The sequence below is a fragment of the Genypterus blacodes genome, unplaced genomic scaffold, assembly GCF_046128005.1.
Source record: "Genypterus blacodes isolate CSIRO-AG114 ecotype Tasmania unplaced genomic scaffold, CSIRO-AGI_Gbla_v1 ptg000062l_1, whole genome shotgun sequence".
Taxonomy (NCBI): Eukaryota; Metazoa; Chordata; class Actinopteri; order Ophidiiformes; family Ophidiidae; genus Genypterus; species Genypterus blacodes.
The window spans coordinates 2,281,153-2,342,500 of NW_027466874.1; the positions used below are offsets into that span (position 1 = coordinate 2,281,153).

Consider the following 61,348-nt stretch of genomic DNA (forward strand, 5'->3'; position numbering starts at 1 on the left):
TAGTTTATGGCACCTCGGCTGGCCTCCCACCGGACTTTCACAGAGCTCTGGCCACAGTTTCTCTGCACCAGCACATTACTGGGCACACATGGCACTAAGGGGGAGCAAAACCTCAGGTCAGTAAAGCACATTTCAGTTTCATTTGTTGTCAATTGAGGAAGTAGTTGTCTCTAAACTACACATGTTCTTGGGAATGACAAGTCACACAACAATCAAGACAGCATTGTTTACTTTTCTCTTGACAAATGCAGCTAAGACTAAGACTAAGACTAAGATAACATGGAATCAAAGACCAGATTAAAATACATCTCAAATTTCAGAATAATGACTAGATTTGCTAACACTATACTGTATATACTCTTACATCAACTTGTCTGAGCTATCCTCATTGTTAAACGTTTGAAAACTAGTTTTGTGCTGCTTTCTGGATCACAATGATATCAACTTTAAACAAAAACTTATATATCAGTCTCAAAATATGGTTGAGAAAATAACAAAAGACCCACGCTTGGCCTCAGTAATTGCATCCATACTCTCCTACTTATTGGTATTTTATCACAATATGATATAGAATTTCAATGAATTTTTAACATTTGATGATGGACAATCTCATGAGGTACAAACAATCGCTAACAATAGCTGCCTCCTCTACAATTCCAGCAGAGGGCAGTCACAACTCATCAGCCAGGCTCACACATGCCACATTAATGACAAAAGCAAAACATTTTATTTGTTATAAATGTTCTCTTACCTTCATTGACTGTCTTTGTGTCACTGGGAAGACTGAGGCAGGTGCTGTTGATTGACCTCACCTCTACGTTGTACTCCAGTCCACATTCCAGTGATTTGACGCTAAGCTGAGGCTTTGTGGTGTTATAAGTCAACTGCCCGTTGCTGCCTGAGATCACAGTCATGTACAACTCTGCGTTCATGGTGGGGTTCCAGAGGACGGTCAGTTCACCCGTCCAACAATCAACATTGGTCTGCACATTGGCTGGTCCACATGGAACTGGTCAGAGAGAAGGCAAGTGTATTTGTACAGCACCTTTCAACTTAAATGAAAAGTAAACTTGTAAAAATGACTGAAGACGCTAGATGTTTATTAAATGATTTTTTTTCACTTGCTTTCATTACAGGGAAACAATGCGTGATATTACAGAACTTTTCCTACCAGATGCCATGTAGATGGGCTTCGAAGGCATGCTGGGGCAAATGCCATCGTGGTGGCTGACAGTCAGACTGTAGACCTGACCACAAGGCAGGTTGCCAATCTTGCAGTTTGTGTAAATGGTGTTGCATTCAAAAAGTCTGTTCTTCTCATCTGTCAGGATGGCGGTGTAGGACATTATTCTGGGCTCACCCTCCCATGAAATCAGGGCCTCATTGGCTGCACAGTCCAGATTGGCTTCAATGTTACCCGGTGGGCAGGCAGCTGAAATGAGACAGAGGGAGATTTAACTAACTGCAGGTGTCAGTAAATCAGTTAACAAATACTTTTTAGCTATACAGACATCATTACTGCTGCATTCTGTCTCTATGCTCTCACCACCTCCTCCTGTCATTTAGACATTAAGAAAGATTTCCAATAAGCACTGAAAGGAACCAGAAGAGGAAAAGCAGCGAACAGCCTCACATACCTGTTTCTACGGTGACTCTCCCGCTCTCTTCACTCTCGCATTTCATGTTGGTGCCTATGGTGGACACTGTGTAGGTGGTGCTACACTGCAGACCGGTGATCTTACAGGACAGATCTGCTGAGTTACACGTCTGAGTGACACCATTGCTGCCCACCGCTTTGCTGATGTAGAAAATAGTACCACTGGTGATTGCCCAGGTTACCGTGATGGAGTCAGCGCCACAATCCTTAGATGCAGTCACATTCTGGACAGCGCATGGGACTGGAGGACAAAAGACAAAAAAAAATAATTGTAAGGTAAAAGACCAACAGAAACTTTGAATGTTGATGCGGTGGCCATTACCAGCAAACTTTGACCTCACCTGTGTCTGCCACCGCTGACAGTGACCTCGGGCTGGTACACTGACCATCAGAAGCTGTGATGAAAATACTCAGGTGCTCTCCACACTTTATGTCCCTTATGGAACAGCTGGTGGAGAATGAGGTGCAGATGTAGGTATGGTTGATATTCCTGTTACCCCTGGCAGCCACAGTGTAGTTTATTGCCCCCTCTGCTTCGTCCCATTTGAGCAGAACATTGTTGTGGCAGTCAGACGAGACTTGCACATTTCGGGGAATACATGGGGCTGGAAAAATCAAAATGAAACATTGATTCAAAATTTTTGGAAGCCAGTAATTGAAATTTTAAAACATGAAAGCTAAAATAGGATTGTTGGAGCAGTGAATCATATTGCAACGAGGCAGCTCACATTTTCTGTCTTAAGGGCAGTTAGAAAAGCCAAGACAAATCAATCCAAACTAATTTCCTCAACCAAGATTATTCAAATAAGTAGGTCAAATCAGCCAAACAGCTTCTGTGATAAGTAATAACTATAGCTCTAGATCTAGTTGTAGATGTAGACATTTAGCCGTATCAGTGCTAAATGTGGTTGTACCTGTGCGAATCTGAACGGACTCGCTTATCGGGCTCTGGCACATGCCCTTCATGGAGTAGACTGTGAAGGTATAGAGTCGCCCACACACTGTGTGCAGGAAATCACAGCTATTGTCAGAAGTCACGCACTCCTTCATCACTCCCTGGGAACAGATCAATCAATCATGCTTTATGTTCACTGAATGACCCCACTGTCTTATAATGTGTATTATTATAGTATTGTTTATGCAAAACTGAAGAAATGTGCTTACTAGTCAAATATGTTTAAAATGGATAGAAGTTACAGACATTTGATTGTGAAAGGTAATACCTTGGAGTCCACTGATTTAGCCCGGTAGAAGTCTGCATTGTCTTCAGGCTCCCATGAAAATTTGATAATGTTGCTGGTACATTCACGTTCCAACGTCAAGTTCTTTGGAGGGCAGGAGCCTTGGAGAGGATACACACAAATACATAAATATATTGATTTATGTAGATGGAATATAGACAGATACAAACAAACACAGAAAAAGAGCTAAACGGTGTCAAACATCAAAGGCATCTCAAATCCCTTTTCAGGTTAAAACGCCCTGATACTGAAGATTGCTCCGCAGTGTTGCTTTTCACTGTATGTGGTTTCAGGTTTTACACAAACACAGGCTCATTCTTAGCAGGCTGAACACAACACAATATGATATAGACAGGGGAGCTCAATAGAAGACCCAGTTTTCAAAAAGATGCACTCAAACAAACACGTAAATAGAACAAGAATAGGAAATGTGTCGTAAACAGCTATTCCCAAATTGTTTGTGCTTACGACCTAAATAATCTGTAGCTTGAATCAAAAAGAGATATCAGATGAATTATAATGAAAATGAATTTGACAAAAAACAGATACTTCAAATAATGTACACAGATGACTACAGTTATTTCTGTCAAGTCTTCACACAAGAAATACTGTTTATAGCATTCAGTCATGAAAGCGTAGCAGTGTACAACTTGCTCCCATGAGGATGGAACACACCAGGGTCACTAAGGGAATGGAGTGATATGTGAGATGAAAGGATTAACGGGTCAGAAAAGCAGGAGAAAAACAGATTATAAGGGTGGAGCAATAAAAAAAACTGTAAGGGGCCCATTCCATTCAGTTCGCTGGCCTTGGTGGGGCAGGTCAAAGGTTAAAGGTGGAGATCAGGTTTTGTGGAGTTGGTTGAATCTGCCAATAAGCAGATTATGTATTCTGGGTTATTGACATTTGAGTTTATACTTGGGGAAATATTGACAAGCCTGAGTTTAAGTTTAAGTCCTGGTGTGACAAAATCAGTGGTGCTGTGAATTGTAGTGGAAGTTTAGATGGAAAGTATCAACGCTATGGGATGAACATTAAGCTGCTCTTTCCCAAAATACAACAAAGAAGAAGAAATGTGTATTTGCAATTTGGTTCATCACCAATCCTGCTTTACTCAAATATACGCTAATATTAGCTGCTAATATGCTAGCCAGGATTAGCCAGCTCCACTTCAGCAGCAAAACTACATTTATATTGTTTCTCACCAGTGTCAAAGGTGGCAAAGGTGTTGTTGGCCTTGTTCCTGCAGTTCTCAGAGATAGGAGTCACATGTGTTGTGAAGCGTTGGCCACAGGTCAGTCCAGTGATGTGACAAGAGCTGCTTGTGCTGGTACAGGACATCTCTCTGCCCTCCATGTCGGTGGCTGTGGCCTCATAGGACTCAGCTCCAGTCACTGCAGACCAGGACACTTCCGCCGCATTGTTGGGGCAACTGTAGGACGCTGTTATTGACTCAATTGGCTTCAGCTCTGCAGAGGACACAGAATATCGTAAAAATGGCTTCAGTTTGTCTCAAAAGCTTCATTAGGCTAAGGTAAAAGTTACATTTGAAGACGCTGTGGGTGCATCTTGTAGTTGTCATTAGTGTATATGTAATGCAAACTGTGCTGCAACAATAAAAAGAGAAATCTTCTGTTCTTCTCATGATAGTGTTTATGTGTCACCCTCGAACACAAATAGGTTGTCGAGGCACCTGAATTTTTCCCTCTGTGGATCATATTCTGCATGTCTGAAAAGATTGAATGGATGACCTAGATCCTAATCACCAAGTTATTGATATTGGTTTGGCTCTGCCGACTCACTGTTGGTGGTGTAGCTATACTCTGTAGACTCGCCAGGCACCAGGAAGTTATTAAGCGAAGACACTTCTATCAGATAGGTGGTACATGGGAGGACGTCTATTTGCCACTCAATGTTTGGAACGTTAAACACCAATGGTATGCTGTCAGGCTCGTCCTCAATGGTTATGATGACTCGGTACATCAGGACGTCGTTCACTGGCGACCAGCTCACCAGTGTTGTGGTGTGACTCGTCTGCCTTGCAGTGATAACTAGTGGTGGCGGAATCACTGGAGAAAGACACAGCAATTAGTAGAGGGAGAGAGCTAACAACACACTGCACTGAGAGCGTTACTGTGGCTAATCTGATCTCAGGTGGCCACATGGGGCAGATAACCACACAGTTTCTGTTTTAGGCCATCTCCTAAAAACAATGCACTAAATAAAGAAAAGTAATACTTGATACTAACATTTCAAGCAAAATCATAAAGTCAATAAATGTAATAAACTAAGATTAGGAGTCTCTCATTTTTGGTAATGAATTAATATGCAATTTTTAACAACTCAAATGACACGTGACAATTAAACCAACAACTTCACCAAGTCCAGAGGTCCAGAATCTTTGAGGAATACAAACGTGAAAAGTTGCCGAACTAAATTACCCCAAGTATGTCATCATGTTAGTAGAGCATCTCTGCAATGTTGTAAAAACTAATTGGTTCACTTTTTCTTCTTATTGACAAGGTTTAAAGACACAGACATGATAATGGCTTTGATTTAATTATACCTTCCTAACCATAATCCAATCTCAGTCACAGACATTTAGCCAAAATATTGGAGGTTTTGGGGACATCTAGGACTTGATTCCCCTTTTTTCCCTCAGGTGTCGCCTGATCATCACTCACAGGTGGTGACGGTTCTGGTTTTGCTGGCCAGTCCCACGCCTGCTTCGTTGGCTGAGTAGACGACGCAGTGGTAGATGCTGTCCGGCTTCAGGTTCCACACCACCGTGCTGAAGTTGGTGAAGGTGAGATTCAGCGTGGCTCCAGAGATCGCGTTCTCGATCACCAGGAAATAGTACTGAGCGGAGGCCACCTCGGTCCAGTTCAACGAGAATGAAGTGCTTGATATCGGCCTGCTGAAGATGATCTGAGACGTGTCCGGTACTGTAAGGAAAGAGTAGCGGACACACATAATTTGGATGCACGGTTAACGGCGGGCGTCTGTGCGTAAAGGCGCAGTAATCATGATAAAGATAACATGAGCAGTTCAGTTTATTTCAGCCAGTATGATAACTTTCATACGCATATACATATATTAATGATATAATCAGTCAAGCCCGTAATACCGTACAGAACAGCACATTGCTTTGTTTACCTGTTACCGCCTCGTCTGTATCCGTGCACACCATATAATAGTACTCGAACACTTTGAGAGTGACAATGTACTCGGTTCCCGGTGTGAGACCCCGGACCAGTTTCTCCGTGTGGTCCCTTCCTATGGTCACCACCACTGGCGGAATAAGAGGTTTATTTCTCACCCGAAAGTCCAAAAAATAGCTTGATGCAGTAGAATAACGTTTCCATTTAACGAGCATCGCTGACGGGCCTGCAGGCGTTACTGACAGGATCCCACAATCTGAGGGAGATGGAGACATGTGCATCAGTGAGGAGCCTAATCAACATAGAACCAAAGTAAAAAGCACCCCACACGATTAGTCATGTCAGAAATATGCTTTAAATAAAATACTAAAACACATTTTATCGATGAAATATTGTACAGTTCAGTTAGGCACATATGGTTTACTTACCTTCTGCTCTAGTGTAAGGTATCTGTAAATAAATACCAAATTATAATCTCGTTAATTACAAGTTGTACATGGGTTGATACTAGTTTAGACCCTAAATTCAGTTTTTGCAGAAATAAAAACGTTTTTTTTTACCTGTATTACAGATACCAATGCTAAAGAAAAGCCAATGGCTCCCAACAATCCCATCTTTGATATTGACTGCCGGATTACAATTAGTTTAGTATACAAGGGAGTCAAATACAAAAGGCGTTCTGAAATCTTTTGAGCTTTGGTGCAGGTACACCTGCGGCGTGGGAACCAATCAGTATTCCCCAAATGGGGACAGGCTGTCCCACCAACTGCCTGAGGGCTGTCAGAGTTGCCCTGGGAACACAGCAAGGGGGAGGGATGGATGAGAGTTTGGAGGAATTACAGGAACTCATGGATGGGAGACAACCCCTCTCACACCCTCTGTCTCTATTGCTCTCATGCATCTATATCAGTTTGCATGACTCCCATCACCACAGTTTGCCTCATCATGGATCAAACTTCGTGAATGTATTGTTTCATTGCACAGATGTAATATTGCCACAGGCACCTCTCATATTGTTCATCCTTTGGACCTTTTTAACAGTGTGGATGACACTCACCACCCTGCTGAACATAGTCAATGATTTGTGAATAGATACAAATTTAATCAACAACAGTATAGATGATAAAAGTTCCACTTCACTACAAATTATATCTCATTTTGGTTTGTAAAAGTTATTCAGACAAAGGTGATGTGTTGGGCTCTGGGAAAACATGGTGGACATTTATCACTATAGTAGATACAACCCACCACATTGACCACTAACCAAAGTATTCATTAGTTTATTTGCAGCAGCACAAGCTTAGTGTTTTCTTTCCATACTCTATTGGTTAACTTTGTCTAATTATTCTGTCTTTCTACACTGTGAGTTAAGGCAGATTGTACTGGATCTCTAACAATATTATATGATATAATTTTTGTTTATTATATCTTATGATGTTCTTGATAGTTATTCACTGTCTGTCTTTACTCATTTACATCTGAATTTTACCATCCAGCTTGATCATCCATAACAGCAGAGTGAATGTGCTGCCGCCTGGGTGAGGCAGTGGCTCAGTGGGTAGTGCTTCCGCTTGGGAACCGGAGGGTTGCCGGTTCGAGGCCCTGCCGAGGTGCCCCTGAGCAAGGCACCGAACCCTCAATTGCTCCCCCCTCTGCGAAGGGTGGTAATGTAAGTCGCTTTGGATAAAAGCGTCTGCCAAATGATCGTAATGTAATGTAATGTAATGCCTGGACTATGGGCACACAGCTGTGGTTTGGGTTTCAATTCCTTGTAGCTCATGTATTTTCTCTGTTCTGTTAACTATGTTCTCGGATATGAGTTTCATGGACAGATGTTTTGTTAGACTGAATGTTATACATAATATTCAGCAATACTAGCCAATTATAGAGTGTTGATCAAATGACCTGCAGCAATGTGGACCCCCCACGTGTGAACTATACCTTGATGGGCTTTACTGAGCAACATACGTAACACCAGTGACAAAGAATACTCCAGGGACAACATATCAGATGATCCACTTTAAGTTTCAGTAATTCATTTCAAACACATACAGATGCCTGACCAACATTGTTCTTTAATTTCCCTCGGGATAATAAACTTTCATCTTATCTTATCTTTATCATAATGGTGTCAGAACTTCCGCTTTAAGCTCCTCTGACCTACAAACCAAACCCATCTTCCATTAGTCTGACTTTTGAGCCAGCCCAGGATCAGACATGCTGAGCTCTGAATATTACGATGCTGTTCCTCTGTTTCTCTTCACACCTAACAGAGGGGCCACAGTCACCTCCCTGTCTCTATTTCTTCCCCACCTTCCCCCCTGTTTCAGTCACCATAAATATATAAAAATGAGAAGGCATCCAACAAATTCACACATGGCCACATTTTTGCGTTCAGTATTTTTTCTGTCGTAGTTACAATACATGGGAACACAGTGAATGACCTGATGTAGAGATAAAGGCCAGGGAGGGGCTGCCTGAGCAAAGGAGACAGGTGCCGCTGAAACCAAAGTCAAGAATGCGAACTTGGGAATTGGGGCTTCACCGACATGAGATGTAGGTAACAATGCACGCCAGGCTGGGAACTGTTGCTTTGAAGTTAGCTCTCTCTCTTAGACTGTTAATCCTTATCTTGACATAGGTTTGGGCACTTAAAGAAACCAATAATTGTGTGTTTTCCTTTTGGAAAATGTCATCCCTAAACTGCCCGTATGTAGGCTACATGCTGTACTGAAAGGGATCTTTTATCACAGAAGAATAAAGGGCTATCACCTCTTAGTTCCTCAGCGTGTTTTAGAAAAAAGGAAGTCAACATGAAAGTGGATACGTCCCACAAACCAGCCAGGAAACCTAAGCTGCCCATCTTAAACAACAGAGCAATTTTGAAGCACAGTGAATAAGAACAAGTGATGTGAACGCCTTGATATTTCATTGTATTTTTATGCGGCTGTGATATTGTCCTACCATAGACACTGTTACAGGTCACAGGTGTTGGGCATCTTATAAACTTGTGATTCAACTTCTCACTGATTTCTCAAGTTATTGCCGCCTGTTTAACAATTAGAGGATTAAAAGTTTGATACACTGCAAATAACAGTGTCCAGTTAATCAAGATGTTGTGTGTTTGTGTAATACTGTAGCCAATAGGAGTTTCCCCAGGCGCTGTCAGTGCAACATATGTGTTTTCATTATAGGAATTATATGATGACAAACCTGCACGGAGCTCGTTTGTAACTTCGCCAGGACGCTCTGGATTTTACTGCGTGCCAACATGCTGAATTGTTGTGTGGCATAAAAACAGATTGATTTACAGCACGAAACAGAAGGAGCAGGGCGGTGCAGCACAGTATCATTACAATTAGACTTTTGATTGTTAGCTTGGTGCAGTTGCTACCATACAGAGGGGCCATTTAAAACCACACGATCAATTACACTAATTCTTCCTGCCTCCTGTGCATTTTTGGAACTCAATAAATTCCTCACCTTGAGCTACAAACATCTCGGTCAGTGCTTCTTATAAATGAACAGGGCTTTTACTGTTCATATATTACACATAATGAGAGTCCCTTTTCTCTTTACTTGCCTTTACTTCATACCCATTTACAATTCTACTGCAGTTAGCAGGTTCTTTCATAAGCTGCATGGAAACGGGGCTGACTACACAATCAGCATGCATTTCTCCCAGCTTCCGTGGGGGGTGAGGTGGGGTGTGTGGGGTGCAGACAGCCATGTGTTACCTCTGTGACATGTGAGGTTACCACCCGCCTCTTTTCAAGGGAGTCGGGTCTCCTGTCAGACCCACGGAGTGACGAGGACAGCGTGACATCACCAACCAGTAGATTGTTAGATCCTTGTGCTGGCTTCCTCACTGTGTCTGTAGGAATGTATAACCAAGCTGGAGGTACCACTGCTGAGGAGAGAACCCACATCTCTTCTGTGGTGGGCTCACAGACACAACTTTTCTGAGCTATTTCCCCTGTGGTTTTGGCGGTTTTCTTGTTGACCATTTTTTTTGGTCGACACAAAGTCTCGATGAGTCAATGTGACTTTGTGTCATAGTGTCGTAAACAATCCAGAAACTGACTCGTTGTTTTTAAATTAATGTTCGTGCTTGTGGAACAAACAGGGAACCTTCGGCCTGCAGTTATTGACAACCATAGAGGTCAATCCTGTCAAAAGAGGTGATAAATTGGGGATGTTGGCTGAGAGTCTTTGGTTCGTGGCTGTTTGGCCAGGCAGTGCTGGGATGACACAATAAACACTTTCCAAAGGATTAAAACATTATGGGGTGCAGGTGTGGGCCAGAGGAATGTAGGATCTGGGGTGATAGCAGGAGCTCAGCAGGCATTATGACATGCCTGTCTCACAAAAGGTGGGTGGGTGCAAAAAGCTTACATTTCAGAGGTATGTAGTAATAATAGCTATCTTTGATACCTTGGCATAGAGAACTCATTAAGCTACATGATGTCATGTGAAGGTCATGTGAGATCTCATTCATAGGAGGTAAAACCATCAAATGAGTTATTGTTGTGTACCATGTGTCAGTAATGCTGTGAATCTCTAAAATGGACAAAACCGGATCTCTCTCCACCGGACACACACAGCCGATTGGCTGAACGGATCCTCGGGACTGTGCAGGGACCCGCGGACGAGGCTCCAGTTCTTTTGCTCCATTTTCCCACCTTCCATCTTACATTCCTGCTCCTCTTCTCTCCTCTGCTTTCTTTTCTCCTCCTCGCTTTTCCCACCACTCCTTCATCCTCGTCACGTCACGTCTCTGAATTTCTATCACTGACCCCCTTTGAATGGTCTTTAATGTTAAACTACTGGGTGATGTGTTGTCAGGTTTGGTTAAGGCTTAACTGCCACTTATGTGGTCTGCCCATATTTGGTCCTGAGACCTCTTGACTTTATTGCATAACATAACTGCAGTGGGAGGTACCAGATGAGAAGCCCGTTATCACCCACCAAGCCCTGCCTCTGGCCTGACTCTATTTAAGTAGAAGTCCATGGAATGAAAACTGAATTTCCCGGTGAAGTAATTCAGATCAAATTCAGAAAAAGGGCGACACCAACAGTTTCACTCCCCTTTGAGGGAAAAACAGAAAATAGAATGTGAGAGGTATCTGATCAGATTACTTATTATACTCTGACAAAGCATCTTTCACAGCTCAGCGTGATGGTATGAGATCAAATCAGGTCACATACACTTATGAAGCCTCATGGGAGAGTCATTTATCAGCAGCAGGTTAACAAACATTGAGATAAATGGGGCAGTGTGAATCAGCAGACCAAGTGCTGAAGCCGTCACCTCTCAACTTCTGTTTGGTCCAAATATTCAGTGTAAAATTTATTTTACCAGTAAGGAAGAGATGAACCACAATAAGAGAAAAAAGCCTTTTATGTGCGTGTACATTCCTTTGTGTCTCTCACATAAAGACAAATAAACTACATGTAGATGTAACATGATATCAACATGGCAACAGGTAATATTATATGAATAGCGCCACAGCAGCTGCTTACGTAAGAGCGCCGAGTTTGGGTGTGGAGATTTATCATCCGCGTCACAAAGACATGCCGTTTCTGTAAGTGATTCGTGCTCTACAGTTCAGCTGTGAATGATCCCCATGGGGCAAACATTACAGTGTCGTTATTGATAACATATACTGCATGCAGCACACAGAGGAATAATACTAGAAGCATCTCTTTTGTGTTGGTTAGGGACTCAAGCCAAGTGAAACTTTTTGTGAAAAAGGGGCAGGGCGGCACATGTCTCTGGGCTGGGCGCCCCGTGTCTCCCATTCTGTTGGCTGGGTGACTGCTGAAGGTACAGCAAACTCATCCAATCATTTTTCATTACTTGAGTTCATTACCAAAGTTAGTTGTCATGGTCAGAGGTCTATTGTTGATTGTTATTTGACTGAATGGAATTGATGTTTATATTGCACATGATGTGCCAAGAAAATGTAAACGAACAAAAAAAACACAAACGTAATGCTGTGAATTATTTATTGACTGAAACATGCATCAAGTTTACACACATTCCAAACAGTTAACAGTTCATCTTGAGAACAACAACAACAACGCACTGTTCTTAATCCTCAAGAGGCTTCCTATTTGGGGTCAAAACTAGGATGTTTTTGTTTTTTTTACCAATTTCCCAATTTAGACTGATAAGCAAAGGTGTACAATGCCTAATCATGGAAGTTAATTATTCAGAAGGGCTTTGGGAGCATTGTTACTCATAATTCTTCCACTTGCCTTTGTTGTCAATTAGATTAAACCTTTATAGATTGGTATCCAATAGTATGAGCAGTCATATTCACACAGAAATTTAGATCTAGATTTTGAAGAATTGTTCATAGTTGAAATTTATTGATTTCTCTCATTATTTCTACATGCTGCATTATGTTTATGTGTCGTTTGTTTTCTTTATATTTATATATCAAAAATGTTGAGGCCACACTGAAGCTTTTCTTTGACCATGATACATACGTGTTATTTCAAGGCAAGACTTGTCAACAGTGGACAATTTATTTTCCAGTATCATTGCACTGTACTGTAAATGTTGCGCAGTAATTTCCCTCGGGATAATAAACTTCTTATCTTATCATATCTTATCTTATTTCTAACTATTTCTCAATTCTCATGACTTATGTTCTTGTAGATACATATGTATCATGGCCAGAATACAGGCTTTTTATTTTCCTTAATATTTTATCCTTCTACTTAATTATCAATCTGGCTTCATTCTTGAGGTGCAGGGATGATGCAGGAGGAAGAGCTGTCTGTTGAGACTGTGAATGTAACAGAAGAAACAGTTTTTCTAAGTTTTCAGGATGAAACATTTCTTTTTTCACAGAAAAAGGAAGAACAAGGTCTTACTGGCCCCCGTAAGTCTCTGCAATCAACCACAGTGATTGTTCTTTGGTACTCAATTTTTTAAATTCATGATTACATGCGTTATATTCCTCACCATGTGCTAATCCACACTTCTCTTCCCTCTGTAAAAAACTTGAAAGTGAAGAAAGTGAAGTTAGTAATTTGTTTGCTGAACATTCTGCTAGAAACTACTTGAAACTGTTGAACTGTAACATGTAGATACTTATCCAGATTCAAGTGTAGGATAATAAGGAACTCACCCATGCCAATGTTGCTCCCCAAACAAGACACTACAAACAGAAGAAAAGAAGAAATGATCAACACATTCAGCCCAAATGTTGTCAAATATTCATGTCATTCATAGTCATGTGATCATCCTCAAATCCTCTTAATTTTAGTTTAATTTCCAAGTAATGTCAACTGTAGTGTATTTAGATTATATTTACATTTACCCATTTCACAGAGGCTTTTATCCAAAGGGACATACAGGTAATATTTAAATACAAAGTAGTAAGACAATAAGTAGTAGGAGTAATAATAGTAGTCATAACAGTAGTAGTTCCAGCGTATATAGTAGAAGGCATAGGATTAGTAATAGTAGCCATACTAGCCGAAGTACTGTTACTCTGTCGTCATCTCACCTGAGTACATTCGAAGGGGGCAGAACTGGACTTTGGCGCCCTCTGGTGTCAACGGGGCCACCACTACATGGTACACTTGCCCACACTGAACGTTCTCCACATCACAGCTGCTCTCTCCAGGAAGAGGATTGCAGGTGTAGTTGGCCTGGACACTCTTGAGTTCTGCTACGTAACTATGGTTACTGCTAGAGGTGCGCCAGAACACCCGCATAGTGTTATTTCCCCCCAGCCTGTACAGCTTGACACCTGATGGACAGCAGGCACCTACAAACCAGAGAGAGAGAGAGAGAGAGAGAGAGAGAGAGAGAGAGAGAGAGAGTGAGAGAGAGAGAGAGAGATGAGATGACAAAGCTGATGTTGATGTCCAGACAAAGCTGATGTTGATCTATGCACAGTTTGTGTTTATAATAAGCAACAATTACATCCTGGGAGATTAACGCTCACTGCCAACATAATCACTCACTGGATGAGAAGCCCTGATAGGAGCAGTTGGCCATTTGCCCCGTGCGGCTGAATGCCTCCATGGTGACGGTGTAATTTGTGCCACAGGTGATGCATCCCATGAGGCAGTGGGAGTCCTGGGTGTGGCAGCGGGCGTGGCCCTTTGATGAGGTAAGAGAGGTGATGAATGTGTTCGCTCCTTTGGCGTGAGACCATGAGACGTTGGTCATGGCCTGAGTCACCTGATCCACCCTTAGGTTTGCTGGACAACAAGGTGCTGTGAAGGGAATGGGAGTGAGAGGGAGAGAGGGGGAGAGAGAGAGAGAGAGCATAAGTATTTCCATGCATTATATGAAGGTGGATCAGTCCAACTTGATGCCTGCTCACCTGTTTCCACAGAGTCAGTGTAGCTGGGTAAGCTCTGGCCTGCTGCACTGGTTGCCGTGACACTAACATCATAGGTGTGGCCACAGGAAAGGTCAGCGAGGTCACAGCTGTTTGCAGTGGAGGTGCAGGAGTAGGTGACACCGTCTCCTAATGCGCTCACAGTGTAATTGGCGGCACGATTACTTGCCGTCCAGGTGACAGTGATGGACGAGGAGTTTTTCAGATTCACCACCAGATTTGTTGGCATACAAGGAGCTGACAGGGACGAAGGAAGGAAGGAATTAGAGAATAAGCAATAAGAGCTAGTGGAAGAGAGTTACTATATTCAATGTAAATGTAATAAACAGTATGAAAAAGCACAGTATAGTTGTTGCTATAAAGGAATTAAGTGATGCATTTCCGTGTGTGTTTGTGTGTGTGTGTTTTCTCGACCTGTGTCTTTGGTGTGAGATGTGCAGGCATGGTTGCATCCACTGATTTCATTGCAGGGTGTCACCACCACGCTGTAGGAGCTGTCACAGCTGAGGTCAGAGAGCGCGCACACCGGCGCTGTGTCGTTACACAGGATGACCTCTGAGTTGTCAACAGCCCGAGTCTGATACAGCTCTGCCCCCCGAGCCGCCTGCCACGTGATCTCCAAAGTCTCTGTGCTGACCAGGGACACAGACACATCTGCTGGACAGCAAGGCACTGAGGGGAAACAGGAAATATGAGTCGATATGAATAGGTAATGAATATTAATAGAAGATGTAATTAACTATTTTTACTTAGTAGAAGTAGCAGAACCAATCTGAAAAATCTCTCCAATCATCTACTTACAGGCGGTGTGGTTGAGAACCTCTCCTTCTGGGCTGAGTCCAGCCTGGTTTATGGCGTGCACAGACAGGAGGAATGTGTAGCCACACAGACACTGGAAGGTACAGTTGTTGCTGGTTGTGTTGCACATCTCCTCGCCGCCGTCTCCTCTCTTGATGAAGGCCATGTACGAATCAGCATTGGACACAGTGTCCCACGTCAGGGTGCAGTTTCCTGCCTCTGTGTCCGCAAGAGCCAGAGACTCTGGTGGACATGGAACTGAGAGGACATCACAGCAAGGGTTTTAGTCACACTCCTAAATAATAAACACTTTGAGTGTTGCCCTGTTGTCATTATGGAAACATGAATGACACAGTTTCCACTCTTAAACAAAATCAACATGATGTACGTTTAGCATCAGTTGAGGAAATGGAATCTGTGTGCAAATGATTCACTACAAAGTCATTCTAACCTGATTGACTATTCTATGAAAAGCAGAACATAGAGTAGACTTTGTACATCATGTATACTAATAGACATATAGTTTTAGTATATTGTATTAGTATTATTGTTTATCTCTGCCTTTTCTGTCCAGTAACCAAAGGAATCATTAGAATTCACTTTGTGGATGGTGTCATGGTGACATCTAACTCCAGAGTCCATTGTCTTTTCACAATCCTAATCTTAAACTAGTCCCCCAAGCATGTTTCTGACCGGCATTCTGACCATCAAGTAAACCAAATTGAATAATTACTCACTGATGTGACATGTTTGGAGTGTTGTCACTTATCATGGACCAATAAAAATGGTTTATGAGAAACGCATTCAGACCAATCCTCTATTACTTACTCGTGATAAACACCACAGAGTTGGACGGGATGCTGGGCCCAGCGTCATTGGAAGCTGTGACCTGGATCGTGTGTACCTCTCCACAGGCAACCGGAGAAAGGCTGCAGGAGTTCGATGTGGTGTTACATGTGAGGTTACTGTCACTGGTCACAAGGTAGTCAATGGTTCCATAGACTCCCTGTTCCAGTTGCCAGGACACAGACACTTCGCCCACACCATTGAGCGTCACCATAGATACATTGACACCAGAAGGTGAGGGAGGTCCTGCAAGAAATCAAACCAAAAAGTGAGGCGCAGAGTCATAAGCATAAGGTGACACAAAGATATATTTCTTCTTCTATGGTGACCCAGGCATGTTTGTGTAAGTTATAGAAAGCTGGTACATATGTTCAGCTGTATGCAGTACATAAACCAATATAAATATATACCAATATATTTTACAAAATCATTCCTTACGTGTGGTCTGGTTGACGTACGGGCTTCTCTCTCCCTGACGGCCCTCGGGATCCCAGGCTAAAGCTTGGATCATGTAGAGTGAGCCAGCGTCCAGGCCATGAAGGGTCACATTGGTGTCTGTGACGTTTTGCATGGAGTTGCTACTTGAGTCAAACTTGACTACCATAAGCGTGTACTTGACTGCAAAGTTGACAGGGGCCCAGGACACAACGATGCTGTCGTTGCTGGGGGAGGAGGTGGTAGGCTGAGGAGGAGGCAAAACTGTGGAGGGGGAAAAGCAATGATGTTTAAGTAGATAGATAGATAGATAGATAGATAGATAGATAGATAGATAGATAGATAGATAGATAGATAGATAGATAGATAGATAGATAGATAGATAGATAGATAGATAGATAGATAGATAGATAGATAGATAATGGCAACGGTTAACAATTGATAGTTAAGTTGCCAGTCAACTGTTTCTTTGGCCAGTGTGGATCAGATTTTACCCTTGAGGTGGGGGTTGGGGGGGCGCCCAGCTTTGTTTTCACAATGAGGTCAACTCTTTGTCTTTCACATAGAGGGGCCAGGTATAGTTACTACTGGTACAAGAGGGGCCCAGGGGGGCGCCTGTGTGTGTGTCTTAGGTAAGATAAACCTGTATATGCACAGGCGCTGAAACTGGAGTGAACTGAAGATGCATGTATATCTTCATTTATCTGAGATGCCTCTCCTATGGGACAATGAGGCAGCTCAGATGACTTCTGCAGGGGGAAATGGATTGATGACAAATGTTCTGTGTTTCTCAGTCAGTTAATGTGTCATTCAATTGCACAAACAGCCCCTTGGGATTATTTATCCTATTTAATAGATTTAGGACGTATAGTTTCCATCAGTGAATCTATGTTTATGAGGATCAACTTGAATTGATATATGTAAGAAGAGGTATAACAATACCTGTCTTTATCCCCACAGGAACAGACGGCTGGCTGCGGCCTCCAGAGTTTTCTGCCATGATGCTGATAGTGTAGTCAGTGTACGGGCTGAGGGACTGAATCTCAGCAGGGGAGGAGGTCGCTGTGGTTTCAGCGAAGGAGCCCATGTTGTTCTGGACACGTATATGGTAATTAGTTGCCCCGGTCGTCAAAGGGAACTCCACCATCAAGGTCCTGCTGTCCTTTGACTTTATATGCTCAATGAGATCCATCATCCCAGGGGCTGAAACAAGGACAAGTGGTAAAGGATTGACTGCAGCCAGGGATGTTTGGTAGATTAGAGGGATAGCCTCCATGTTCACAATAAAAGATAAGTATTTTTGCTCTTGATATATTTGATAATTTTTAACAATTTGGACATTAAATTGTTAAAACAGAAATCTTGTATGTCCACAAAGGGGAATCTTATTAAACAGTTTAGTCATTCAATAATAAATGATAAACAGACCATCAGATACCAATATATTACAGTTAGATAATCTAGGTCCTAGATTATACAGGCATGGACAGAATTGGGCAGAAAGGTCCCTCCTCACCTGTATTTGACACAATAGCAGTTCTCTCTGCGGTACCCACAGCTTCAATGGCAAAGGTGTATGCACTGTTCACAGACAGAGAATTGATAGAACCCAACACAGTGTTTGGTCCAAACTCGGCAAAAGCAATGGGGCTGACTGTTCCTGTGGGGGTGGCAGTGATCCTGTAGGAGGTTGCTCCGTTGACCCTGGTCCATCTGAGGATCGCAGTCTTAGATGTGGTCGAGAACACAGATATGTTGATAGCTGAAGAGAGAGAGAATAATAATCAAGATGTTCAGCTCTGTTATCAGCAATACAAATATCTGAAATGGAATTTAGGGTACAAGGGAACATACCTGATAGAACTGCAATCTGAAATTGTAAATGAGAAGAATATTCAATAATTGTTAACAGTAACAGAAGTATTATGTCACAACAACAACAATTACACACAATATTGTTAGAAGAATTTTGGATTGTGTCCTGTCAATCAAATACTTGTATCTGTGTTTGATATGGCATCTATCACAAAACACTGACATGACTGTACCTGTGAGGCCATGCCCAGCAGGACAAACAGCACCACCCGCTTCACAGAGCCCATCTTCAGTGTCTTCTTACTGTTTCTCTCACTCTACAGCTTCTTCTTTTCAAAATGCTTCACTCTTAACTGTTTTATCTTCCAGATTTGCTGCTTACATTGCTTCAAATACCTGCATCTTGCCCCTCCCAGTGTAGCCAAATGTCCAATCAGAGCTGAGCAACGAGACGCACCTTGGGGCAGGTGCAGGGTTGCAGGAGAGAGATACAGATATATAGTATATCTTTCTATGCTATAGGCAAGGTATTGTATGTGCGAGGAAATAGTCAAGACACCACAAAATCGCTTACTGTGAAAAGGGTGGTGTGGCTGGGGTTGGAAAGGAATGGAAATGGAAACTTTAATGGAAACTTTAATTCTTATTCCATGTACATTCTAAAAATAATTTAAATTATGTATTATATATATATATGTATTAACATAATTGAATTAGTAATAAATAATTGAATAAATAAATGATGGCAATACCAATACACCGTTCATTCATGTGTTTACATACACTCATAACATAAAAGGTTCCCTTTCAAAGACAATGATGCAGGTTTCCGATGAAACAAATATCAAAGACGTGTGGCATAAAAACTACATCTCGGTTCCGTCGCATAATTGTGACGTAGTTGACGTCAGAGGCAGACGACACCGGACAGGAAGAGGCGAAGAGGAAAAGAAGCAAAATGGCAACTGGTTCGGAACACGGACTGAGGAGACTAGTTTGGCAAAGTAAGTTCGTTTCTCCCGCTGAACGTGTGCGTAAATGCAACGACAAAGATATTCAGTCTCACTTCTGACAGATATGTAGCTGCTTTCACGACTGTTAACTTCTCTCTGCGTTGCCGAGTGACATTTGTAAGTTTCTTTCTGTTTTCTGCGGCGGAAGTTTGCAAAGTTGAACTGGACGAAATGAAATACTTTAAAATTGAAGTAGACGAGATTAATTCTGTGCCAATTTAAATGACAACACACCATAGACGAGCCACACGCACTTTTGCATAAACGAGTCGCTGTTTGTGTGTGTGTGTGTGTGTGTCATCATATCGTAGCCCCACCTTACATCTGCTAGCTTACACACTACAAACAGCCCGGGCGAGTCAATACTCTGACCTCACACACACTCTTTCATTCAACATTTATCCACCTTTACGTGTGTAGCTCGCAAACATGTGAACTGAACGGTAACATGTAACGCTGAGTCAGTTAAAGTGACACGTTGACGCCTATTCTGATGTTTAAGTGATGGAGGAACTTTGAATTGTACCAACAAAATAAAGCGTTATTGTGTTTTCAGACCCATTTTAATAAAGCAAACACAGTAAATACTCACACTTAAGAAAATAGAAAGATAAAGATGTTGCCTGACTTGTCCTCCTTTAGAAGCAGAGCAGTGATGTAGAACACATCAGTATGTCATTGTTCTGCTTAAGGCCTCGTCCGAAAATGTTTGTTTGTAATGCCTTGCTCATGGACAAGAAGATGTTTGCTCGAGGAAGCTCAGCAAAAATAATTGTCACTTTTGTCATTAAATGATCACGTTTCCATATTTGATGTGTCATTCACAACATCTGCATTTCTTACAGGAATAACAGAAACAATAATTGCCGATTGCAGAAAATCTGAAGTATGGAAGGTAGGAAAGCTCGTCCAAACACACAATATACACCTGTGTGATGCTCTCGTGAACGCAGGACACTTTAGTTTAGTTTGTTGTATGTAATTCATTTTACAGCTGCTAGGTGACTTGCAGCAAAAGCTGGAATTCTCCATAAATACAACAACAACTGACTGACAACCACACACTCATCACTCGTCTTCTTCTCAGATCCTGATCTTGGACGCCTTCACCACCAAGCTCCTGTCATCATGCTGCAAAATGTCCGATCTGATGTCGGAGAAAATAACAAGTAAGCGCTAGTGATGCCGAGCCACCTTTCCTCCTTTCTACTACAGTTGAAAGGCTCAGGAAACCTTGGCAGGTGATTTGAGTTAATTAGCTGATTGAGTGTGACACTGTGAGTCTACAATATTGAACTTTCTCACAATATTTACATTTTCTGAGATACTGAATTTGGGCTTTCCGTGAGCTGTAAGCCATAATCATCTAAATGAAAGCAAATAAAGACTTGAAATATTTCATTTGTTGTGTAATGAATCTATAATATATGAGAGTTTAACTTTGTGAATTGAATAACGGAAATAAATGAACTTTTCCTCAATATTCTAATTTATTGAGATGCACTTGTATATGGGATAAAAAGCGCTGAGGGTTACAGAGTTAGTTTTGGGGAAATTGATTTGTTTTAAGGATAAGTCTAATACAAATCTAAAACTATCATTATGCATTTATTTGATTTTGATTCTCTGTTAATGTTGTCATCGTTTCTTTCAGTTGTGGAGGACCTGTACAAAAGCAGAGAGCCTGTTCCTGAAATGAAGGCCATCTACTTCATGTCCCCAACTGCAAAGGTTTGTTATCACATTTCACTAAAGCCCATTTGTTTGCACTCATTTCCATCTTGCCAACTGTGCTGTGATCTCCTTAATCCTCTCTTAGTGTGTGGAGGCCTTTATTGCTGACTTCAAAACCAAACCCAAGTACAAAGCAGCATATGTATACTTCACTGACTGTAAGTAACTTATAAATCACTGTTAGAATCTATTAATATAACAAAATAACTAACAAAACACCTTTTAAAGTATCTGATTTTGATTAATTTTTTATCTGACTGCTCTGTGTGCTCACAGACTGTCCAGATGACCTGTTCAACAATATGAAGCTGTACTGTGCAAAGTACATTCGTGTCTGCAAAGAAATAAACATTAACTTCATGCCACAAGAGGCACAAGTAAGTGTTTCGTGTTTAAAAAAGAGGAAAGAGGTTAAATTTAGCAGCAAGAAATGTAATCAGCGCAATAACCATCTTACCTCCCATATCATACCCGAGTAAAACACAAACCTCAACACATAGATCGTCACTAAAGGATTTAATACCTGTTTGGGTGTCATAACTCTACATCTACAGTATGTGGTTTGAGGGCTGTTGAGTTAGTAGCTAAAGTGCTTAATATTCATGTTTGCAGTGGTTAACTTGTAATCAAACATAGAAATCTTAAGTTTTGTTGTGGAGAGATTTTTTCCTTTCAGTTGTTTTGAAATGAACCATTTCCTCTTTTTATCTGGAATCTGTGGTTATTTGTGAAATGATGGAAAAATTACAATTACAAAAGTGGAAATGGACCATTTGTTTCCAAAAGAAGCAGCAAAGCAATAAACCTTGTTCTTCCTGCTGAGGAAAGATGTCAGTATTAGTCCTCTTACGGCAGCATGTTTTCTTCTCTTCAGGTATTCACTTGTGATAATCTGGGGGCTTTCCGGAGCATCTACAGTCCCCACAGTCAGGACAAAAAGAAGACACTGGAGACTCTGGCAAACCAGCTCGTCACACTGTGCGCCACGCTGGACGAGTACCCTGGAGTCAGATACAAGAAGTGAGCCAGAGAACGTTCAGCCTCTCAGCTTACATACGTGCTCATACCTCAACCCCCGAGCAGCCCGAGACCTGTTCTGAGAAAGTGTTACCTAACAGAAATGGAAGCTGTTGTTCAGTGTTCATTATTGGGTGCATTGATGGTTCGAGTGTGTCCACCTATCCACCCATCCTTCGTCTACACTGATTTATAATGTGTAGGATTATAGGGGGCTAGCATTCATTGGGTAAGAGGCAGCGTACATGCTTCCAGTAAAGAGCACACACACGAGCACACACACACACACACACACACACACACACACACACACACACACACACACAGGCAACTCATTCACATTCACAGCTACGGGCAAATTAAAGTTTCCATTTCACCTCACTGCTGTGATTTTGGACTGAGAGATGAAATCTGAGCACCTGGGTGAAACTCGGGGAAACACATGCAGAATGTTATCGTTTTTATTTAAGTATTACTTGGGGGATTGATTGGGGTAACCCTGTCACAGTGTTACATGAAAAAACACAGAATCCATACGTTTCTCCAAACTATAGCTGAAAAACACCTCAGATGTTATTGTAGTGTTTGATGTGTTTCTCTGTACTCTAGAGAGGGCAACATGGAGAATGCCAAAGACTTAGCAGAGCTGGTGGACAACAAGCTGGCCAGGCATTACGAGCTGGACAACAGTGGCAAGAAGAAGGTGAGACATCTGTTACACACGATGAATGTTATAGTGTAAACAAGGCCTGAGCACTGGAAGTGGAACAAGAGGCCACTGGGAAGAATCTTATCCAGTGACAGCTTAACATGAGCTTTATTCCTTCTGAAGAGAGATGCAGTGGGCCTCCATTGGCCTGAGCAGGTTACATTGTCTCTATCTGAAAAGGGGAAGGGGAGGTTGAAGCTCAAGTGGTATCCACTGCTGTCACTGTATGGCGATGTGAAATGCAGTGTTATATTATATTTTATCTTGTAACTGCTACCTTCTATTTCCCTCCCCACCAGGGAAAGACTCAGGCCCAGCTGCTGATAGTGGAGAGAGGCTTCGACCCAGTCAGCCCCATCCTGCACGAGCTGACCTACCAGGCCATGGCGTGTGACCTCATCGACATCGAGAGCGACACCTACGCGTAACACAAGCTCACTATGTTTTCAATGCTATTTCTCCGGCTTACAAACTGTTAGCGAGTTCCCAATTCAAAAGAGTGAGAGAGAGCGTGGCTGTGCTTTTGGATACAGGTACAAGTCTAAAGACGGCTCAGAGAAACAGGCCCTGCTGAACGAAGAGGACATGCTCTGGGTCAAGCTCCGGCATAAACACATCGCTGAGGTCACAGAGTAAGTGTCAGAAATCTCAGATGCTTTTCCGGGCTTCCTCACAAATACTAAACCCATGCTCCTACAACAGACTGATCCCAAAGCTGGTAAAGGAAATATCTGCCAGCAAGAAACAGCCAGACGGAAAGGTAGAGTACAGTTATTTTCCTCTTCCCCATCATTCTAAGGCAAGATTATCTAAAACTTGTATGAATTTGTATTCATACTGTAGCTCTGTTGGGTAAACACCTTTTTTGTTTAGGTTAGACAGCTTTTGAATGGTTGTTTCCTTCTGTGTCCTTTTCTTTTATCAACCTCTTCAACCCTCAACTGTCCAGACCACAATCAGTGGTTTGGCTCAGCTGATGAAGAAGATGCCCGCATTCCGTAAACAACTGGCTGAGGTATGTACACCATCGTCTCACCAAAGTTAAACTCAAACTATACAACCGTAGTTTGGGATTTCAAATCAAATCAGTCAAAGTTTGTTTTTGGGTTCTGTTGAGACTTTTCTGGATCGACATGCGACACCTTATTTCCTTACCGGTAGTAACAGTAACGGAGCCAAGTGACCATTGTGTCATGATTGGGTGTGGTGCCGCTAAAGACTTCAAAGCAGGACAGAATTGGAAGCCAGAATTACTGTAAAAGTCAATCATTTAACATTTTGCTATGTAGTAAAATGATAAATCAACTTGTTTTAATCCATTCAGAAATTGAGCATTTTTTTGTCCATTTGTCTTTTTTATTGTCTGAAGAAAAGTTGAATTGGTTTTATGTTTGCATGTACTATGCTGTGACGTGAGGATTCAGTCTAAACATTAATAACACTTTGCTCTATTCATATTGATGTTAAAGTCTTCTCTTTGTTCTCTGAATTCTAGAAAACGATTCACCTGCAGTTGGCTGAGGACTGCATGAAACATTTCTCAAACAATGTGGAGAAACTCTGCAAAGCTGAACAGGTCTGTGGAGCCAAACCTTTTCACCACATGGCGTGACATGGAGAAGTTAGCGAGAGAATGTTCAGTGATGTCGTGGCTGTAAACATCTTGTGCTAATTCTGGCCTTTAATGAAAAGAGCAAACATTCATTTTCTCAGGTTGCACAAGAGGAAAACACGTATCTCTCAGGAATCATGCAGACTGACTCTAACATGATGTGTCTTGTTGTGTAGGACCTCGCGGTGGGTTTGGATGCGGACGGGGTAAAGGTGAAGGACCCGATGAGGACCCTGCTGCCTGTGCTGCTTCACCCGTACGACAAGTATGACAAGATCCGTGCGGTGCTACTCTACATCTTCAGCCTCAGCGGTACGTCGGTAACAGTCACAGGAAGATTTCCTTGACCTCTTTCATTTCTTTTAACTAATCAATTTATCCAAGTAAGAGAAATGTGGCATTGATTTGTGTTTGGGCTCTGCTGGGGAAAGCAGAGACACAGAAGAGTGAATGTAAAATAACTGTAAATTGTTGCATTGCCAAAGATGTCACTATAATTTATAGTAATGGATAGTATGGAGTAGTAGATTGTATGTAGTAATGAAGTCTGTGTGTGTGTGTGTGTGACACAACAGGAACGACAGATGAGAACCTATGCAAACTGATCCAGCATGTGAAGATTGAAACTGAGCGAGAGTTTATCCTGAACTGGAAAGACCTGGGCGTCCCCATCATCACAGCGGTATGAGTAGGAGAGGAGGAAGTGATGAGCTCTTTTCTAAGTGATAGAGGACAGACAGAGTGCACACCACTGCTCCTGCTCACTTTGTCTTGCACTTCTGTCCATAGTCGGGTTCATCCTCTCGCAAGCCGACCAGGCGGGATCGCTCCCAGGGAGAGACGTACAACCTGTCCAGGTGGACTCCAGTCATCAAAGATGTGATGGAGGTCAGTGGAAGGACTGTTACTTTGCAACAAAAAAAAAAAGGTTTGAGGTTTTGAGTGACGTGAAGTTATTGTAATTGATGACAATTGACGTCCAATCCACATCCCTTTGTCTCTTCTAAGATATAAATTTGTAATTTTGCACACTTATATGAAACTTGTACCAGCTGGGCGAGTATTGTGTTCTTTGCACGAGTTGGCGGACCTTTTGTGAATTAAGTGGCAAACTCCAGATGAAAGTATCTGGATCCTTCTGAGGTAGCAGCCCTGCTAAGTGAGTGTAGATAGGATATAGGACAGGACTGATAAAGAAAAGAGCACAACAAGTCTCATTATGTGGGTCACTGTGCTTCACAAACCCAGTATAAAGGGCATCCGTGAGAAAAATGAAGAAGACTGTATAAAAGCTGGCCGTCGGGTTCCTGTCATCTGATAAGCCAATATCAGATTCTCTTCATGTTTGTGTTAAGTTTGTGGTCATGGTAAAAGGCAGAATCCAAGCCTGATGCTGATTGACATCATATCCACCTTGTTTGTACACTATGGAAACAATAGTTTCAAAAGTTTCAACACAATCTCTTGACAATATTTCTCAAATGTCTTTATTGTAGGTTTAATGTGTTGGACAAGAGAGGTTGTAATGTCATTGCAGAGTTATGTGAAAGAGGTCAGATAAGGGGATAAGATGGTACTTTCTTTACAGTAAATGCTGGTCTGATTTCCTGTCATGAAGGATGCCTGTGGTATTTCATTTGGGTCAGGGGAGGAACACACAGATACATCTAAGGTTGTTTCATAGACCTGAGATATTTGAGCCCTGGGGTCAAACATGAGAAGTCTAATGTCTGTAATGTCATAATAATTACCTGTTATTCCTTTAATATAGTGACAAAAGAACCACTGGCGACCTAATAACATTAGATGAAGCCACCACCCAACAATACATTGTTGTCGCTACTTTGACCGTCTAGATGTATTTGCCTGAGCTTCTGAATCGGATACATCTTGAATCTGAACGCAGAAGAATCTGTGATATCATTTTCTGGAGAACTTTGTACAATTGATTTGATATCGAACTCTATTTGGGGGATCTTTAGGGGACATTTTGACCTGAATTTTAAAGCTGCATCAAGCTGGTGTATGGACGTGAACTACCAGGTGGACTATACAAATAAAGGATAAATGAAGATTTCCTCACTTTCAGGATGCTGTAGAGAACAAGCTGGACACCAAGGAATGGCCTCACCAGTCAGAGTGTCCTGCAGCCTGGAATGGCTCCGGTGCTGTCAGGTGGGTTTCAGGAGTGATTGAGGAACATGGATTTTGCCTTAACTATTAGTGATTGTTTATCATTTTCTGGTAATTTCAGTATTACCAGCTGAGTTCTCTGCACTCACTAATACTAATCTAAATACTATTAATTATTATTTTTTGGGTGCATTACGGCAATTTGCTCACAACTCCCTAGGTGTTCGTCACATGGTTCAGATACACACATATGGTCATCCTTTTCTCTCTCTCGCTCACTCGCTCACACACAGGCTGCTAATGTTCCAACTTCACTTTCACAGGGGGCTGCATAGGCACGCATGCAATTAATGATCCCCCTCTAGTGATGACTTTAAGGTACTGCATTTAGTTTGAAGTGTATTGTCCATGTGAGCAACGGTTTGAGCGATTATATCCATGTGTGTCCAGTCATTGTTTTTGTCTTGTTTTCTTTTGTGTCCAGTCTTGTTCTCATTGTGTCTGTCCTCTGCTCCACAGTGCCCGTCAGAAGCACAAAGCCAGCACACAGGATGAGCGTCGAAGCGGCTCACGCCTCATCATCTTCATAATAGGAGGGATGAGTTATTCTGAGATGCGCTGTGCCTACGAGGTCACACAGGCAGTCAAATCATGTGAAGTCATCATAGGTAGGCAGCAATACTTATTTGGTTTGTAGTAGATGTGCAGATTTACAAAGACTAGACCTCCACTGGGGGTATTAAGTGTTTAAAGTTGCTGGTGCCATTCACTGCCCCTTTTATATTTTGGTTCCTATGCCCCCCCTGCCAGAGCCCAGCCTTATCGCCCATTATCATCATTTTAACGTGTTGAGAGATCATAATTGTTTGTACTTTGGTTCCAGGGTCCTCTCACATCGTCACCCCCAGCAGTCTCCTGGATGACATCAAAGTGCTGAGCAAAGGCCCCATGGAGATTTTTACAGTAGATGAGAGGAGCAATGCCTGAGCAGCACTACCCCCCCAAACCCTCCATGCCTTCTTTCAGCTCAATAATGTTTTTCAGATTTCCACTTCTCAGACGCTGAATATATCTACAACCACACCATGTTTGTTGTTTCTTATGTCTTGTCTCTGTGAAGGGCTTTATATTTAAGGGCTCCATTTTCGCTGAAGGCTTAACTGCTCCTCATATTCCTTCCTTTAGAATCATGTTAGTGCTCATAGTCTTCTTCATATTTACTTACTGTTCCCAGTCCTGGTGGATTGTTGAGGTCAAATAAATTTTTAGCTCATCCATTTTAGGAGACGGTTTAAGTTTTGTCAGGAGGAAGACGGTCGCCTCACTGAGACATTTGCATTTGGAATCATGGTTTTGCCGTTTGTCAGAATTTTAATTTTACAGTCAAAATGTTTCAAAGGTTAATTGATCAATGATATTTAATCTATATGTGTGTCTGCCTTAATCCTCACTAAAGATGCTACATGTCGGAGGGCCTCTAAGACAAAAGCATTTTGGGAAAGAACCTCTAGGAAAATGTATATAGTGTATGTAAGCACTGAATCCCTACTATGCTATTTGACTTTTTTGGTCGCTTCTTTTTTTTCACTTTGTGTAATGTACCGTTTTCACTGTATGTAATTTTGAAGAGTGTTTTAACAGAGTATTATTTTGTCTTTAATTGAACAACTGACTAATAAAGGGATGAAGTGGTTCAAAGTTGGGCTCATTCTATAGAGTCGCTTGCGCTGATAATAGGGAGTGTCCCATTTCCAAATCATTATCAAATGTAGCTGCCTGTCCCACACTCAACATAATCATATTCAAAAGGATGTACATATTTCCAGGTCTCTTATATTGGATTGTATAACGTTCTGGTGAGTGAAGTTTCTGCATTGTCAAAATCTGGTTGGTGCCATGAAATGAGTTGTTAATCACTATCTTTCACTCACTCTTCAGACTATATGTAGTCGTTCCTCACAGGCCTGAGTGAAACCGTGTACTTCACCCTCTGTGCCTTTGGGACGTGCTGAACACTGCAAGGTCACTTACAGGGAAAGTGTCAGGTGACATGAACACACATACACACGAATGCATGGCCCTGCTCCACTGCTCCTTTACACATGCACTTAACACTCAACAAGGTTTATCCTGCCCTTTGACTTTTCCTCATTGTCATTCATATTTATTATTAATTAAAACACACCCTGTGTCAGAGACCCCAAACACCACCAGGTCAGCCATGAGCTCCCACTTCATAGGGCTTTGTTGTGTCCACTGTCCACATGGAATAAGAACACAGGAGCACAGAAGCACACGCAGGATGAGATCAAAAGTGATGAGGGGAAGGAATTATTGTTAAATTGGGGTTGTGGTTCCTGAATGCCTCAAAGGAACCAATAGGAGTCCTTCAACTTTGAACACTATTCTACTGTATATCACTGTCCACAAACAAAGGTCTCTCACACACTCTCTGGCTCCCTCCCGTGTGTGTGTGTGTGTGTGTGTGTTTGCAGTCGCCTCCCCTTCTTTGGTTGCCTGGAAGTGAACCAAACTTTCCCTTGGGAGAGTTCTACACAGGTCTTATACGCATGTGCACCGTTACAGCTCCACACCTACAGACCTTGTTGTCAGGACAACCAGCGCTGTCAGTGAAGTGAAAACTCAATCTTGTTTACTAGTCGCCAAACTTTTTCTGTTATTTCACTAATTATTGCACTTAGATGCATTCAGGTATCCTGTCCTTAGTAGGAGGGACGCGCTCCGGTGAAAATGTCGGCAACTTCCGAAGGTGTTGCGACGGCGCAGAGGCGAGGTGAGGAGCCGGGGACAGAGACACAAAGCATCGGGCACAGAGGAGGTCAAGCCCGACAGGAGAGACGGGAAGCGCTCGGCATTCAGGAGTGTCCCGATGGATCGAGATATGAAGGAGGATTCATCCAGGGACTGAAACACGGCACGGGAAGGTACACCTGGAAAAATGGAGAGGTAATAATGAAGGAAGTCATACAGAAATACACCATTGAGTCATATTTCTATTTGTGTTGTTTCCCCTCATTGAAACGGCTTCTTGTGTGTAGACCTATGTGGGCTCCTTCTACAGAGACTTCAGGCATGGTGGTGGCTCACACTGCTGGCACACAGGGGAAAAGTTCACTGGCAAGTTCTACCTCAACAGGAAGGAGGGATATGGACTACATGTGTACCATGATGGAAGCAGCTTTCATGTAAACTGGTTGGATGGACGTCACATGACTTGTTATCATCGTTACAGGTTAGATGACACTAAAGTTAGGCTGAAAAGCAAATGTCCTTTCCTTTCCTCCACAGGGTTTGTACTATATTGACCAGAGGTTTGGTCCAGGTGTGATCACATATTGGGATGGGCTTCAGGATGTGGGTCTGTGGGACAGGCAGTACTTACTGAGGCTCTGCACAGCGGTGGGAGAGGGCTTCAGCCTGAGGAGCTTCCCCAAATACGCTGTCTTTCTGGATCCAGCTGTGAGCCCAGGTTCCCTGCTTCAGGTACATGCTGACCTCTGTTTCCTTCAGTGTTTCACAGGAAGGACACATGACCCTGCAGAGCAACTGTTGCTAAGGTCCTGACCGGATTGTCCCAACAGAAACAAAATGGAATGGCAAATGAGTTTAGTTGACCTCATATTCAAGGTTATATTGAACAAAAACCCCTAATGGACAACAAAGGCAACACAATATGACGCTATGATTTAATTTACATTGAAACGGTTTCAGTACTTTGAGCCACTAAGCTTCCAAGGGTCATTCCCAACAATAAATCATTGCAAATGTTCTTTCCTTTTCTCTCTGCAATGCTCAGGTGAAAGCTAGGACCCCCCACAGAGATCTGCTATTAGACGACCATGTCATCCTTTCCCCCAGTATTGAGAAATACTCCACGGATGGTGACCACCTGCCGCTGCCCGGTGGCCGAAGGAGAGAGTTGGATCGGCACTTTTATGGGAAGCAGTGGAAACCAGTCCCCCGCCAGTACCAAGGCTATGAACGAGACCCACTGTCCCTCCTGCCCTTACAGGCCCGCATGCAGGCTCACATAGAGAAACACAGGTGAGTCACATATCAGAGGAAGTCATACATTAGACATGAATATAAACAAATAGACTTCCCATGAACATAAATAATCTGGAGAAGTGATGAAATGAATCAATTATCTGAATATTAACACAATGTTTATGGTTTTCAAATCTAAAATTGATTGTTTCATTACAGTAGAAGTCTGTATGAGATATCCAGTAATCTTGTATACTTGGATGTATATTTGAGATGATGGAAGCTGTTGATGAGGTCGCCTGTATTTGTGTCTCTTGTCTTAGACTCCAGGCAGTGGACGTGGGCTGGGACGTGGCAGCGGTTCTGTCTCTCAGCAGGGACGGCTTTGGTCCTAAAGGGCCTGTAGAAGTCAGTTCAGAGCTGCTGCTCCAGCAGGCCTCTCGGGGGGAGCAGCAGGCTATTTCACAGCTCTTCCTCACTGATATGGTCCATCCTGATGTAACAGATTCAACAGGACTAACTGCTCTCATTGCTGCCACAGTAACACATTTATTTGCTTTACAGATCTTTCCCTCTAGTTTTGCTTGAAATTAATAAAAAAAATAGTCAATGAATAACTTTATCACAACATGAAAGCATATAAGCTGATGTTTCTTGTACATGTAAAGGTCAAGTTATCTCCATCGGTGTGTGTTTATTCAGATGTCCACAGTCCCTTTCATGAGTTTGGTGGGACTCTCATTTCTTTTGTTTCCATCAGATCAATTGTCACAATGATGTGATCCACCTGTTGTTGGATCGGGGTGCTGATATTGACAAGTTGAACAGTGAAGGCATGTCTGCTCTGGCTGTGTGTCATGTTCTGTACTATCCTGTTCACTCCCTGCACATGAATTGCCTCAATCCAGGAGCTAAAACTGAAGTAAGTTTCTCGCCTTAACACAAGTGAATAGCTAGAAGAGCAGCTGACTCTCTCTCTCTCTCTCTCTCTCTCTCTCTCTCTCTCTCTCTCTCTCTCTCTCTCTCTTCTCTCTTTCTCTCTTTCTCTCTCTCTCTCTCTCTCTCTCTCTCTCTCTCTCTCTCTCGGCCAGTTGATGGAGTCTCTGTCAACATGTTGCAGCGACGACCAAATCAGCCTGCTGGACTTCACTGCAAGCACGCCCACCTGTTACTCCAGACCCCAGACCGGTAACACAACCCTGAGCAGCAACCAGAATCCCCTCTCTGACCAGTAAGGATGAGCTTATTTCACCTGCTATAGCACTTTTTCTTGCGCACCCCCCTTTTATAGATCAGTTAAAGAAATGTCTCCTATGTGTAAAATGATGACATTAAATATTTATGGTGGTTGTTGTTTCAGGACGACAGAAAAAGAAACAGACTTCCTCTCATATTGCAGCAGCAAAGTGTACAATGAGAGCGACCACATGTCCAACACTACACCGAAGACCCCTGAAGACTCTGAACATTTACTGGAGGAGACAGGAGAGAGAGAATGGGGAGATGGGACAGGAGACAGCAAGGAGACAGAAAATGAGCCAATGAGTGAAGAAGAAAGCAGCTGTGGGGAAGATGAGGAAGGGAGCGAGGGAGAGGAAAGAGAGACAGAAGGAAAGTGTGATGCGATATGGAGACAGCGGGGAGGGGACAGTATGGAGAAGAGTCATGTGGTCAGAAATGTTGATGAAGAGGAGAAAAGGAAGGAACAGGAGGGTAAAGAACATAGAACCAAGCATGTAAAGGAGACAGGAAGACATGAGATGCTTGGTGAAAGTGGCGCTATGGAGGTACGAAGAGTTTATGCATCAAGCTCAAAGGTCCCATCCCATCACTGCTTTGTATTGGTCTCCTCATCTGTCTCTCCGTCTACAGGAGGACAAAGTCAAGCCCGGAAATCGTAAAAAGAGCTTCGACTCTGCCCACGCCGTCAACAGCTTCCACATCACAGTCACAGAGGAAATCATGCAGCGCTCAGCAGAGGCTCTGAGTCGCACAGGAACCTCTTATCGCACTGATTCATGCGAGACGGTGCGCAGAATGGCTGCGGTGAAATCTGAGTGAGTGAGCTCCTCTCCTCCATGACCTGCTCTGGCATGAAGTCAGAGGTCATACAAGCCATTTCTCCATTTATGCATCTATCTATCTATGCTTGGTTTCTCCTTGTCTGCTCAGGCGGCGCGCCCGTTTAGACACTCTGATGCTGTTGTTGGATCGAGGCGCTGACCCCAATGCATCCATGATCCCTATGCCTGTCCTCTTCCTGGCTATATTGGCTGCTGACACTGAGGTTGTCAATAGACTGTTGCTGTGTGGTGCTCGGACTGACATCCCCCTTCCACCTGAGGTACAGCAACAACATACCCGACCTCTCCTAAAGCTCTCTGTGTGTAGGAGTTAAGACTGAGGTGATTTTCCAAGATCTGGAGCTGTGATTTGAAATGGCCACCAGGGGGCACTAGGTTCAAGCACAGTCGTGTTTTTTTTTTATTCAGTAAGCTGATACAGTTGTTACTCACTGATGTATCTGTACCTTGAAGAAGTAAGTACAGTGCTGATGTTAACTGTTCAATCACATCTTTTTGTAGAGGAAAGGCCTGTATCCTCTGCACGTAGCTGCTGCACTCCCTGGTCCTACAGGTCCAAGAATTACTGAGCTGCTGTTGCTCACTGGCACAAACCCAGATGCACAGGCATGTGACCAGGACCAGGCTCCCTTCCAGAGATCCATGAAGACCCACAAAGCTCTGAGCACCAGGGAGACACCACAGCACACATATCAGGAAGCTACTAGAGAACCCAGAGAGGGCGGCCACACTGCACTGCATGTGGCCTGCCAGAGGTTCAGTGACTACAGGGTGAGTACATATGTGTCCACACACACACCGATACAGACTGTCACTAATGAAATATCAGTATCATGCTGTGACAAAACGATCATGTTGAATCTATGTTGTGTTTGCAGCACGCCAGTGAGGTGGTTTCCCTTCTGCTCTCCTATGGAGCCAGCACACACCTTCTCTGGGGTGGACACTCTCCTCTCTCCCTGGCCATAGCTAATGGCAATGAACGGGTAACACACACACACACACACACACACACACACACACACACACACACACACACACACACACACACACACACACACACACACACACACACACACACACACGCATGCACACACACAAATAAATGTGTTTCCTTGCCCAGGCAGTGGATTCGCTGTTAAAAGGAGGTGCAGATGCAAATCTCCCACTGGGCGGCAGGGTAGGCAGCGCTCTGTGTGTCCTCGCCAACCACAGGTACCACTGTGGAGGGAAGAAAGCTGAGATGGTATGGAAACACACACACACACAGGTTTTTTCCATTTTCAGCCCCTCTTGAATGATTCATATCTCTGTCTGCTGCAGCTCAACATGTTAGTTAAGGCTGGAGCCAGTCTTTCAATGCCAGTTGCTGTGGACGACATTGTTGGAACTGCAGTTGACTTTGCGCACTACTCCTTTAATCAGGTAACACATATTAGCACCCTGTGTATAAAACTGTATACCTGAAACATTGCCATATCTTAGTGGGATAGTGTTCACACAAACTCAACACTGTCAACACTGTCACCATCATTCATGATTGTTAAAGAGATGCAGATAGAGAATCTTGTGTTAATATTTTACCCAGAAACGCATTTGTGTTTAGTATTAGTATGAAGAGTACAACAAAAACAACATCATTTTAATCATCCAAAGTCTCCACTGTAATGCACTTAACATGTCAACATCTCCTATTCTATCCTTTGGATTATAAATCTTGCCACAAACATATCTGAACATGACTTTTGCTTTCACAGTCTTTTATCACAGTGTGTTGTATGTTTGTTGTGTTTAGGACTCTCGTATTGCCAAAACTCCCTTTCATGCTCTGACCATGCAAGAGAGAGAAACCCTGAAGGAAAGGAAGCTATTGCTGAGCATGATGGGAGATCTAATGAGGCAGGCTGTTGCCAGTATGGAGAGTGAGTAACACCTCAAACTGCACAGTCAGAGTGTGTTACTCACTCTCCAGTGTGTTACTATGTGTGAATGTGGTTTGGTCTTTGTCCCTCTGCATGACTGTGATGTCACATGACATGTCTGTTTGTGTGTGTGTGTGTGTGTAACAGGGTCACAGATGTATCCAAATGGGCAGATAGACGAATGTGAGACAGAAACACATAGGTACCCACCCACACAGACATATGTGCGTTCTTACACGCACAAACACATGATTATCTCCTGTATTTACACTTAACCCTCTGGAGCATTTTGTAATTTGAGTTTGTTCTCCATCTTTCCCAGGAAGCCACCGCCTAAGTTCTGCTATCAGTGCGGTCGCTCTGCGTCCGTGAAGCTGACTCTGTGCAGCCGCTGCCGCCTAGTCTTCTATTGCTCCACCAAATGCAAACTGGAAGCATGGGACCAAAGACACAAGGAGGAATGTGTCCGGGTTTCAGGTGGGGACTTTGATATAGATCACACCAGCAATATAAACAGTTTTAAACATGTAATAGTGTTCTGAATGTGTGATACTGAATCTGTGACTCTCTCTCTCTCTCTCTCTCTCTCTCTCTCTGCAGCCAAAGCCAAAGCAGCTGGCACTCAGGGAAGTGCTAGTTTGAAATCCACAAATGTTCCCAGGCCCTTGAAGGTGAAACCCAAGATCACAGGAAACTACAGCTTCGTCTGACACCTCTCTCTCTCTCTCTCTCTCTCTCTCTCTCTCCCTCTCTCTCTTTCACTCCTCTCCCTACCCCCTTCTCTCCCTCTTTCTCTCTCTCCCTCTTTCTTCTCCCCCTCTTCCCTCTTCCCTTCTTCCCTTCTTCCCTCTCTCTCTCTCTCTCTCTCTCTCTCTCTCTCTCTCTCTCTCTCTCGTTTGCCTGAAGAACGATCCTGCTCATGACAGTATACTACTACTACTACTTTACACTTGTTTTCTCGTGCCAAATTTAGTCTGTCAAATGTTTACGTATGCCTGATCATTTTATCATTCATCTTTATTTCGAAATAATGTCAGATTCATAGTTGAATAACTCCACATTGTTATTGTATTAACAAATTGTTTGATGAACTGAACATCGGTGCCAGTTGATGAGGGAGACGCCCAGGAAGCACTCAGCACAGATATAAATATTAGTTAATTGTGTTGTGGCACTTGAGCCTCACAGCATACTTTATCTGAGTATTTTGGGTTGAACTAGAGAGTATAGCAAGTGTATTTGACATGTAGCATGATGCTAATTGAGCTCTTGTGTGGACACTTATGAACACAAGGTGCACACGTTTTACACCCGTCTTTACTCAATAGCAGGGAGTACATACATTCAATACTTTACAATTGGCCCATATTTACACATATAAACACATGATACTATTCATCAATGATGAATTGCACATCCTTGTTTTCTTCATTGTTTTCGTGCTCTTCTTTTTCTTTTGTGTCTTGTTTTCTTTTTTTCCCTTCTGCATGTATAAAATAATCTTGCTCATTGTAATGCCAGATCCTTCTTTCAATAAAAATATTCAGCAAAAAAAACACAAAAACAAATAATACAATTCTGCAGGGGTCTTGAATTTGTGTAAGGTGCTTACAGCGTAAATGATGTCACAGTTGTCAATGACATATTGAATGGAACCACCCTAGCACCCCCAGAATGACGTCATGATTGAGGTAAGAAAAAATTGAAGAAGCGACCGTCACTGTCAGCATGAAGCGGCACCATGACAGAAATGATGAGCTTCCCTTCACCTTTGTCAGGCAGCAGTTCCCGGTCAGGCTGGCTTTCGCAGTAACCATTAACAAATGAGCGAGTGGGCATCATGGGCAAGTCACATTCCTTCGTTGTTGCCTGTATGTTGGCAGTATCCAGGTCCAGGTGAGACCTATGAAACACTAGTACGGATCATATGAAGCTGTAGTTTCTGAAGACCTTTGGTTCCACACTCCAGGGCCAAGGATCATATAGGGGTCAGACCAACACGACCCTGAGTGACAGCTGCTTTTGCTACGGACAGGGAGGGACATGAGGTCAGGAAGGACTTTGTGCCAAGGATGTCACAAACATGCTAAAGTAAAGAAAATGTCACAAATGAAGGTTTACAATTTTCTGTTACCAAAGGGATGGATACATGGCTTATGTTCTGTGGTCTGATCTACAATAGTCTTAGGGCTGACAAGATTCAGCTTGAGTCAAATCCCACCTGACACCCTGATCCTTGTGTCTTTCAGTTTTTATGTCCCGGAGCAGTAGAAGACTTGGTGGCAGCGGCTACAGAGACTCGGTCAGCTTCACAGAGGCAGAGCGGCCAAGCTGAGAGCAGAACGGATACAGCGGCTCCCTGAGAACAAAGTCAAGTCACAAAGGGTGTGAGGCTTAATTGCAAATACAATACGTAATCATGTGGTTGTATGTGTAAGAACACATGTATGAGTGCGTGTACCTGTACCTATGTGTTTCTGTGATGGTGGTTTAGGTTTCACAGTCGGATATCTGCCCCTTTGGCCAGATGGCAATTGCTCCTGTGAAGAAAAACATCTGTGTACCTGTAAAACACACACACACACACACACAAACGGACAACACAGTCAAACACATCAAGCAGACAGACTTTACAAAGACAATCTGACTCTGACTGAGTTATGCAGAGCGACAAAGACCAAACCACATTCAAACATAGTAACACACTGACGGTGCAGCTTGGGCCGTTGCTCTCTTTCTAGCTTCTCTTTTTATACGGACAGAAGTCCACGTTGTCAGATCTCCCATCATGCTCAGCAGTTGCTGTCTTTCCTTGAGGGTTTCCCTCTCGTGTGTGGTCAGAGTATGATAGGGAGTTTTGGAAATACGAGAATCCTAAACACAAAAATACAACATACTGTGATTAATGACTGAAAGCAAAAGCAGGGTGATCAATAACTGCAAAGATACTGGACATTTGGTGTGATCCTTGTTGGCTTTTTAATTTTTTCCATTGTCCTTGTGACTGAATAGAGGGGTGCAGGCACTGAGGGGAGCTACTGAACATATCAGTGGAACTTTGCAGGGTGCCAGTTGCACCAATGACCAAACAATCACCAACATATTTGCTACTCAGTCCCTGAACTAAACTCAAACTGCTCTAGGACTTAGCTTTAGCTTAGTTAAAATCAAGTGTGTGTCTTTGATTAACCAGGGTCAGACAATCAATTCCAAATTACCACCATTTAATACATGGAGTCAGATCAATTAGGTTGTTGAGCCATAAAAGACAAGCGTTTTAGAAGCCAGAGTGTGATCACTCATGTTACCTGGTTAAAGCAGTGCTGTGCATAGTCAACTGCGGTTCCAACAACGTCTTCCACAGTAACTTGCATCAAGATATTGGCACCAGCCTTAGCTAACATGTCGAACTGCTCCAGACACACACACACACACACAGACAGACAGACAGACAGACACACAGACACACAGACAAACACACACACACAGACAAACACACACACACAGACACACACACACACACCTTTGAATCATACAAATACAAGAGTGTGCACATCAAGCAGCTCATGTGAAACATTAAGATCTCTTAAGTGTGCTTTCATGATACACCAGGTTAACATAGTATTTACAGTTATATAGATGGTTATTTGTGTGTGGCGTGTTTCCATACCATCTCAGCTTTCTTCCCTCCACAGTGGTACCTGAGGTTGGAGAGGACACACAGAGCACTGCCTACCCTGCGGCCGAGGAGAAGATTTGGATCTGCACCTCCTTTCAACAGCGACTCCACCGCCTGGGCAGGGATGCACACACTTCAACACCAGGTGGCATTGTTTGTGCGTGTATGGTGTGTGTGTTTGCGTGTTACCAGTTCATTGCCACTAGCTATGGCCAGGGAGAGAGGAGAGTGTCCACTCCAGAGAAAGTGTGTGCTGGCTCCATAGGAGAGCAGGAGGGAAACCACCCTACTGGCGTGCTGCAAACACAACATAGATTCAACATGATCGTTTGTGTGGACAGCATAATACTGATGTTTCATTAGAGTGACAGTGTGTATCAGTGTGTAGGAGCACATATGTACTCACCCTGTAGTCGCTGTCTCTCTGGCAGGCCACATGCAGTGCAGTGCGGCCGCCATCCCTGGGTTCTCCACTTGTTTCCTGAGATGTGTGCTGTGGTGTCTCCCTGGTGCTCAGAGATGTGTGGGTCTTCATGGTTCTCTGGAATGGAGCCTGCATGAAACTACTACAATACCAAAAAGTATAAATGATGCTAAAAGGACAGAAACACGTACACACCTTGTCCAGTTCATAGATCTGATCCTGGTCGTTTGCCTGTGCGTCTGGGTTTGCGCCAATGAGCAACAGCAGCTCTGTGAATCTTGGACCTGCAGGACCAGGCAGTGCAGCAGCTACATGCAGAGGATACAGGCCTTTCCTCTACAAATATGTGGAAATGAATACTGTACCCCATTATGAGCAAGTTACAGGCATATTAGTGAGTAACAACAGTATATTATATATATACATATATATATAATATATTGTGTGTATATATACTGTATATACAAAAATCCTGGACTTGAACCATGTGCTGGTACCTAACCTGGTGCCCCCTGGTGGCCAACCCAAATTATAGCTCCAGACCTTGAAAATTCAGTCAGAAAACATACACAGAGGTTGTAAAACAGGTGCAGGTCTAGATATTTTCCTCTTTACCTTAGGTGGAAGGGGCCTATCAGCCAATTTATGCACTCGTCTCTCTTGTGGGCCTTGAACTCCTCGGTACCTGCTTTGTCTCTCTGCTCCTGGCTCAACACCTTCGAAGGATGACCGCATTTTAACTGGGCCGTATCTCTAATGACAACAGCCCACCTGCATGCATTTAAGTATAATAACTTCGCACCGAGATGACATTGCATGGAGGCAACATTACATCATGTTTGATGTGGAGGGGGATGACATCATCGTTAGGGGCTTTATGTACCCAACACTGTAGCAAAATGTATGGGGAACAAAAGTCAATAAGGTCAAAATGTTTTACAATTAAACACTAGGCCCAAACAAAATAACTGAGGTAAAATACAGCTTAACAAAATCACAACTGAACTGAACTGAAGTATTCTCTTAACTCTCAAAACAACAATTTATATCCCCCTCCATTTGCATGCAATAATGGAATGTTCCATGTGGCCATTTTGGGGTGGCTCTCATTAGAAAGGTAATCAGGTCAATGATTTTGTGTCTTTTGAAAAGCAGGTGTTAGCTTCTTCGCAACCCTAGATTGTTCACATAGCAGCTGTTGTCAAGTCAAGTCAAATCAATTTTATATGTATAGCCAAATGTCACATACAATGTCTTTGAGACACTGAATGTGATTACAGACCCACAACATCAGGAAAAATTCCCTACCCAGCCCAAAGCTCTCTAGGAAGACGAGGAAAAACTCCTGAGAAAAACTTGATGTATAAGGACAAAAGGAAGAAACCTAGGGAGAGGCAGCTCCATGAGAGATTCCCTCTCCACGAATGTCTGGGTGTGCAAGAAGAACCTCCAGTGGGCTTATACAACAGGCAGAGAGAGAGGGAGAGAGAGAGAAAGTGATGAAGACAAAGGTAAAGCATAGCACCGTGCAGTCCTATTGACCAGAGTCTCTCTCCTGGGGCAGCAGCTCATGCAGTTGAGTAAACTGATGATGTTGCAGGGGGGGCAACTTGGCAGAGTAGATGGTGGGAGGTTAGTTGGGGATGTTCCTAGAGAAAAGGGAGCGCAGTACAAAAATGCTCTATTTCCAAAGGTCTTCATCTTGACCTTTGGGATGACAAGCAGGCCTGCTGAGATCTTAAGGAACATGCGGGAAAGTAAGGTGGCAATAAGACCTTAAACTCAGCCCTGGCACTGAATGGAAGACAATGTAGCGACACCAGGACTGGCGTGATGTGATCCAATCTGCAGTTTTTCAGGCAGAAGAGCTCAAGCCAGAAAAGAGGACATTACAATGAGCCAGTTTGGAGGTGACCAATGCGTTAATTAGTGTTTCAGCATCTGCTTTGCTAAGGAACGGTCTGATTCTGGTGATAATTCGGATAGCATGGGACCATCGTCAAAATTAACAAGTAGGTTTTGAAATTAGCGGGAATGAAACTTCTAGATTGCAGTTTCACTTCTGCATGGTGTTTATTGGTGCCAACCAGGATTTGTACCTCCAAGGAAGCGAACACTTTCCTTTCTTTGTGTCCATTGTATCCCTTTCCTGACGGACGCAAGACGCATGTTAAACACCAGCATTCCATTCAAATGAACTTGCTGCAGCTGTGCTCGTTTACATGATCAGTCTTAGTAAATACCCGGCTCAACTGGAAACATGCAGCGAAGCAGATATTTGCGGCCTGGACGGCAATTTGCATCATGCTGAGTAAATCTGGCCCCTAGTGTCACGACAACAAGCATTGTCAGGTCAGTGAAAACCTGATCATTGTGACCGGAGGAGTCATTCACTCTCTTTGACAGTTCCTCGCTAATGAAGTGCAAAGGCTTGTTAGTGTTCATGTTAATATAGGTGATACAGGTGTGTATGTGATTATGTGTGATCATGAAGAGAGAAATTAAAATTGGTTGTGTAGATGTAAAAATGTTTAACTTTGGCTGGACAAGGGCCCTTGTTTTGTTGTTCATTGTGTGTAAGTTTACCACTTAAAGAAGTATAACTGTATAGAAATGCAGCCCATGATGTGCCAGTGCTTGTCACTAAGTACAAAACAACCTATTTCAGCCTCTCAGCTGCCATACTGGCATAAGTTGTGGCTACAGTCATTTTGGCCTTTTATTTAAAGGAAGATGAGTGAGGAAGCTCGGGCAAATGAAAGGTCTGGCCTTGTGGGTGCATTTATTATCACGGTGTAACAGCTGGAGTAACCACAGGCAAAGGACTCAATAGCATGACTCAGAGACAGGAACTTAATATAATTGGGTCTTTACAATTTGGTACACAGGTAATGAGTCCAAAGAATGCAAAAAAAAAACAATAGGCGAAAGGCAATGTGAAAACACTATCTAGGATCAAACTCTGGAATACTTGATACAATACTTGATACAAAGACAAAGTGGCATAGAGGGAGTGTTAACACAAGAGAGAAGGAGGGATGATGAAGAACAGGAGAGGCAAATCAGGAACAGGTGAAACTAATCAGGGCGGGGCAGAAGATCACACAGGCAGGAAACAGGAGGGCAGGAAGTGAAGTATCTGAAACGAGAGGAGGGGCGAGTACAACAAAATAATCCAGGAAACAATGAAAAAATAAAATTCATAACTTAAGGAGCAGGATAAAGAAGTTATACGCTTCTGCTTCCTCAATAATGATGATTTCCTGAATAATAGTCACAATAAGCACGTCACAACACTATCCATTTATTAAAATTACCTTGAATAATGGGACGTTCCCGGCAGTATGACAGTCCCTCCTGTTTTTCAAAATTCTGTGATCCCAGAATTCAATGCAAAATCAACAAAATACCTAATTTTGCCTGTTTAGGACCTCTCCAAGAAGATCATCCTTGTGGTGATCTTTACTTTCCACAATCGTTGGTTCTTATTGGTACTGTTCAGATGAAGCCTTAATATCCAATGGGCTTTGGTCCCCTAGTCCAGGGCCATGAATCATTTGGGGATTTCACACCAGCCCCACGGCCCTGAGTGCCAGCTGATTTGGCTTTGGCTTTGGCTGCAGAGAGAGAGAAAGAGAAGAACAGATTCAGTATCACACATTCAGACCACTACTTCACATTTAAAACTGTATTGCTGGTATGATCTAAATCAAAGTCCACAGCTCCCACCTGAAACCCGGACACATTCGTCCTTGTGTCTTTGGTCCCATGCTTTCAGTTTGCATTTGGTGGAGCAATAGAAGACTAGGCGGCAGCGGCTGCACAGAGTCAGCTTCACGGACGCAGAGCGACCGCACTGATAGCAGAACTTAGGCGGTGGCTTCCTGGGAAAGATGGAGAACAAACTTAAATTACAAAATGCTCCAGAGGGTTAAGTGTACAGGACATAATCATGTGTTTGTGTGTGTAAGTATGTGTGTGTGGGTGTGTAAGTATGTGTGTGTGGGTGGGTACCTATGTGTTTCTGTCTCACATTCGTCTATCTGCCCGTTTGGATACATCTGTGACCCTGTTACACACACACACGCACACACACACACACACATGTCATGTGACCGTCACAGTCATGCAGAGGGACAAAGACCAAACCACATTCACACATAGTAACACACTGGAGAGTGAGTAACACACTCTGACTGTGCAGTTTGAGGTGTTACTCACTCTCCATACTGGCAACAGCCTGCCTCATTAGATCTCCCATCATGCTCAGCAATAGCTTCCTTTCCTTCAGGGTTTCTCTCTCTTGCATGGTCAAAGCATGAAAGGGAGTTTTGGCGATACGAATGTCCTAAACACAACAAACATACAACATACTGTGATAAAAGACTGTGAAAGTCATGTTCAGAAAAGTTAATGTACACAGTGCACTAATATGTGTTACCTGATTAAAGGAGTAGTACGCAAAGTCAATTGCAGTTCCAACAATGTCGTTCACAATAACTGGCATTGAGACATTGACTCCACCCTTAACTAACCTGTTGAGCTGCAGCAGAGAGAGAGAGAGAGAGACACACACACACACACACACACACACACATGAATCATTCAAGGGGGTCTGCAAAAGAAAAACCTGGAATGAATTGGTGTTAATTCACCTTGAATCCAATGACACTTTGGCAACAGAATCAAAATGTGTGTACCACAATGCTTTATAACACAGAATTACATCTTCCCAGTTTCCTTGTCTTGTTTTAGAAGCATTTACACATCAGCACAACAGGACGCAGTGTACCACAATGATGGTGGTGGAGTTTCACCACAAGGTCACAAAACAACCAGAAGAAACTGTCTTGCTGTCTGTGTCCTCTTATTTAAATAAGCTCTCACTGAGTTTGTTTATATTTGGCAGAATTGAAGCTATCCTGAGTCTCCTGAGGTCCTGTGGAATGTTGCATGGGAAGAAAGGTTGTACTGGATTTGGAGATTTATATTTAATTTGAATCTAGTACACTGAAATCCATCTCTTCAGTGTTTCACCAGGTGCCTTCGTGTGTGCGTGCGGGTGCGTGCGTGTGTGTCCATACCATATCAATTTTCCGGCCACCAGAGAAGAATTTGATTCTGGCGAGGACACACAGAGCGCTGCCTACCCTGCGGCCCAGTTGGAGATTTGGATCTGCACCTCCTTTCAACAGCGAATCCACTGCCTGGGCAAGGAAACACACATCTTCACCACCAGGTGAGAGAGTGTGTGTGTGTGTGTGTGTGTGTGTGTGTGTGTGTGTGTGTGTGTGTGTGTGTGTGTGTGTGTGTGTATGTGTGTGTGTGTGTGTGTGTGTGTGTGTGTGTGTGTTACCAGTTCATTGTCATTAGCTATGGCCAGGGAGAGAGGAGAGTGTCCACTCCAGAGAAGGTGTGTGCTGGCTCCATAGGATAGCAGGAGGGAAACCACCTCACTGGCATGCTGCAAACACAACGTAGATTCAACAGGATCGTTGTGACTGATGTTCGAGTGACAGTCTGTATCAGTGTGTGTGTGGACACATATGTACTCACCCTGTAGTCACTGAACCTCTGGCAGGCCACATGCAGTGCAGTGTGGCCGCCCTCTTTGGGTTCTCTAGTAGCTTCCTGAGATGTGTGCTGTGGTGTCTCCCTGGTGCTCAGAGCTTTGTGGGTCTTCATGGATCTCTGGAAGGGAGCCTGGTCCTGGTCACATGCCTGTGCATCTGGGTTTGTGCCAGTGAGCAACAGCAGCTCAGTAATTCTTGGACCTGTAGGACCAGGGAGTGCAGCAGCTACGTGCAGAGGATACAGGCCTTTCCTCTACAAAAAGATGGAAATGCACCGGTAACTTTAGCACTGTACTTCATTAATAAACAAGTTACAGGTTCATTAGTGAGTAACAACTGTATCAGCTTATTGAATAAAAAAAACTACTATACCTAAACTACACCATTGGGTTTGAACCGCATGCTGGTACCTAACCTAGTGCCCCCTGGTGGCCAATTCAAATCACAGCTCCAGATCTTGGAAAATCACCTCAGTCTTAACTCCTACACACAGAGAGCTTTAGGAGAGGTCAGGTATGTTGTTGCTGTACCTCAGGTGGAAGGCGGATGTTAGTGCGAGCACCACACATCAGCAGTCTATTGACAACCTCAGTGTCAGCAGCCAATACAGCCAGGAAGAGGACAGGCATAGGGATCATGGATGCATTGGCGTCAGCGCCTCGATCCAACAACAGCATCAGAGTGTCCAAACGGGCACGCCGCCTGAACAGACAAGGAAACTTGTGCAACTTCTTAATAATCTCACATTATACAACAGACATTTACAATAAAGAAAGAACGTTTATAAAGCATTTCATCCAATACCAAATCGTAGAGACATCCAACCCGAGTTTCTTGGTGAGTTTAATTTCAGTGACTTGATTCTTTGATTCCATTTGTGTCTTCTGTCATCAAACCACAGAGGCCTACATGCCTTGCATTACTAAACACAACACGCAGACACAATAGCATCCTTACTGGTCAGAGGGGTGATTCTGGTTGCTGCTCAGGGTTGTGTTCCCAGTCTGGGGTCTGGAGTAACAGACTCCAGATGGACCCTGGTGGACTTCTGCAGTGAAGTCCACCAGGTTGGTTTGTTCTGTGCTGCCACATGTTGACAGAGACTGCATCAAGAGAGAGAGAGAGAGAGAGAGAGAGAGAGAGAGAGAGAGAGAGAGAGAGAGAGAGAGAGAGAGAGAGAGAGTGACTGACTGACTGACTGACTGACTGACTGAATGACTAACTGCTCTTCTAGCTATTCACTTGTGTTGAGGCGAAACTTACTTCAGTTTTAGCTCCTGGATTGAGGCAATTCATGTGCAGGGAGTGAACAGGATAGTACAGAACATGACACACAGCCAGAGCAGACATGCCTTCACTGTTCAACTTGTCAATATCAGCACCCCGATCCAACAACAGGTGGATCACATCATTGTGACAATTGATCTGATGGAAACAAAAGAAATGAGAGTCCCACCAAACTCATGAAAGGGACTGTGGACATCTGAATAAACACACACAGATGGAGATAACTTGACCTTTACATGTACAAGAAACATCAGCTTATATGCTTTCATGTTGTGATAAAGTTATTCATTGACTATTTTTGCATTTCAAGCAAAACTACAGAGAAAAATCTGTAAAGCAAATAAATGTGTTACTGTGGCAGCAATGAGAGCAGTTAGTCCTGTTGAATCTGTTACATCAGGATGGACCATATCAGTGAGGAAGAGCTGTGAAATAGCCTGCTGCTCCCCCCGAGAGGCCTGCTGGAGCAGCAGCTCTGAACTGACTTCTACAGGCCCTTTAGGACCAAAGCCGTCCCTGCTGAGAGACAGAACCGCTGCCACGTCCCAGCCCATGTCCACTGCCTGGAGTCTAAGACAAGAGACACAAATACAGGCGACCTCATCAACAGCTTCCATCATCTCAAATATACATCCAAGTATACAAGATTACTGGATATCTCATACAGACTTCTACTGTAATGAAACAATCAATTTTAGATTTGAAAACCATAAACATTGTGTTAATATTCAGATAATTGATTCATTTCATCACTTCTCCAGATTATTTATGTTCATGGGAAGTCTATTTGTTTATATTCATGTCTAATGTATGACTTCCTCTGATATGTGACTCACCTGTGTTTCTCTATGTGAGCCTGCATGCGGGCCTGTAAGGGCAGGAGGGACAGTGGGTCTCGTTCATAGCCTTGGTACTGGCGGGGGACTGGTTTCCACTGCTTCCCATAAAAGTGCCGATCCAACTCTCTCCTTCGGCCACCGGGCAGCGGCAGGTGGTCACCATCCGTGGAGTATCTCTCAATACTGGGGGAAAGGATGACATGGTCGTCTAATAGCAGATCTCTGTGGGGGGTCCTAGCTTTCACCTGAGCATTGCAGAGAGAAAAATTCTGTTTGATCAAATGGTCCATTCATAAATGATTCAGCTGGAGAAAATTGAGAGAAAGAGAGAAGTACTTGGTTACTAATGTATCAGAGTTTATAGTTTGTTGGGAATGACCCTTGGAAGCTTAGTGGCTCCAGGTACTGAAACCGTGTCAATGCAAATTAAATCATAGCGTCATATTCTGTTGCCTTTGTTGTCCATTAGGGGTTTTTGTTCAATATAACTTTGAATATGAAGTCAACGGCTCGTTTGCCATTTTATTTTGTTTCTGTTGGGACAATCCGGTCAGGACCTTAGCAACAGTTGCTCTGCAGGGTCATGTGTCCTTCCTGTGAAACACTGAAGGAAACAGAGGTCAGCATGTACCTGAAGCAGGGAACCTGGGCTCACAGCTGGATCCAGAAAGACAGCGTATTTGGGGAAGCTCCTCAGGCTGAAGCCCTCTCCCACCGCTGTGCAGAGCCTCAGTAAGTACTGCCTGTCCCACAGACCCACATCCTGAAGCCCATCCCAATATGTGATCACACCTGGACCAAACCTCTGGTCAATATAGTACAAACCCTGGGGAGGAAAGGAAAGGACATTTGCTTTTCAGCCTAACTTTAGTGTCATCTAACCTGTAACGATGATAACAAGTCATGTGACGTCCATCCAACCAGTTTACATGAAAGCTGCTTCCATCATGGTACACATGTAGTCCATATCCCTCCTTCCTGTTGAGGTAGAACTTGCCAGTGAACTTTTCCCCTGTGTGCCAACAGTGTGAGCCACCACCATGCCTGAAGTCTCTGTAGAAGGAGCCCACATAGGTCTACACACAAGAAGCCGTTTCAATGAGAGGAAACAACACAAATGGAAATATGACAGCCTCACTACCAATGCTTCAACAGACACGAATGGTGTATGTCTATATGACTTCCTTCATTAATACCTCTCCATTTTTCCAGGTGTACCTTCCCGTGCCGTGTTTCAGTCCCTGGATGAATCCTCCTTCATATCTCGATCCATCGGGCCACTCCTGAATGCCGAGCGCTTCTCGTCTCCCCTGTCGGGCTTGACCTCCTCTGTGCCCGATGCTTTGTGTCTCTGTCCCCGGCTCCTCACCTCGCCTCTGCGCCGTCACAACACCTTTGGAAGTTGACGACATTTTCACCGGAGTGTGTCCCTACTGCGGACAGGATACCTGAATGCATCTAAGAGTAATAAGTGGGGCGAGGGTGCTCAAGGTTTCAGAAGAAAGTGCTCCAAACAAGCCATGTCTGAATACAACCTTAGTGTGCGCAGAGATGACGTGTTGGAGGCCAATATGACATCATGATTCTGCACAGGGCCCTGGTGCTATTCCTTCCGTGGAAACATGATGTCATCTTGTCACATTGTCATCATTCAAAGGTGTTGAGCCAGGGACATAGAGACAAAGCATCAGGCACAGAAGAGTTCAGGTCCAGCAAGAGAGACGAGTGCGCCTCAAGTAAAGACAGAACATGTCTGGACCTGCACCTGTTTCATGATCTCAAGTCAGCACCAATGTAGGTACCAGCATGGAGTTACACGAGATCATGAGTCCCTGAAGTAGCACTAACACTGTATGGAGTGTTGCTGATGAACTGTTGGTGTGACAACTAAACGTTCAAATGTATCTCACGATTTCCATAATGAATGAATTTTATTGTATTCTCATCTCAGAACGCACTGGAACAGAGTATTTTCATGTTAAACCCACAAAACATCTTCTAGCAGGTCCAGTTGCAGCAGCAGGTGGCTGGGTTAGATGAAGGATGAAGAGCCATGCACACAAATGCAGGAATCTGGAGCATGTACACGGGCAGGCTGGGGCTGCCATGGGGACCCACGGCCTACTGGCCAAGCATAGCAGCCCCGTCTCCAAAGACATCCCCTCGTCCTCCTCAGCCCATGCCGTGTGGCTCATCAGGGACGCCTGTGGCATCGCCTGTGCTGCCATCACCTGGCTGCTGGTGCTGTATGCTGAGTTTGTTGTGATGGTGGTGATGCTTCTGCCTGCCAAGACTCTCGTATACAGCGTTGTGAACGGGACTCTGTTCAACAGCTTGACCTTCCTCGCCCTCGCTTCACACCTCAGGGCCATGTGCACGGACCCTGTGAGTGTGGGAGCTTTACACTCACATGAACGCATGAACATACACACACTGTGAGAGCAACAAATGTCAGTGTCTTTTGCTTTATATGGTGCTGATTAATGGAGCTGAAATGTCATACTTGTATATTATGTCTAGCCTGTGCCTAGTTATTTCATTGTGGTGTGTGTGGTCATATGTCCTTCAAGGGGGCCGTGCCCAAAGGAAACGCTACTAAGGAATACATTGAGAGCCTCCAGCTGAAACCGGGCCAGGTGGTCTACAAATGTCCCAAGTGCTGCAGCATCAAGCCTGACCGAGCGCACCACTGCAGGTAACCAGTGTCCAAGCTCACTGCAAACTGTGCTGTTTGAGAGCAGTGAAGAAGAGAAGTCAAGCTATTGTTAAGACTTTGGAATGTTAGAATATAGAATTTCGATTTCAAAGAGTTTTTTTGACCTTCATCAGTTCTGTGTCCTTCACATTGGGGACAGTTGTTGCAGGCTTGTTACAGTACATGGTTGTGCTGGATGAGGTCATGCCTCTGAGGGCTGCAACAAAATGATTTTTATTGACTAATCCCTTTAATTGTTATTTGTTTAACTAACTGATTCATTGCTGACGTTGGCGTTTATGTGTGTTTAATATTTCTCACTTTTTCTGCTCTCTCACTTGCTTTCTTGTCGACTCTGCCTCAAGTGTTTGCAAACGCTGCATACGGAAGATGGACCACCACTGCCCCTGGGTCAACAACTGTGTTGGAGAGAACAATCAAAAGTACTTTTTGCTTTTCACAGTAAGTTTGTACCCAGACGATGTAGAGACACACATTATGAATCCACACACGCATGCATGTTATATTATTTATGCTGGAAGACTACATGGATACATCATGTGCTGAGAGAAATCATTCACATATTGAACAGGAATAAAGCAAACAGCACTATCTGCTGCAGCAACAATGTTCTGTGGGAAATCAGTAGTATTCATTTGAACTGCTGAGTCTCAATGTGTGTGTTACTTTGGCTATACGTTGGTTTATCTTCCATGGTTCCTTCTTGTTTTCACACAGATTTACATTGCACTCCTCTCTTTACACGCCCTGGTCATGGTGGTTTTCCACTTCCTGTACTGCTTTGAAAATAGTTGGTCAAGTGAGTGTTTGCTTTACTACACCTGCATTCAATTGCCCTCATTCATAAACAGTGCATACATTCACACATGAATCTCACACAAGTACACAAGTACTAAGCCTCATGCAAGATACATGCATTGCATCCACAGCAGGAGAATCCAGGCGGCACACCAAGGTTGGGAGTCACAGCTCAGCGCTTGTGAATGCAACCTTGACCTCCTGAACTCTAGTCTTACTGTATTCATCTCCTCCATCTCCCCAGGTTGCGGCTCCTTCTCTCTGCCTGTAACGATTCTCCTTCTCATACTCCTGTGTTTTGAGGCTCTCCTATTCCTCATCTTCACCTGTGTGATGTTCGGCTCCCAGTTCCGCTCCATCTGTACCGACGAGACCGTAAGTGACCCATTTAGAGACCAACGACCTCCTTCCCTCCCTGCTGCACTCCAACAGTGCATTGACCTTTCACCTCTGTTTCTTGATACTCTGAAAGGATTCTCTTTCTCGCTTTTAATTTGTTTTTGTCTGAAACTGCAGGACAAAGTTTGGATTTTAATAATTTGAGGGAGAGAAAGGTTTTTGGGAAACTGTACGACACAGAGATGTGCAACAGAACATTGTTCAACTTTATTTCTGTGGAGGAATCCCTTCAAAGTTGTATAAATTAGAGATTTGGACAGCTGGAGCCATAGAGCGGTGAAGTCACCAATTGGGTCACAAAAGCACAACCCACCGAAGTTTGGTTGACTCTCGTTTCCAGGACAAAGAGCAGTTGAAAAAGGAAGAGAGAAGATGGGCTAAAACAAACTAAGAGGATGGACATTAGGGCCATATTTGGACACCCTTTCTCCTTATTGTGATTTAGCTCCTTCTCCACATCTGACCACAGGAATGCTGAGACCTATCAGTATGTGGTGTGAGAGCCCAGCGCAGAGAGCGAGTGGGCCTGGGTCAGAACCAAAGTGGGACCCTGCTGAGCTCAGCTGAGGCTGTGTTTAAGCTGAACTCCCACTCAGCCATGGATGGCTCCTCATCTGCTTGTTGAGTTGCCAACAAGTGCGCTCAACGTGTTTCATGTTTGCCTTGAATGATGGAGTTGCAGAAAAAAATAATAACTTTCAGAATGTCAATAATGTTTGTTAAAAATATGTGATCAGTCTGATTGATCTCTTCTTCCTGTTGCTGATAACTGTCCTTGACTTTCATTCATGTGACAGCTGGTATTTTTGTGGTGTTTTTAAAAAAAAAATCTTGACGATGTTTATAGGAAATCGATAAACCATTATTAGCGCTTATACAGACCATCATTCATCATTCATCTAAGAAACTGGCCGAAAACTCAGCACATTGGTCGAGCTGTTGCATGTATAGGACAGACCTCTGGTCCTCATCGGCTGAGCTCCTATCATCTTGGTGCCCTCTGTCTGTCTTTTCAGGGAATCGAGCGTTTGAAGGGAGAGACTGGGAAGTGGGCGAAGGTGTCGCGTTGGCAAGCCCTGCAGGTGGCATGTGGCGGCCCGTTCACTCTGTTGTGGTGCAGCCCCTTCACAGGGCTCAGCTGCAACAAGAGCTCTGCAGACCAGGTCATCATCCCACAGGGGGAGATCATTGAGGAGAATGTCATAGAGATACCACTCACCTAGCACTGGACATGCTGCACCTACACCTGCAAACCTATGGCCTATTAGCAATTTAGGCCATTTTGAATGTCAGCTGATGATGCCATCCTTACTGCAAAAAAAGACAGTGATATTGACTTTTCGAACAACGGTGTCGGTGATTTTTGTGCAATCTCCTCTGCCGAAGTATATGTTCTGTGGACCCACCATCAACCTTGCAAGCTCCCAGGTAGTAATAGTGGACTTCATCTGGAACAGCCTTCTCTGGGTTCCACAGAGCATTTAGTTTCTATCCAAAGAACAAGGCAGTTAGGAGCTCATCCATGTTGCCACTCACTGATTTCCATTCCCAGTACATCCAGAGCAGGCTGAGCGGACCTGCAGACAAAGAGGCCCACAGCCCAGCTCTCCTGGCTCTCCTGGCTCTCCTGGCTCTCCTGGCTGTCCTGGCTCAGTGTCAGGGCCTGGAAGAGTCAATATTTTGAACCTGAGGGGCCAAAGACTTGGGGACCTTCAAGAATTTTATTGCCATCTTTTTTAAGAAACCTTTCTCACTCGAGAGACTTTTCAAGAAGAGATTGCAGAGTTCTAACTTGCTTCTATGGAATTTAAAAGAACCTGTTGTACATGGAGCTAATTTTAATGTGGTGGAGCTGCAGGAGCCTGGTTCTTACCGATGTTCCTTTCAGGAAAGATCTGGGGGGACATTGGGACATGTGATGGACCAAACTTGAACAAGGCTGCTGCTCTGAGAGTCTCTTCAGTGAATCTCCTCAGTAACACACTGACAGATCAGCGCACAGTTTACCAACTTTCTTTTATCAAATCTTCTTGTGAATAATCTTCCCGAATAATGATGATTCTTTTCCTGGAGAGTCTTTCAGTCCCAAATTTTAAAAACTGTTCTTGATGTCCTTTAGATCACACTGTGTCAGAATCTGTAAATCTGTGTGTGTGTCACATGTACAAATCCTGCTCATAATAATACCAAAACAAGACTAAGTGAATGTCTGGGAATGGCAAAGGGAATGTCTGGGTGTAAAAAGGTTGGAAACTTACAGCAGAAAGTTTTACACTGTCAGAGAAACACAAACATTTCAGCATTTAATCTTCATCTAGGGTCTGGCAAAATTGGCTGTTTACCAGCTTGTATGCTTACATGCATATAGTGGCTCAGATTAACTGTTTTATTCTAGGAGTATTCTTATACTCCTATTTTATATCCTTAACGATAACAGCAATAAATATCTCCTTGAATGTTTGACTTATTGTTTTGACGCTTGGCTGGGCAGGAAGTTCATAGGTGTGTGTGTGGGTGCGGTGAACAGGCTGCTGCAGGTAAACAGGGTGAATGGCGCGTCACTCAGAATCGATGATCCACATTCACACGGTCGTGGAGACAGAAGCGGGGCGGTTGCTGCTGTGTGTGCTGCCTTGCGTCATACTGACGGGAAACGGACCGAGCAGCTCACACACACCAGCCGAGCAGCGAGGAGGAAGAAAACCCGAATAAGAGAAGACTATAAGCCGGAACAAGAGCACAAGTGGCGGCGAAACGAGCTCCGAGTCCCCCCGCGACGAGACGAGAGGCGGACATGAGCTCGGATTTAGAAGAACAGGAAGACGAGCTGCTCGCGCTCCATAGTATCTTTACTTCAGAGGAGTTCGTCCGACATGAGCCGAGGTCTGCCGGGGAAGTCCGAGTGCGAGTGGAGCTGCCAGCAGGTTTCACAGTAGCGCTGAGAGACGGTAAACAAACAAACACACACGCACACACACACACCCTAACTGCCGTCATATTACCGCATAAAACATAAATGTAAGGTCCCTCGTATGATGAACTCTCACTGAACCATGTTTCATGTACTTTGGTCATGTTTGTGTTGTCAGGTGACGAGTTGAGACAATATGAACTGTCGTTTCTTCCACCTCTGCTTCTGACCTTTGACCTCCCTGAGGATTACCCTTCCTCCTTCCCTCCGTCTTTCACCCTAAACTGCAGCTGGCTCACGCACACGCAGGTAACCTTTACAGGAGTGTGTTTTGACTGTGTTTGTGTGTGTGTATTATTTATTTATATATATATACATACATTGTTCATGTCTAGAAACTGTAAGCGTGGAATAGATGTAGGAATATGGATGAGTCAGGGACAGTCTGAGTGAAGAGGATCGATAAAGCTCATTCTCTGTTTCCTCTCCTCTCTCAGTTCTCAGTTCTGGAGGCTCATTTGGTTGATCTCTACAAGGCCACTGGGGGCACTGTGGTGCTTTTCTCCTGGGTGCAGTTTCTCAGAGAAGAGGCTCTCAGCTTCCTGGGCATTGATTCTTTGCTGGAACTCCCCTCCAACGAACAAAACACACGTAACTCTAGCAGCCATGAACCGAAGGTTGCACCATCTGAACTCCAAAATAATCAGGACACTCCAATGGCCCAAAACAGAGATGTTTCAGAATCAAGTGAGAATGGGCTTCCCTTGTCATCCCCAGGGGTTCACGAGCTGGTTCCTTCCACCTCAGACAGGAGCAGCACCTCCTCCTCTGATTCCAAGGGGGCTTTGCAATCAGACTACACTGCTGAAAACATGTCTAAAAGTTCAGATCAAACTAAAGAGGAACACAACCTTTCACCATCTTCACCACCTCCCTCAGCCTCTTCTGTCCCATCAGCTCAAAGTGAACGAGCATCTTCAGACCCAACTCTCCCTCAGCTCCCTGTGGCCCCGGCACAAGCCCTCCTGTCCCAGCTGCTGATCCACAACGAGGCCCAGAGGCAGAGAGCGTTTGCCACGTCCGTGTTTGACTGTGGCGTGTGTTTTATGTCCTTGCTGGGCTCCGAGTGTGTGCAGTTGTTGGAGTGTGACCACATCTACTGCCGGGCCTGCTTGGCTCAGTTCTCTAAAGTCCAGATAGCAGAGGGGAATGTCAGAGGTGTGACCTGCCCTCAGCCAGGCTGCACTGTGACCCTCACACCTTCACAGGTAAACACCCACCATGCATTTGTGTACTTAAACAGAGTTTTAGCACCACAAATTTATCTTACAGCTTGTCACTGTCAACATAATGTTCTACCCTCTTCCTGCCTCTCACAGGTGATGATGCTGGTGGGTGAGACGATGTTCAACCGCTATGATCGTCTCCTGCTCCAGTCCACTCTAGATACTATGGCTGGTAAGCTTCTGTCATATTTGTCCTGTAATACTGAGTGTGAATTCAAACACACGATATGCAATAATAAGGATCAGAGGTGCTTGGCTCTGTTTCCCAGATGTGGCCTATTGTCCTCGCAGCTCCTGTGGCACTGCAGTGATTCTGGAAGAGGCCAGCAAGGCGGCGATGTGCTCTGTGTGCAGCTACGCCTTCTGTGTGTCCTGCAGAAAGACATATCACGGAGAAGTCGCCTGCCAGTCAAAGGACATGATGACAAGACGGAAAGAAGAAGAAGAGGAGGAGGAGGAAGAAGAAGACACCCAGCAAGATTTTGCATACGTGCCACAGACACAAGGCCAGTCTTCTGTAGATTTCTTCTTGCGTTTCTGTATTGAATGATCATTTTCTCTTCAGTTTGATTGTGACGTAGCTTCCTCCCACTGTGACTCTCAGCCGGCATGCAGGCACTGTGGGACGACTACTCCAGCAGCAGTAAGCTGAGGAAGCGCTTACTGGAGAGCAGGTACGGCCGATGGCATCTCCGGGGCACCCTGGCGGAGTGTCTGAGCAAGATGTGGGTGACCAGCAACAGCAAACACTGTCCTCACTGCTTCTTCAGGATCCAGGCCAGTCTGATACACACACACACACACACACACACACACACACACACACACACACACACACACACGTCGATACACATGGTGTTGGACTTTTGTATCTAAACTCTAAAAGCTAAAAGTAACAAAATGTTTGATGCTTTTGTCATTGTTGTGACTGTGTGTGTTGTGTTGACATTACAGAAGGATGGAGGCTGTAATGTGATGACCTGCTCCATGTGCAGGCAGCGCTTCTGCTGGCTCTGCCTGACCAGACTGCCATATGGTTCACATGGACACTTTGATGACGGTGGCTGCGCTGCCCACGATTACTAATCATGTCGAGCTCTCATGATGTCTGCGAGGGCTGTGTTTAACCCAGCGTGACTCGCCTCCATCACCGGGTCACTTCCTCAGCTGTGGGAGGTGGACGGAGCTGAGCGTTGATATCAGGCACTTCACCAGCAGGCCCATCTGTGTGTGCATCAGGTGGTGTAGTAATGTCACAGCAGATGGTGAGCAGTGGTGTCTCGACCCTCCTCCTCCTCCTCCTCCTTCTCTGCTCAGGGAAGATTTCTCCTCTCCTTCCTCCCTCAATGATCCCTCAGTGATCTCCTCAAAGAGCACTTTAGTCTTCCTGCTGCACCTTTGGTTTGCCTGCACTGCACTGATTCTAAAAGAGGCTTTCACACTCTAAACATTGCCAAGGTTCAGATCTCAGCTTCGTCCTCATACAGTATGTTCATGGCTTGAGCTAATCTATGTATTGTAAATATACATATATAATATTTAAAATTATTTAAATTAGAAGGACAAGGAATGAAATAAATTAATCATGCATAAGAATGAACAAGAGGATAATGCAAATATCTGCAAAAAAAGCTTATATAGTGTTTATATAAGCATTATCTTTATGCACGCAGTTATTTTATGATAAATACGAGCAAATGAATCTTATTAAAAACCAAAGCATATTTGTGATTATTACCAGTCTACCTTTGATTTATCAGTTATTTCTAGTACATGAAAGAGTGTAAGTGTAATCTTCTCAAGGTTAAGTGGTCTGGACAAATGTAGCCATGTTTCTACATTAAAAACACAAGAACTGATACCATACTTGTGTTCTATTTGGGTTGTTATTATACATATCCTGTACATGAAGGTAACATAATGTAATCACAACGTGTATTTGGCAACACAGTTGTTTTTGCTTGATAAACTAAGCGGTGCAGTCACATCCACATTACTGTCTGTTGCAGTTCAACAAATTTCCTGAAACTGATGTAGTGATCCGTCTGATACACTAACACACTGGACAGAGCTGATATCTGCACTGGACATGATGCTGTGGAGTCTGTTCTCCTGTGAACCAACAACAGAATCCTCTTACTCACACAAGATTACATTCACTGCAATAACCACCAACTCAACCTGGTTATTAAGATCATCTGTGTGTTTATTCAACTGTCTGAAAACACACACGCACGCACGGCCTCAAAGTCGCTCAGTACATCACTTGTCCAAGCATCCATTCAGTCAGTCAGTCTGCGGTGCGTTGGCAACGTTGTTCAGAGGCACTGAGATTGTGCTGAGGTCTTTACAGAGTAAGTCGTGTCCTGCAGGGGCCCCGCAGGACGTCCCGGGTCCCTGACAGTACCTGGAGTGAGGGTCCTGGATTCTGTCGGTGTCGATTGGCTGCCTGTCGACCAGGATACATGGGCTTCTGTCTGAGGTAAGCATGGAGACCACATGCTGCCACTGAGTCAGATCATTATAAAGCTGATGCATACATGCAGGTGTTGGAACGTGGACGGACCATGTCATTCATTCTCAATGGAACAGCATTGGAGATATAATATTGAATCTTAAATGAAATGTGGCCTTTGAAAGGGCAACTTCACTTCCCAACGTCTACCTTATGGAATCTTGTCAGCTAACTTCATCTAAGTTTGATGCTTTGACCCGCCCCAAACAAAATTCAAATAATCTCAATATTTGAGTGACAGCAGAAGATGTCAACAACAACTAAAACGAGTGCAATGATTGAAGTTAGTTTTGTTTTAGGCCTGGCCTCACAGTGGCACCCATCTATCGTGGTCTACTGAGTCCAACAGTGCAATGCATCGATAAACACACACGGCATTTCAAATATAATACACATCCATCACAACTTCTCACTTTGTAAACATTAGGATAAAAATTACTGAGAGGTGACAATGGTAACAAAGTCTTCACTGTAACTAAACATCATATGGTAGTTTCATAACACGCTCTTTATGTCTTTTTCATATTCAATGAAACAAATCAATATTCTTTTAAATGCCCTTGTTAGATTTTGCACTACATACACACCATTCCAACATTTTAGATTAAAAAAAAAAAAAGCATTCTTAGACAGCATCCTCAGTGTCATCTTCTCTCAATAGTAGAAATATTTCAAGTTATTAAGTATGATATTACCCATGCACAAAGAAACCAGATAAAATTGATACGTTGCAATACATAACACGTCTCTGTCCTTAACAAAGCAAGTTCAAACGCAGCTGAAAACACGTCAGCCATCACATTAAAACAGTGAAACAAATAATTATATGTCTGCAATTAACCCTATGTGGTCTGGTATTCTCTCTAAACAAGAAGCTGTTAAAGCAACTAGATCAAAACAAGCAGGAAACGTTGCTGCAGGTTATATGAACAATTTCAACAAATTAGACCAAAACACAGCTGAGTAATTATTTCAGAGCACTAACCCTATATAACCCAGGGTAATAAAATGTCAGTTTATGAGACTTTATAAATCATACATGATGGTTTCTGGAATTTGTTGACTATTAACTGCTTAAGAAAAACAGAACAACCTCTATGTTATATTAATGTTTTTTCGAAGCCCTACAGCGGGTCTCTAATCAAAGCGATCAGAACAAACCAATCCAGAACCAGTTTGATGCTATAAAACACAAAAATGACACAAAATGGCTTCCAGACTTGTTTCTATTTTAAAGTCTCTTTGGATCATGACTGTTTCTTGTTCTGAATGCAGGCGGGTGTCAGGCTAACAGGTTACCAGGCGAGCTAATTCATACCACGCTGACGCTTCAGACAAAAGGCTGCATGCATTTGCAGGAGGAGTTGCAGTGCTATTATCAGACTGAGCAAACTGCTCCACCTGCTCTCCTTTGTTCTCCTCTGATTAAACTGCGTGGCACAGGGAGCTAATGGACTCGCCCAGCCTTTGATTTTCCAACTGCTGTTTGTCTCCCACACTCGCCCCCTCTCATGTGAAAATCCCTAAACATCACAGTAAGATGTCCTCACAGTGCTGTTCTCCTGAGGGTCCTCGTGTGTGATGGTGTGTGTGTTTGTGTGCGTGTTTGTGCTCTGGAGGCTGATATCAGATGTGCACAGCTGCCTCTCCTCGCAGCTAAGTGAACTAAACAGAGAGAATGTCAGGGTGCTGCTTTCATTTCAGTGCACAAGAGCAGTAATTGCATGGCTTGAACGGGCCTTTGGCTGACGGAATTTGTGTTTGTGTTTGTGTTAGTGCGCGTGTGTGTGTGTGTGTGTGTGTGTGTGTGTGTGTGTGTGTGTGTGTGTGTGTGTGTGTGTGTGTGCGCGCGCGCGCAGTGGGGATCTAGGGAGCATTTCGTTTAGGAAACCAAATTGAAAGTGAAAAAGTATCCGTATAAAGATTTCTCCATTTAAAACTATAGAAGGTTTCAGCCACACACTCCACGTAGAAGAAGCTTCATTTCCTGATGCAAATGAATACAAATCAGTGTCAGTGTACTCAGATTAAATGTGATGGAGATTTGATGCGCTGCATGCTCAGTGAACTAGATCCTATTTTCAGATACAGGCAGAGGTACAGTGCAGTAATATGTTTCCACCTGCATTGTCTTTCTCCACTAAATGGTTTTTGGAGGTGGGCGAAAATACTGAATGTCCAAAGGCTCAAATATCTCAAAGACACGAGGTTTGTGGTCATTAACCAAAAGTGTCATTTCTGAACTTGACAGAGGTCACAGTCAGCATGAAAGGCACAGTACATCCTTTTAGCAATTTCATGTATGATTGTGTAGTTTTCAAATGTGTTCTGCCCCTGTTCCCCCAAAGGTTGGGACCGTCCATCATCCACAGTCACATATGATGCAATTAGCAGCTTTTTACAAGCATGATGGTGCCAGATTTAACACAATGAAAAGAGGAACCAACTGAAGTGGTAAAGAGAGAAAGCCGACAGCAAACCCACACACATACAAACAGTGCTCATATGTGGACATTCAGTCAGTGCACACGTTAAACAAGGCTCCTGATAATTATGAAATATTTACATTAACATTAATTAATAGTATCATATCATATGTACAATCTGTATATAATGTGAGAATATTTACATCATATTTGTGTAAAGATACGTGGGGGTTGACGCAGAATTGATTGTTTGTCTGAAAAATCTGACTGTCTCTAAAGGAGACGAGGGACATTCCAATCTCCCACCATGCATCATGTAACCAGCCAAGTGAAAACAGGCACGAGACGGTTCTTCTTCAAATCGCAATCAAAATGCAAATTTTGTTGGTGCATGCAAAGACACTTTCTTCAATTTCCAAAGAGGCATTTGGAACCGGAAAGTGGAAAACTGTGGTCAACGAAACCCCACAGAGATGAGGAAGATGGATCTCTGTAGTGTCATAGCTTAGTATTGTTTAAATAAAATTGAAAAGACATCAAAAATGAGGCTGTAATATTTCCAGGAAAAGATTTAAATATTATGAGAAAGAAGTTGTACTGTTTCAAGAAAAAAAGCCTTAAAGTTCTGAGAATAAAGCTGTGATATTTAGAGGGGGGGAAAAGTTGCAATTTTGTAAGAATAAAGTCAAAATATTTTGAGGAAAAAGTCCAAATGTTGTCCTGTGTGTCAAAATGACACAGGAGGCTGTGTGAAGTTGGCTTTGGTATCGGCTACTCAAATGAGGAAACACTTCACAGCAGATTATTAAACGTATTAGGAGACGACGCTGCATGTAGTTTGGCTGTTTTCTTTGAGTTCATTTATTTTTTGAACTTTTTTCTCAAAATATTTAGATTTTATGCTTAAAAACTCCCTTTTCGCCCCCATCAGTGGCTCTTATTATCCTTCCTACTGTTCAGTCTCTCCGAGCACTGCGTTAACTGATCACTTCACAACTTGAGAACACAACACTAACTTGTCCAGATGTCTTGAACTAGTCTCACATCAGAGGCCATCCTGATCGTGACACCAAATTGGGATCAATGGCTGCTGTGCTTCTACACAGTTCACATGGTTTGTGACATTCGCTCCCAGTCCTCCATTGTGGCTATCATGGCTTAGTCGTTAGCCTAGCTCCTACTTAAGAGACGAGCCAGACCTTAGTCTTTAGGCTGGTTTCTGATCTAGTCAAGACACAGGGACAAACTTGTCAAACCGGAGCTTCATTGTTATACTGTTTCCGACACAAAAAGGATTAAGCAGGGTGTAGTCTGTAGTTTGGTTCATAATGACAGGGCTTTAGTCTGGAACCAACATGGCTGGCTCCCACTATAGGAACAGACACATGTATCTTTATCTTTGTTCCTTATAGAGGGATGAGTCAGAGCAGCTAGGGCTTAGTGTTTATAAAAGGTCCAACGAGGCTAAGCAGTCTTGATTTCACTGAAAGGACAAACGGTTAGGGTTAGACTAAATAATTCAGTAATTAAAGGGAACTACAAGGCTAGCCAGGAATTAGTCTCCTCCTTATTCCCATATGAGGACTAACAAGGCCACAGGGGGCTTAGCCTTTAACCTGCAGGGCCCTGACAGCCAGCCGACCCAGGCGTGATCCTCCTAAGGGCCAGTCCGGGTTCTGATAAGGCTGACAGATTTAAAAAGCAAGCACTAAAAGGTCTCAAAATAAGGGATGCAACTTATTCTCCCCTGATGAAACTCTGTACCTCTACCTTTAACTCCTCTCTCACTGCCACATGTTGTCCTCCAGTGCAGACCAGTGCCCCTTGTGTCCAAGCTCTAATATGCTCTAATGCCCCTTTGCCTCTGCTCCCAACAACCTGAAAGATTTCCTTGCAATTCATTGGCATTTTACCTTGAGAGAGAAAATTAACCCTCATTGA

General features: G+C 43.6%; 7 protein-coding genes across 7 annotated transcripts in view; 4 read left to right on the forward strand and 3 right to left on the reverse strand.

Moving 5' to 3' along the window:
- Nucleotides 1-13,041: 13,041 nt before the first annotated feature.
- On the reverse strand, nt 13,042-18,609 carry LOC143003632 (fibronectin type III domain-containing protein 7-like). Its single transcript, XM_076154404.1, has 12 exons — nt 18,546-18,609; nt 18,024-18,269; nt 17,450-17,710; nt 16,511-16,771; nt 16,055-16,318; nt 15,230-15,484; nt 14,843-15,100; nt 14,411-14,665; nt 14,046-14,300; nt 13,583-13,846; nt 13,202-13,231; nt 13,042-13,073 (listed from the first exon to the last, which is right to left on the reverse strand). The coding sequence occupies exons 1-12, from the start codon at nt 18,607-18,609 to the stop codon at nt 13,042-13,044; spliced, it is 2,445 nt and encodes an 814-aa protein (XP_076010519.1).
- A 620-nt stretch (nt 18,610-19,229) lies between these two features.
- stxbp3 (syntaxin binding protein 3) lies at nt 19,230-28,234 on the forward strand. The gene is made up of 19 exons (XM_076154514.1): nt 19,230-19,326; nt 20,181-20,230; nt 20,423-20,504; nt 20,990-21,066; nt 21,155-21,227; nt 21,346-21,446; nt 21,944-22,089; nt 22,696-22,789; nt 23,095-23,219; nt 23,329-23,427; nt 23,498-23,555; nt 23,745-23,810; nt 24,291-24,371; nt 24,584-24,719; nt 24,983-25,089; nt 25,197-25,295; nt 26,497-26,582; nt 27,060-27,208; nt 27,424-28,234. The coding sequence occupies exons 1-19, from the start codon at nt 19,281-19,283 to the stop codon at nt 27,525-27,527; spliced, it is 1,779 nt and encodes a 592-aa protein (XP_076010629.1). The 5' UTR covers nt 19,230-19,280; the 3' UTR covers nt 27,528-28,234.
- Nucleotides 28,235-29,291: 1,057 nt separating this feature from the next.
- On the forward strand, nt 29,292-35,360 carry LOC143003633 (ankyrin repeat and MYND domain-containing protein 1-like). The gene is made up of 18 exons (XM_076154405.1): nt 29,292-29,507; nt 29,600-29,746; nt 29,850-30,044; nt 30,358-30,605; nt 30,872-31,088; nt 31,309-31,470; nt 31,640-31,779; nt 31,909-32,335; nt 32,421-32,605; nt 32,721-32,892; nt 33,134-33,403; nt 33,511-33,618; nt 33,756-33,878; nt 33,956-34,057; nt 34,428-34,554; nt 34,702-34,756; nt 34,877-35,031; nt 35,155-35,360. Exons 1-18 carry the CDS (start codon nt 29,292-29,294, stop codon nt 35,262-35,264), a joined length of 3,159 nt encoding a protein of 1,052 aa, XP_076010520.1. The 3' UTR covers nt 35,265-35,360.
- Nucleotides 35,361-42,167: 6,807 nt separating this feature from the next.
- Nucleotides 42,168-47,768, reverse strand: LOC143003634 (ankyrin repeat and MYND domain-containing protein 1-like). The gene is made up of 15 exons (XM_076154406.1): nt 47,553-47,768; nt 47,286-47,432; nt 46,988-47,182; nt 46,354-46,625; nt 45,871-46,087; nt 45,494-45,655; nt 45,188-45,333; nt 44,761-44,932; nt 44,214-44,483; nt 44,014-44,121; nt 43,742-43,864; nt 43,099-43,200; nt 42,875-43,005; nt 42,387-42,541; nt 42,168-42,274 (listed from the first exon to the last, which is right to left on the reverse strand). The coding sequence occupies exons 1-15, from the start codon at nt 47,766-47,768 to the stop codon at nt 42,168-42,170; spliced, it is 2,523 nt and encodes an 840-aa protein (XP_076010521.1).
- A 631-nt stretch (nt 47,769-48,399) lies between these two features.
- Nucleotides 48,400-51,492, forward strand: LOC143003636 (palmitoyltransferase ZDHHC3-A-like). Its single transcript, XM_076154407.1, has 6 exons — nt 48,400-48,741; nt 48,927-49,051; nt 49,417-49,513; nt 49,790-49,871; nt 50,115-50,245; nt 51,286-51,492. Exons 1-6 carry the CDS (start codon nt 48,400-48,402, stop codon nt 51,490-51,492), a joined length of 984 nt encoding a protein of 327 aa, XP_076010522.1.
- A 1,297-nt stretch (nt 51,493-52,789) lies between these two features.
- Nucleotides 52,790-56,332, forward strand: LOC143003708 (E3 ubiquitin-protein ligase RNF14-like). Its single transcript, XM_076154501.1, has 7 exons — nt 52,790-53,217; nt 53,359-53,489; nt 53,678-54,448; nt 54,560-54,638; nt 54,736-54,972; nt 55,071-55,243; nt 55,421-56,332. Exons 1-7 carry the CDS (start codon nt 53,064-53,066, stop codon nt 55,550-55,552), a joined length of 1,677 nt encoding a protein of 558 aa, XP_076010616.1. The 5' UTR covers nt 52,790-53,063; the 3' UTR covers nt 55,553-56,332.
- A 4,772-nt stretch (nt 56,333-61,104) lies between these two features.
- The window catches only part of zmat3 (zinc finger, matrin-type 3), a 9,206-nt gene continuing 8,962 nt past the window's right edge, over nt 61,105-61,348 (reverse strand). Inside the window, exon 6 of the mRNA XM_076154502.1 lies at nt 61,105-61,348. This exon is cut by the window's right edge and continues 494 nt beyond it. The gene's annotated coding sequence lies outside the window, so the exon portion shown is untranslated.

Coding starts and splice junctions, on each gene's coding strand:
- LOC143003634 (XM_076154406.1), bottom strand. CDS start 47,768: ATGTCGTCAACTTCCAAAGGTGTTGTGACGGCGCAGAGGCGAGGTGAG. Junction 47,433..47,552: donor ACACCTGGAAAAATGGAGAG/GTATTAATGAAG, acceptor TCTTGTGTGTAG/ACCTATGTGGGCTCCTTCTA. Junction 44,122..44,213: donor AGAGGTTCAGTGACTACAGG/GTGAGTACATAT, acceptor TTGTGTTTGCAG/CATGCCAGTGAGGTGGTTTC.
- stxbp3 (XM_076154514.1), top strand. CDS start 19,281: ATGGCAACTGGTTCGGAACACGGACTGAGGAGACTAGTTTGGCAAA. Junction 20,505..20,989: donor GATGTCGGAGAAAATAACAA/GTAAGCGCTAGT, acceptor CGTTTCTTTCAG/TTGTGGAGGACCTGTACAAA. Junction 23,811..24,290: donor TCCGTAAACAACTGGCTGAG/GTATGTACACCA, acceptor TCTGAATTCTAG/AAAACGATTCACCTGCAGTT.
- LOC143003708 (XM_076154501.1), top strand. CDS start 53,064: ATGAGCTCGGATTTAGAAGAACAGGAAGACGAGCTGCTCGCGCTCCAT. Junction 54,639..54,735: donor CACTCTAGATACTATGGCTG/GTAAGCTTCTGT, acceptor TCTGTTTCCCAG/ATGTGGCCTATTGTCCTCGC. Junction 55,244..55,420: donor ACTGCTTCTTCAGGATCCAG/GCCAGTCTGATA, acceptor TTGACATTACAG/AAGGATGGAGGCTGTAATGT.
- LOC143003633 (XM_076154405.1), top strand. CDS start 29,292: ATGTCGGCAACTTCCGAAGGTGTTGCGACGGCGCAGAGGCGAGGTGAG. Junction 33,404..33,510: donor AGAGGTTCAGTGACTACAGG/GTGAGTACATAT, acceptor TTGTGTTTGCAG/CACGCCAGTGAGGTGGTTTC. Junction 34,058..34,427: donor CGCACTACTCCTTTAATCAG/GTAACACATATT, acceptor TGTTGTGTTTAG/GACTCTCGTATTGCCAAAAC.
- LOC143003632 (XM_076154404.1), bottom strand. CDS start 18,609: ATGGGCTCTGTGAAGCGGGTGGTGCTGTTTGTCCTGCTGGGCATGGCC. Junction 18,270..18,545: donor GGCCTCACAGGTACAGTCAT/GTCAGTGTTTTG, acceptor CTCTCTCTTCAG/CTATCAACATATCTGTGTTC. Junction 13,232..13,582: donor CCCCCTTCGAATGTACTCAG/GTGAGATGACGA, acceptor TTCTGTTTGTAG/TGTCTTGTTTGGGGAGCAAC.
- LOC143003636 (XM_076154407.1), top strand. CDS start 48,400: ATGAAGAGCCATGCACACAAATGCAGGAATCTGGAGCATGTACACGGG. Junction 48,742..48,926: donor GGGCCATGTGCACGGACCCT/GTGAGTGTGGGA, acceptor ATGTCCTTCAAG/GGGGCCGTGCCCAAAGGAAA. Junction 49,052..49,416: donor GACCGAGCGCACCACTGCAG/GTAACCAGTGTC, acceptor CTCTGCCTCAAG/TGTTTGCAAACGCTGCATAC.